Genomic DNA, 72,089 nt, shown 5'->3' on the forward strand with positions numbered 1-72,089 from the left:
GACAGAACTTTTAATTAAAATATAACTAGATTGAATTTCTGCTAGAAGAAAAACAAGAATATGTTTCTGACAAAAACAGAAACCACCATATAGATGTAAAAGCAGAAAAGGGTGAATTCACTCCTTTTGCAGCTAAGAGAGTCATCTTCTACTCTTCAGCCTTGAACTGCCACTGATTGGTTCTCAGGTCTTTGGGCTTGCACTCAGAGTTATGCGACCATATATGCTTTCAGATCTTTGGATTTGGACTGAATTATATCACTGGCTCCCACTGGTACTGCACCTTGATATCTTATCTGTCTTCTTGGTCAGCATAATTGCATGAGTCAATTCCCATAATACCTCCTCTTATATGTTTAAAATATATGTATTATTTATTCTATTTCTGTGGAGAACCATAATACATCACCCCAGCGCATACACACATAAAAAGGGTAATGAAAAAATGTTAAAAACATTTAATGTCAATAAATTTGACAAGTAAATTTGTACAAAAACACAACAGCCCAAACTGACTACTAAAAAGAACGAACAAACAAACAGCAACAACAAAAGAAAAGAAAGAAAGGGGAGGAAAAAAAGAGAAAATAAAGAAGAACATGTCCATATTTCTTACAAAAATTGAACTCATAATTAACTCTTAGTTAAAACATTTCACTATATAATGCTCCTGTTCCAAAGAACTTTATAATTTTATTAATGATTTCCATGAAATCTTGACGTTAGATTTAACACAACTTTTATGCATGCTTTGGAAAAATGTAAACCTCCAAAGAAGATATACAGTTGTTCAAAAAGCACAAGATACTAACAATTATCAGCTTTCAGGAAACCATTAATCAAAGCCATAATAAACTATCACTTCATACCTTCACCCACTATGGATAGAATTAAAAAAGTAGGAGAATAGCAGGTGTTAACATCAATGTGAGGAAGGAGAAAGTTGAAACCTTCATAAATTGCTGGCAGGAGTGTAAAATGTTCTAGCCACTCTGGAAAATAGGTGGCAGTTTCTCAAAAAGTTAACTATAGAATAACCGTTTGACCCAACAATTTGACTCATATAGACATGTATATATGTGAGAAATAGAAGAACTAAAATTATAAAATCCTGCAATATAACAGAAAACATCTTTTGGAAATCAGGGTAGACAAAAATTTATTAGGAAACAGGTAAAAAGCATGAAGCATAAAATACAAAAATATGTTGGACATTATCAAAATCAAAACTTTTTCTCACAAAAAAATAAATGTGCCAGTAACTGATTAAGAGGAAATATGTGCAACATATCAGCAAAGAATTTGTTTTCCGAATATATTAAACCTATTTGCAACTCAATAACAGGCAACTCAATATAAAAAATGGCAAAATTTGGACATATAAAAGATATGCAAATGATCAATAAGCATATGAAAAGATGATTAGCATTTTTAGTCAAAGGACTAATGGAAATTTTTGAAAAACACCATGATATGTCACCACATGCCCCTTAGAACAGCTGAAATTAAAACAACTGACTATACCAAATGTTGACCAAAATGTGGAGCAATTTTAACTCATTCATTGCTGGTGATGATCTAAAATATTGCAATTGCATTGAAAAGCACTGTGAAAAGTTCTTAAATAGTTAAACAGTGTCCCAGGTTGACGACATGTGTTCCTCCAAAACTCATGCATGTGTCTCGGTGTAAGTTTTATTTGTAGTCAATGAGACCTGTAAACAACAAAATATCCATCAACAAGTGAGTCCATAAGCAGAGTGTGGCAAGTGAAATATTATTTATCAATAAAAAGAAATGAACTATGAGATATGAGAACAACATGGCAAAAGCTGAAGGTTAGGAGTCAGATTGTGTGATTCCATTTAAATAAAATTCTAATGATGGCTGGTAATCAATAGTACCAGAAATCAGATATTGATGGTCTGAGATCTCATTGGATGAAGGGGGGACATTTCCAAGGGGCTAGAGGAGTACTCAGTATTGAAAAATTGTGGAATTTTTCAATATCTTCCTTAAGGTAAGATCATGGGCATATACATATGCCAAATTCATTGAAGGAAAGTTTTAAAATAATTGGTACTTTACTAAATGCAGATTGTACTATAATAAACTTGTAAAACAGAAATAGAATGAAGCAAGGTAAACTATTCATTAAAGAACAAGTTCTTTACAATTTGTCTCATTTAATTTTTCAGTCAATCTTCTATAACTTTATATCTAATGATGCTGTAGACTTGGTACATTTCAATCTGAGCTTTTCAAAATCTTTTAGATAAGACAGGAAAATGGAAACCCTAGAGTTTTATGATAATTAAAGGGTAGGTAATCTAACACTTGCTAAATTTTGTAAGAATATGACAGACTGGAAAATGAAATAAACAGGTAAGAAGGGAAAGCTCACTTTCTCCATCTAGTAAATAGGTTCTGCCTTGCCCTCACCTCTACCCTGGGCAAAATGGAAATCTATTTAGATCGACAGATGACAAGGCAATAATGGTCCACAGGGGAAGGGTATCACTGTTCAGGTGAAGGACAAATGTGGGCTTTTATCTCCTCCCTAATTTCTTCTTTTTTAAGCATACAGATGGGTTGTCTCAGCTGCCAGTTCCATGGAGTCCCAGCTGTGCTAGCTCTCTTCTCCCTCCTGCCCTCAGCTAGAGAAGCTGATGAATGGGTCAATTCACTTCTAGCACTACCAAGTCCTTTCTTTGCTCAGAAAACTTCTCAGAAAACAAAGTCAGCCTGAAAGGATAAAGGAATTGAAATTGAAATATAAAAGACCAGGTTTTGTAAAGTTTCTAAGCTGCACTCAGAACCTGAAATTCCTGTGGCAGTTAAGATAATTCCCGGAACTGCCCATTAGATGTGTGTCGAAATCTCCCCTGACCATCTAGTTGCTTAACAACCCAGACACTGTGCAGTCCAGCATGTATACAGGGCTTAAACCAATCAGTTTGAATGTATACCCCTTCTTAGTACTGACCAATCACCCTCACCCGACCTGTTCCCGCCAGTGAATGTGCTAATCATATTTTAGAGTTGGTATTTGATTTTCCCGCGGTATGTGATGATTTGCTAAGGTATGCTACGATGTATGTAAAGTCCCTGCCCTCTCCAAAGAATGTATATAAACTCTGCTTAAGTTGTTCTCAGGGCTCTTTGTTCTCTGTTCCTCTGAAGTGAGCTCTGAGCCCCAGCATGCTGGACCCCCAATAAACCCTTTGCTGTTGCATGAGACAGTCTCTTGGTGGTCTTTTCCTCCGACGTTTGCCCGACCCTTTCAAGCCTTGCCTACAAGGAAGAGCAGGGGGAAACACCAGAGTTGTCTCCTAATCAGTAATCTTCCTTAAACCTGCAAGAACCAGAAAGACCTGGGGACCTGCCAACAACAATATCAGTCAAGACAATTGACTACCACAAAAACAGAGTACCATTCCAGTGCCCTGTGACTAAAGTCTGACTCTCTAGAAATGCCATATAAGCATTTGTGCCTGCTACCTACCCCTGGCTAGACGGAATTTGGAGTGAAGTCTTTCTTTCTTCCACTTGCTGGCCTGCTGCCAGCCCATAAAACTCTTACTACTCTTCTCCTTTTACTGCTTCTCCATTTATTGGCTTCATTGGGTGACAGTGGAACCAGACTTTTCCTGGTTACATGCTCAGAATGTAACTTCAGCCTTTCTTCTCTCCTCACGGCCCCTCACCATTCTCTTTTCTCTTCTTCCCTGTCCCATCTCCTTCCCCTTTTCTGCTCTTTTTCCCCTCTCCCTCCTCCTTTTCTTGCTCTCTTCTCTCTCCTCTGTTTCTCACTCCCTCTCTCTTCATTTAATACATTCTCACCCCATTCATATGGCGAGGGAGGATTAAACTGACCCATTAGGATACTGAAATACTTGACATCCTTCTTTTTTTGTACTAAATTAGGAAGCTTGAAATTTAATTCTGAAAGCTGTTGGAAACCAATACAAAATTTTTAAGAAGCATAAATGTGTGATTGACCTTAGAGCTTTGAAAAATCAGCCTGGCTGGGATATTGTATTGGTAGATGAAGAGAAAGATAGGAAAGAGAAAATAGTAAGAACAAAATAAAGCAATTTTAAAAAAGACTATTGAAAACATACAATACTTAACTATTACAAATAGGAGGGCATAGTTTTAAGAGTCCTTGAAGTGATAGAATCTGTATATTGGTTGGAGGGTGATGCGGAGAATGAGAATGAATATATCAGAGAGGCATCTATGGCTCTGCTTTGGGTGATGAGGTGGATGAAGAAATTCCACACAGAAATACAGACTGAATGATAGCTGGATTCCAGATAATATATTTGGCTGTGTGCAGGTGTAACTGGAAGTATAGATGAAACTTTAAAGTGGCTATATCAAGGAGACCTCTGAATATAAAGGGCTATAAAGAGTTTTAAGTTAGAGCTGTAAGTGGGGGAACATTTAGCATATGGATGGCAGTGAAGTGAAGGGGAATGATGGGGTCATCTAGGGCCCTTCTCATGAACAGAGCAAAGGGCTAAGTATGGGCTCCAGAGAACACTGGGCTTGAAGTGACAAGTCAAAGACAAAGCCCTAGAAAATGAGGAATCTGAGAGCAGCAATGAAAGCAAGACAGGGTGAGGGGCGGGGGGATGTCATAGAAGCTCAGAGCAGGAAAATTCAGGAAGATGAACTTAACAACATTTTCAAATGTCAATTTGGGATTATCACATGTCCAGTGAGGCAAGAAAAGGGTGACAACTGTAAGACTGGAGCAGAAAGATCAAAGACCAATCAGACCATAAAATGGGACAGGGAAGATATTTTTTTGTGTGCATGTGGCTTCAAAAAACTGTAATTAGAACCAACATGTCAAAGATCCAGAAAGAACCCAATTTAAGGAAGGAAAGCTCCTCTGCATTTTGTGAAAATTTTTCAGAGGTAAAATGGACTGCTACTCTGGAAGTGTTTAGTACTAGATTGACAGGAAGGGTCCACGTATAGAGAGAACATGTATCTATCACCTTCACCTCAAAGTGCTTTCAGAATCCTAGGTTGAAGAATATGTAACTGGCAATCTTAAACCATTTTAAACCAAAAAAAGTGATTTTATACAATTCAATCTAACATTTATTGAGTGAAAAAACATAAATATTAGATTAGATATTAGATTCCTTTTCAGAGAATAAATATATAACCACTATGTAAAAAAATGATTCTAAATGGAGTAAGAAAATAAAGCCATGAACAGACTACAAATGTAGAATAGTACTTTGGGGCAATTTAAAAGAAAAAGTCTTCAAATTCAGCTTCCATGATTACATTTCTATTGGTTTTTATCTTCCATTTATAAGGATCTTTGGCTTCACAGAAGGAAAGAAATTGCTGGTTGTTGATTTTTTTAATGACTGAGTTACTACGAATATAATTTTCTCATGTTGTTGCTAAGGAGTCGTAAATGTCACCACAAGTGCAAATTTTTGTTCTTATTTTGATTTTCATTGACTAAGCCTTTCCGTTTTCAGCCACTTAGTGTCACCCTATCACAACCCAAATTATAGTTTAAACTACAAAGACAAAGTGCTCCTTCCCTCAGCCACAGTGGAATGCAAACTCCATGGAGCATAAATTGTTCCCTAGGGCATTCACTAGTCAATCTTTCATTTCTTTCACATTCTTCATCCAAGAGAATTTCTGGCAAAGTTATGTGATAAGAAAATGAATATTTTGCTTCTTTGACATTATGTCACATATATAGTTGCAATTATTTTAACAATTCCTTTATGAATCTGATCAATTTTTATAGGTTTAAATCTGAATAAAAAAGTAAATATATGATTAATTGTTAATAATGTTCTGAAGTACATGTAGCCATTGTTTGGTCTAGATGTTAATAATGGCAAGCACTTCACTTGACATTTTCTCCAGCCTGAGTCATCTTTAGATGACATACTGATAAGAAAAAGAAATTCTTCTCAGCAATTTCATCTCATGAAAAGACTTGTCTAGTTTCTTTATTCTAATAATCAAAGCTTCTGTGATCTGTCCCCGCATCTCTATTCTAGCCCCGTTGGAGTTGTAGGATGCCATTTGCGGTGATATCTTACACATTTTTGACCCTACACTTTTGCTCACTCTGTTGTTTCCACCTGAGATGCCAAACCCTTCACTTTATCTCTCTATATCCTTCATGCTCCATCTTCAGTATTGTCTCATCCATGAGATCTGCCGTAAAACAGACAAAATATTTTAAACACGAAACATCCCACTCAGAAAGCCTTTACCATTCTCTGATTAATATTTCATCTCTATGGAGAAATGTTCCCTATAATTCACATCTCCTAAACACATTTTCTCTCATGTCTGATTGTCCAGAAATAATCATGCCTAAACTAATATATGCTTAAGCTAATTATCAACAAGCTGAATGGATGGATACCAGAAATGGTTGAAAGACTTAAGGCATAGAGAAGAAAAGTAGAGTAGTTCAATAAGACCAGTGTTAGATTAACAGAAGAGTACATTTGGGATAGGCAATTATGGTTTTCAGCTCTTTCCAATGGAAAATTAATTGCTTTTTAAATCAAATGCATTCTCTTTACACAGTTATTAAAGAAAAGCTATTCCAGTCTGCCCTGTGTCTGACACGAGAAATAGATTCAAGACTCTCTCTGTGTGTCCTCAGGATCTGGCACAACAGTGGGTACCAAAGGGTCTGTGAAAGCAAATCTCAGTAGAATGATCCTCACGGTATCCTTGAATAGCAGAAAGATGTTTCTGTATATCCCCCATGTCTAGAAGTTCAAGAAGAGGAGCAATTTAGTATATACAATGCTAGCAGGTATGACCATTTCTGCTTCTAAATTCACCCTGGTCACTTCCTAGCTATATGGACTTTAGCAAACAGAAAAAGTTCCATACTTTTACTTTTTCCAGCTGTAACACCAAATGGTTACATGCAAATAAGTGATGGTAAGGTTTAAGTGAATAGACATTTGTAAATTGCTTAGCCCAATGGCAGAGACTTAATAAAGAGAAGCCACAGTCAGAAAGATCAGCCTAGAAAAGAATGCAATGACTGCTTTGGTCAGTATGCGTATGGAAACAAATTGAGTTTCCTGGAGCTGATATTCTCTCCACAAGCCAAATAAAGCCAATCTCTATACTGATACATGGACCTAGAGGATTCCATTGTCCTCTACTGTTGCAGAAACTTTTAGCAAAAATTTATCAACTCTAAATTCTTCCATTACCTTCCCTGGATTTCAAATAACAAAATAGCTCCAAAACAGTTTTTAATTATTCTGTTTAAAGAAATGATGGCCCTAATCTTTATGAGAAAAGAGAGAAAACCAAGCATACCGAATGAAAATGGAGAAGGAAGCAATATGATATGTAAAAGAAAAACTAAGAATCTTTATCCTTCATGTATTTTCAAAGGTTTGGGTGATGTTTTGCAAACTAAGCTTTGGAAGTTAGACTCCTAAACATTTAATATTTTTTAAGAAAGAAAATTATACTAAATTTTTTGTAAGAAGTAGAGTTTAGTGTCTGTCACATTATATGTAGTAGAGCAGTAAAATCAGCTATTTAGCAACTTCAATGTTTACCCAGTAGATTTTAAAATACAACCAGAATTTCTATTTTTTTTTCAGGAATTCAATAATGTCTTGAGTTAATAAAACAACTTCTACCCTTACACACATCTACCCTAAGCATGGTTTGTCAATTATTACCATAAAGAGTGGCACTTACAGCAAATGTTTAACTCCAAGTTATGTCAAAGCACTTTTCAAAGTAATATAATTTGTGTTCAATCTGCAGAGGACTACATTTAATGGTTCATTTCAGACATGGCCTCTTAGTTGCTGGTACAATCTAGTAATGAATGTAGAACAAACCAATGTCAAGTTTCCCATTCAAAAATCCATAGAAACACTATCTGCCCAAGCAGGCATTAGATTCATCTAACTGCTCTGCCTTTGTAGCAACTCTAACGTACTTCTTCCCTTTGCATTTCACTTTTTCTTGTTGACACCTACTTGTATACCTGTAGCATTGGCTTAGTCAAATTTCAGCCAAAATTGATCTAAAATTTATGCTTGCTTTTTCTTTCTTATATCATCTGGAAGATGACTTCTCTGTAGAAGAATTTCTAGTAGCCTGCTCCTAGTTTTAAGGTCCATGCATTAACACAGTACTTACATAATTCATGAGTCCATCCATTCATCAAGTATTACTTTTGATTCATAATTCACTATGGGATAGGCACAATTCTAGTTACTGGAGATGCACTGTGAATAAATTAGGCTAAGTGACTTTACCCATGAAGTTTATGTTCCAGAGGAGGGGGAAGAAATAATACTTAAGTGTTACTTAAGTGATGTTATAAATAGACCTTTCTCAAAATTCTCTGGAAAACATAAGTTACACAAAGAGGATAAGATGCATTGATGGGGGTAGAGGTTGTTGCAATATCAAATCTAATGGTCAGGGAAAATCTCACTAAGAAGGTGACGTATCAGTGAAGATCTTCATGGGTGAGGAAGTGAGCCATATGGACACACAAGGGAGGTGTGTTTTAGACAATCACAAGTGCAAATGCAAAGGCCCAGAGAAAGAAATGCCTGGAAATTTCAAAGAAAAAGCAAGAATACCAGTATGCTTGGGGCAGAGTGAGCCAAGAGACTGTTAGTATATGAGGCCAGAAAGGGAAGAGAACAGACAGCATGAGGCTTTATGAGCCAATTGTAATGACCACTTTTGCACCTTGAGGGAAATAAGTTACTCAAGAGTTTTGTGTAGAGAAGCCACAGGATCTGACTTAGATTCAAAAATATCACCTTGGTTTTTGTAGTCAGGGAAGAATGCAGGTGGGAAAGTGTGTACACGGATGTAAGAAGTTATTGCCATCATTTCAGCAGGCAATGATGATCACTGGTGAATAACGTAGATGGGAAGCTGTTAGCAAAAGTAAAGAAAATCAGTGAAAGTCTATATATCATTTGAAAGTAGAGACTACAAGATTTTCTGATTGATTGGGAAAATGGTGTATGAAAAAACTAAAAAATAGTTGCAAGTTTCTTTGATAGCAAAGAGAAAAAAATATAATTTACTGGGAAAACCTGAGATGTGGGAATGGTAGGGGAGAGACAAGAAAGAGCAAATTCTAGCTTTGTGGGTAAATTTATTTACAAAAGTCTAATAGAATTCAAATGGTGGCATAGAGTTGGCAATTGATTATATGGTCCAGGGAAGAGTTCTAGGTTGAAGATATGAATTTAGGAGTTGTCAGTTTAAAGAGATAATCAATGAGACTAAAGTAAATTCCTAAGACAGTGAATATATATATACAAAAGAAAGGGGTCTGAGAACTATGTCTTAGAATCCTCCTAACACGTCAAGTTTGGGGAGATTGAGAAGAGTGTCAGGGAAGTGGGAGGCAAATCAGGAAATATATTGTTCTGGGAGCCAGGTGAAGAGAGTGTTTAAATTAGAAAAGTATTGAACTGTGTCAAATGCTATCCATTACTTCAAGTAAGATGAAAGCTGAAAATTGACCATTAAGCTTTACCAGTGTGTTCAGTATTTCTTTTCATGGGGGAGAAGTAGCAAATAAAGAAACATGTGAAGACAGTGTCCTGTATCATTTTAACTCCTTACATTAGCCCAGTTGCTATCATTTCCATGGATCTCTGAACTGAGTTTGGAATTCTTTATTTTGTTTTACTATTTTTGCTCTAGGAACCAATTCTTCATATTATTGCAAAGTCTGAATTCATGTTGATAGTTTTAATTTGATCTTCAAAATAAAATTATTTGAGGGGGATAAACTGAGAGCATCACAACTTTAGAAAATGTAGCTTTTGAGAAGATAAATATTTCATTGTTACAGCCCAGGTTAGTGATGACTTTAGTTAATATCTTCCAAATTCTAGAACCTTACACTCTTTGGGCAATTTCCATAAAAAGAGCAGCTGATGCCTTCTTGCTTATTCTTTGGACTTTGTTTTATGCATGCCACTTCTTTCATGCCTTTTATTTATTCTGGCTTAATCCATTGAATTTTGGTCCTTAGTTCCTTTTGAACAGCTGCCTACCATGACCTTTAAGGACAAATACCAATATGACTTTAGTGCTTCAGGGAATTTAGGCTTTTGCCAGGGTCTGAATTCAAAGGATAGATTTCATATCCTCTGCTCTCTGTTCATTTTTACAAGATTTATTTCCTCCTAGTAAAAGGAAGTTCTGGGTAAATGACCAACACTTAATAGTTGAATGCCTATGTGCCTAGGTTCTTGGTACAAGAATGAGGATCTCAGGCTCATCATCCAGGTACTCAGTGAGTCTTTAGTGTGATCTTGTGCACCATCATGATACATATCCCTTCTTCTCCCTGATTAGTTCTGAGACTTTTGCTTCCTTCTACCTTTGTATTCCAACTTAAGAAGTCCCAGTGAACTTAAGGGATCATTTTAATAGGAATTACAACTGTCCATCTTCAACTTGACCTTCCAATGACAAGAATTTACTAGCACAATTTCAGGCACATAGTTCGACAAACACAATTGATCACTAATTTTAGGTGAAAAATTATAAACTACAAAATCACGAGGGTGGTAGATGGTATCAGTGTGGATTTCTTGGTTGGACATTGTACAATAGTTAGTGCAAGATGCTACCATTGGGGAAAACAGGATGAAGATGATATGAAATCTCTCAATCAAGTTTATTGTTGTTGCTGGGTTTTGTTTTTGTTTTTTGTTTTATTATTTATTTATTTATTTATTTGCACTGCTGGGGATTGAATTCAGGGACTTGCTGAGCAAAGATTCTACCACTGAACTACATCTCCAGCCTTCTGTATTATTTCTTAAAACTGTAAGATAATCTACAATAATCTAAAATAAAAAGCTAAAGAAATTATGCAACTAAAACAGCATTCATGGCCAAACTTCTGTTTCTCAAACCATCAAACTGTCATGATGCCAGGGAGGAGATATATTGGAAAAACTACTGTCTTAGGCAGAAGCTACCATGCCAGCCTTTGGAGAGTGGTGTGGGGAAGTCACATCACTAAATGGATAAATGGCAATCTGGGAGAAGAAAGGTGGTAATGCATATATTTTTTTTTAGCACCAAATTGAGTAGTGGTGTTTGCAGTATTAATATGAACATAGACTCCATCTCCATTCAGTTGTAGCAGGTCGGCCACCTGCTACAAGATTATGTACTTTTTCACAAGAATTATTTAATCCAAGTATCTGGCTGGTCATTGTTTCAGTTCTAAAGCTAAACCAAACATGCTGCCCTTGTCTTCATTCCATCTCTTTTCTAGTCATCTGGCCTTCCCTTCCTTTCCCAGAAATTCTTAAGATCAATTGACTCCACTGACAGAAGTCAGGCTTCTGACCGACTAATAAATAAGTTCACCAGTGAAAAGCCTATTTTTCATTCTGTTTAATTACAGGCTTCAGAGACACTCAGAATGGAGGGTGTCTTATGGACAAATAATACTTAGGCTTGGTTTACTTTTCTCCTATTGGCATTGGCACCGAGCCTTTCCTCTGCTTTGAAATTCATGGCTGTGACTGTGGCTGCATACTAAACAGACCATTGCCACCACATAGCCTATTTAGCCCGTCCAGATGCAGCTCAAATAATCCATATACCTTAATGGCCAATTCAGAGTAGTAGTTTAGTTAACTAATATGGCTCATTTGTTTCTAGTGCAATCTATGGATGCAATCATAAATGGGTTCATATATTATAATTTGAATTGGATTTGGTGAACTACACTGGGGCTTGAACTACAATATGCTTCTCATGAATTCTAGATGTTTAACTTCAAAATTAGCCTTTGGAAATATAGGCATGTATAAAATGATTATCTAACATACAGACATTATATATATATCATACAATAAATGAATTAACAGTAAAAATTAACTTGACCTCCCAATATTGTTTTCTTAGTCTCTCATTTTCTTTTTGCATAGTCAATCATGGTTAATGGTTTCATCCATGCAGAGACATTCTGTGCGAATATGAGTATATATACATAAATTTTATATATGGAAAAACACTATAGCTATATCTCCCTATTTTATTTGAGTATCATGCTGTGCACAGTATTTCATGATTTGTGCCTTTTGTTTAATGATAACTCTTTTTCTTTTTTATCAAATTATTTATTTATTCTAATTTGTTTTACACAATGGCAGAATGCAATTCATTTCATATTACACATATAGAGCACAAATTTTCAATTCACTGATTTTACACAAAGTATTTTCACACCATTCATGTTCCTCATACATGTACTTAGGGTAATGATGTCTAACTCACTCCACCATCATTCCTTGCCCCTAACTCCTTCCCTTCTCCACCCACTTTGCCCTATCTAAAGTTCCTCCATTCCTCCTATGCTTTTCCCTCACACCATTGTTATTATGTGTCAGCATCTTCATATAGAAGAAAACATTTGGCCTTTGTTTTTTTGGGATTAGCTTACTTCACTTAGCATTATATTCTCCAACTCCAACCATTTACCTGCAAGTGCCATGATTTTATTCTCTTTTAATGCTAAGTAATGTTCCATTGTGAATATATACCAAAGTTTCCCTATTCATTCATCTAGCTATTGTGAATTGTGCTGCTATAAACATTGATATATGCTGTTTTTAAGTCCTTTGGGAATAAAACAAGGAATGGGATAGCTGGGTCAAATGGTGGTTCCATTGTCAGATTTCCAAGGAATCTCCATACTGCTTTCCTGATTGGCTGCACAATTTGCAGTCCCACCAGCAATGTATGAATGTGTCTTTTCCCCCACATCCTCACCGACACTTATTGTTTGTATTTTTGATAGTTGCCATTTAATGATAACTCTTAAAGACCTCTCCATATCAGCATCTGTGATCTGTTTCCACTTTTTAAAACAGTTTCTGAGATTAACCATCACAGTTTCCTTGTATTTTGTTGAATGGATATAACCATTTTGTATTTTCTTAAATTTTTTATTATTGATTTTATTTTTTTAAATACATAACAGTGGAATGCATTACAATTCTTATTACACATATAGAACACAATTTTTCATATCTCTGTTTGTATATAAAGTATGTTCACACCAATTAATGTCTTCACACATGTACTTTGGATAATGATGTCTATCACATTCAATCATCATTGCAAACCCCCTGCCTCCTAACTTCCCCTCTCACCCCTCTGTTTATGTGCCAGTCACATGTAGATGGATATTTTCTGTTTCATTGAGCATCATTGTATGTGGCTTATATGTAGGTACAAATATTCTATAAGTATACATTCTTAGAAGTGTTAAGTAACAGACAGACATGAATACTGGGAGCATGAGGTTAAGGGCATACTGTGTTGACTCCCACATACTTTCTTTTTAAAATATTTATCTATTTGATATTTATTTATTTAATATTTATAATTTATTTATTTTATTTTTAAATATTTATAATTTATTTACTTAATATTTATTTATTTATTCTAGTTTTAGGTGGACAAAATATCTTCATTTTATTTTATATGGTGCTGAGGATCAAATCCAGTGCCTCACGCATGCTAGGCGAGCACTCTACCACTGAGCCCCAGCCCCAGCTCCAGCCCCACATGCTTCCTTTTAAAGAGTAATTTATCTGTGATTCTCCCTGGCCTAAGTCAATAGTATATGCTACATATCATCAGCAAACAACCTGTTATCTGCAGGAGAAATGCAAAAGGATTCTCCCTGTGGATTAACACACACACACACACACACACACACACACACACACAACCCAGAAGGGGGAACTTTTGTGAACTTTACACAGACCAAATTCCAGGACTCAAGGAGACAGGATAATTGAAAGCAAAGCCTTATACCCATAAAATCTGTAAGAACAAGTTCCAATTAGAACAGATCAGCTTGGGGGAAGGTGACCCAGTGTTGTTATACATCATTAATGTGTCATTATAATAGCAAAATCTTCCCTCTATTGGGGTAAGACTATGAAGTGGGGACTTAAAAGTCTAATACAATCCTGCTGTCAATCAAAAGTTAAGAGGGAGAATTGAGTGGGACTCTCTGGAAACTTCCCTGGGACCCCCAATAAAACTGGAGTTCTAGAGGAGCGTACTATCTCTTTCCTCTCTGAGAGGACCCACTTTCCCCCTTGAGAGTGTCCCATTTTTCCCTTTTCCTGTCCCTTCTAATAAAATGTTGCCTCCTTCTCAGAGTGACATGTTAAAATCCTTTCAGTATGCTCAAAAGAACCAGTGAACAAGGACATTTGTGGCCACTTCATCTTTGCAGATGTCCTTGCTCTGCAACAGAAGTAGAATTCTTGACCCAAGGGTACATTTATTTTTTAGTTTGATAGACATTGCCCTATTGTCTTTCAAAAATCTTATATAGTTTTCCCAATTATATACAAAAGGGTGTTTCTTTATATCTAGCTCTTCTGCTGTATTATTGAATTTTGAACTTGCTAGTCTGATAATTGTAAATTCAAGGCTGTGTTAGACCTGAGTCTAAAAATGATGGGCAGGAAAAGAGGAGCAAAGAGGACACATAAAGGGTAGAAAAATGAATAAATATTCCCAGTATGAGATTCTATTTTTTTTTTAAAAAAAAAAAGATCTCACAAGTTCCCTGGAATAAGGCATGCACTTGAATTTTGAAAGTTACTTAAGCAGCCAGCTAGCTTTGCAGGTCAGGATTTATAACCCTTCCTTTTAGGGCCTTGACAAACAGTACCAAGGTTCTGACCTTAAACTAAAATTCCTAAAACTCTTAGTACCCGAAATCATGCACCCAACATTCCTCCCCAGCATGCACTTGATTAGTCACAAGGAGCCATCATTAATGCCTGCTCTGGAAGGAAGCACAGCATGGAGAAGTTAGCAAGTTCTGAGATATAGAGACCAGCGTAGACAGCAAAGCACCATCTCTGGGCAGATTAGCCTTGAAGGATGTCAAGATCCAGATCTTTCAGTGTCACTTCGGTGATCTCAACAGGAACTTGGTGTTTGTCACTATTCCAGGTAACCCTCTTTCTTTCCAGAAGACTTTCTAAAATACTCTGAGGATTTGACCTGCTATAGATATGTTCTTTAGGCATTGTAACTACATTTTTTAAATAATTCCTTTAAGAAAGTGTTACCAGCATCTTACAACTTATTTGTTGGCTGAAGATATGGCAAATAAAACATCCAGGGCATTCAGTTGACATCTTCTTTATTTAGTTCTATTCTTATGATTGAAATAATAGGATGCACATTTAACCTTTACTTCACTTTGCTATGCTGTGAAATTTTCAAAAAATCAAAAATATTGTTGACACAGAGAAAGGTATCATTAATTTAAGAATGTTGCTTTTTGCCTGCAACCATACTTGATTCTCAGCAGTTTTTAAACGCTGACTGATGTAGAAAGAAGCATTTTAGGATTTATTTTGGTTCCCCGACTCCAGCAGACTCCAGCATCCTTTTCTGACCAATAACTGCATCTTTGCATTACCTGAAACCAACATATCTGAAAGACTTAGATCTAAAGCATATTAAAACGTCCCTCACCATTTCAAAATAACATGGGAGTCTTACAGCTAATGCTTTGGCAGTGAGGTGGTAATAATGAAATACCATATATACTCAGGTACAGCACGCAGAGAAGATTGGGAAGTGACTTGAAATCCTGGCTTTATTTGTTTATCTGTTAAGCTAGATCCCAGATGATTTCATTTACTCATAAATAAACTTTCTTTATGGACAAAATTTGAGTGTTCATTTTCCTCTCAGTTAGTATGCAAATCTATTTGCAGCAATCTAGCAAAAGAAAATGCAACTCATTTTCTGTGCTTATAAATTGTTCATTATCATGCTCTCTGATGACCAATTCATGACTCCATCTGCAACTCCACAAATCTCTTTGCCCAGATAAACTTGGTGGTGTGCATACAAAGTGCTGAAGAAGAAGAATTTGGAATTAAGGGAGAAAATTCATATCTCATACAAAATTCCTAGGTCAATCATTTAAAGTTTGTAAGTTTTTACCTGTACATATATGCAACAGTCCAGTGAAATAAATGCTTCCATTGACCTATTTGGGCTGAGTTTTATAGCTACGTTTAAGTGACATCTCAAGGCTTTTTTATTGTACACAGAAAGAGTTCCAATTCTTAGGAAAAAACAAACACACAAAGTCTTTAGAAAGAAATAGTTTCTTTCCTTGTAATTGTGGGTGTTATTATAACCTGTAAGGTTCAACACAGAGAACTAAGATAATTGTGATGGAATGCTTAGGGGTTTGAATCTTCTAAAGGTTATTATTACCTACCCTCTTTTTGATAAAGATTGTAAATCTCAGCAGGAATTTCATAGCTGTTAAAGTCACCCCTTTATGCATACATTTAACACCCATTAATGCAAATAGGTTTGACTTATGTTTCCTCATACTGGGAACTTGCTTCCTTTGCATGAAAATACTGCTCACAACTAATGAACTCTTTCCTCTGCCTCGAATGCAAAAATACACAGAAAAATGCAAGGCATACAAAAGCTCTTTAGAGCAAGCAAAATCTGCCTATAGAGAAAACAAAAACCTCTTTTCAAATACATTTATAGTGTATGTAGGATAAGAATCTAGTTTGCAATACACATCTCCTGTCACTGCTGAATTTAAAAATCTACCTAGAGAATTTTTGTTGTTGTTGTTTTATGATGGTGCTGGGGATCAAACCCAATGCCTTGTATTCTAGGCAGTCTCTGTACCATTGAGCTACACCTCCAGCCTCCAGAGAAATTTTTTCAATTAAAACTCTGTACACCAACAATAAACTATGCAGCAGAGCTTTTAATTAAAAAAAAAGAAGAAGAAGAAAAGAAAGATATAAACCCGAATTGTCTCTAGGCACTGCTCGTATTAAAGGATTAGACTGATGAGATGTTGGATTTTATTGTTTTATTTGTTTGTATGTGGTGCTGAGGATCGAACCTGGGCCGCACACGTCAGGCAAGTGCACTACCGCTTGAGCCACATCCCCAGCCCCTAGATTTTATTGTTTTAAACATGTGTTTAAGTTGGTGCTTTCAAATCTGCCATGCGAAGAAAATGAAATGTAAGTAAACAGCAATAGATTCCTTGTTTTTATTTAGCATTTAAAAATTTGAACAATCAAAAAGAATAAAGTCAATTAAAAAGCCCCCAAAGAGTTTCAAGTGATGGTGATAATCACATAAGAAAAAGACTAATAGTTTTTAAATGCAGATGGCTTAATTTTTCTAAAACCAGGAGATAATCATTTTCTTAAGATCATTATTAAATAAAGAAGGGGCCTGGTTTATTTCTAGATATTTTTGGTCACTGACTTCCCCTTCCTTTAAGCATCCAGGGTGCTGTAAGTGCATGAGAGAATCATCACGATGTCACCTTCTCCGCAGCTGCATTCATATGCATAGGTCACAGCAATGAGAGGTGGCAATTTATCAGACAACAAACGAACCCAAATTCTAACTTGTATTATGTGTACATTTCAAAGTGATTCTGATATGAATTATGTGAATAATTGACTCGCTTTTCTCACTTTTTGTGCTGTGGATTTAATGGTTCCCAGTATTCTATTTGGGAGATGGAGAGAAGGTGCCATTAATAATGCTGATGATGATTCATGATAACTGTAATGCACTGTGACTTAGTGCAAGTGTCAGAAAAGCACTCCTGCCAAGTGCTGTCTTCTGGTTGTTACACTCTCTGCCAGCCAGCTGCTTTCAATTATCATTGTCTATTTCCCTCAAAGCCAAGGTCTATGGACACTGGCTCTAAAGTAAGAGTCAGGGACAAATGGGGCTTTCCTGGGCTCTGGTGTCATTTGCCTGTCTCTGGAGGATCATCTTCTTGTTAACAATTTGCTTATTAAGTGTATGCCCCCTTTTAGTGTTTGCATCAACCTTCATTGCTGTTCCTTTTCATTTATTTTCAGACCTGCTATTTTGTTCTATCTCTTGCTGTTTGTGACATGATAATTTTTTATTATAGGCTTTCCTGACTCTAGATGTCATGGCTACACTCATCCTGCCTCATTGTTTTCTGCCTTTGACTCAGAAAAATAGAATACAGGATTTCATAATTGGAAAATATCTTAAGTGTCAATTCTAATTCTCTAATCAACATGACAGGGAAACATGGCATTGAGGAATGATTTATATTTACTTTTGAGCCTCTGAGGCTATAGGTCTCCATTTTAGGTGAAGAAATTGAGATTCAGACAGATAGTAAACTAACAAGAGGACTTCAACTGATACTTAGGTATGACCTTTTATTGGCTACATTTAAGTTTTACATCTAAACGTGTACATCTAATTTTCCATTATATTATCATTATTTCCCTTTTGAGTGAAAACTAGAAACTGCCTTGTTATGATTTGGATTGAGGTATCCTCCGAAAGCTCACATGTGAGACAATGCAAGAAGTTTTGGAGGAGAACTGATTGGGTTATAGCCAATAAATCAGTAAACTAATCTCCTGATGGGGATTAACTGAATGGTAACTGAAGTGGTAGGATGTAGCTGGAGAAAGTGATTCATTGTGGCTTTCCGGTATGGTATATATTCTATATCTGGTGAGTGGAACTCTCTCTCTGCTTTCTGATCATCATGTGAGCTGCTTCTCTCTGCCACACTCTTCCACCTTGATGTTCAGCCTCACCTCCAGCCCTGAGGAATGGAGCTGGCCTTCTATGGTGTAAAAAATCTGAAACCATGAGCCCTCAAAATAAACTTTTCCTCCTCTATAATTGTGATGGTCAGATTCTTTTAGTCACAGCAATGAAAAAAGCTGACTAAAATGTGCCTCAAATACATTTCAAATTAGTAGGAAATAAAGACAAGAGAGTAGCTAGAAGAATAGGAAAGTAGTAAGTAAAGGTATTGAAGGTAGATACAATCTCTCTCTCTTTTTTATGCAAGATAGTATTAGTGAGATCAGTCTATAATGAAAGGTGTGCTGGTTTCTTAAAGAGTAGAAGTTCCACATCCAAACAAGGTTCACTTTCTCTACCTATGTTTGTCCTAGAGGTCTTCAGTTTAGGATTTCATCTTTGATCTGAGACATTATCTTTGTTAAAATCCATTACCTGTCCAAGAGAGTATACATTCATCCTTTATCAAACTATAAGAGAGTAACACAAACCCACTAGATTTCAGGTAAAAGGAAGCATAGAGATGGCCCTCTCCACATGTCCTTTTGAAATGAGAAACATAAAAGAAGAGTAACTTGCCCAAAGTTCACACACAAAATGGACACAAAAATCAGAGATGGATCAGAATACAAGGGAGTAGAAGAGCAGAAAGAAAATGGAATGAAGGCTATTCTGATAGAGGCCGTGTTTGAGTGAGAAAGGATCTCTGAATAGCCATAAATAAGTTTGTTTTTCATTAATTAACTTCTGTGATACAATAATTTGCAAAATGATTCATATATACATATATATATATATATATATATATATATATATATATATATATATACTCAATGTTTAAAATTTTTCATCTATTGTTAGTTCTATTTAAATTTGTTTTCAAACACTAGGCTTTTGATTTTGTGATATGACCTAATCATTTTATTTTTATAACTGAATTTTTAGTAGCAATAATGCATTGCATCACTTTACATAAAATTTAAGTGTTAATTTATTGTATGAAATCAAATGTGATAGAGCCCCCTCTATCTCTTTAATCCATTTCTCTCCCCATAAATAAACAATTACACTGATTTGCATGTATGTAGATAGTGATTTATAAAATATATATATATATATAAAGTATTATGTAAATTAATTTTGTTAATAAATTTCCTAATGACATGCTACCATCTCACTTGGCCAGTGAGGGTAAATATTTAGTTCAAGAGCAAGGAATCAAAGAAGAGGTAGAGTTTAGATGGAGGCCCAGAACCGACTCTAAATTCTGAACCCAGATGTTTAACCATAAAGTCATATTGTACATCTGACATTTAATCACTATAAACTTGGTGAAATGCCTGAGGAACATATAGCCTATTCAGTTTCCTAGATACTATGCAATTTACCACCAATTTCTGGATGACATGACTTACTACCCATCTTTCCCACCTGTTTGTGTGCATGAATTGTATATTGGCCTAATTGGAGGAGTAGTTTTATTTAAAAAGAAAAAAAATCATGAAATTTGTTATTTTATTTATCCTAAGACTATGGAAACACTGTTCCTATTATTAACAATGATCTCTTTATGAAGTCTCATGGTTTGAATTTTTCTCTGGTTTCTATAGAAAGAATAGTTTTACATCTGATGAATAATATTGTTTGTTTTGTTCATTTTAAAGGACAGTATATAACCAATTCTCTCTCATCTTATTAACTGCTAGAAAGCTTAAGCCAGATCTGGAGTTCAGTTCTTTTATAAATGGGACTTATTACATTTGGTTTACAAATTGATCTCATTCTTGTCTTATTCTCTGTGCCTGATACTCTCCATGTTCTCACTTGTAAATTTTTTTTATTTTCGTATTTTCAGTATTTCCTGAAAGCATTTTGGAACACAGGATATTGGATGCATTCAGTTAGCACTCCATACAGTGTAGAGCTGAGTTTAGTGCTCCCAGTTGCAGTATTGCATGGTGGTAATGGACATGGCTCCACAGCCAGACCATTTGTGTTTAAAACCTCTGCCACTTCCAGTAATGCTAATTTGGACAAGTTACTTAACCTCCCTGCAATTGAGTTTTCTGAATTATAAAAGGAAGATTATAATAGTGTGGGCCTCAGTTATAGTGCTGTAAGTTCTAAAGTGAATTACTTGACATGACCTAATATACCTGGTTTGGAAGAATGCCTGCCATAGAAAATTGTAGAGAGGAACAAATGGAGCAGATCTGCAGTTTTCTTCCTAAATTAATTAATGAATTTAAAATTTTAGTTACATGGATTCTCAGCACTGAGAAGACCAACTAGTCTAACCATTCATATAGAGCAGGAATCATTTCCAGAGGATCCAAGTGAAGAAGGGCCCTTGTTCTGGTAGAAACTGAAATTATCTCTATCATCTACTTCTAGAAGATTCTGATTATTTCAAATGTCTTCCTTAAACATTCCTTTCTGCTCTCATTTCTCCCTGATAGCTATCTTGTTTTGTTTTTAACATCAGCATCCTAATTTGAGCAACACCTGAATAATAACTTCATTTTTTAAAAATATAAACTTTGTACTCTAAAGATCTTGCATTTAAAATTTGAGCAATTGGAATGCTGTTACAGTTCAGAAATTTTTTTTTTAAGAATTCAAAATGTTTTTCTTGAAGAATTCAACTTGAGAAAGAAATGGGAATAATGGTGAGAAAGAAGGAGGCAGAAGACACATATTCTATGTTAAGTTCCAGCTAGTGACCCCCCACTTTCATTCCTTATTCTGGATCCCAGGTGTATAGTGAATAAAATCCTTAGAGTGAGATACATGTCAGAATTTTTGGAATTACATGATAGATGTCAGAATTTTTGGAATTAATTGACAACCCCATTTTCCAGCTAAGTTCTTTTTGGCCATTTTATCACTTTTAAGAACAACCACCAGAAGGTGCACAGGGCTAGAAAAGAGAAAGTGAAATAAGTCAACTTTGGGTTATTGCTAGCACTGAAAACAATCATGAGTGGCTAATAAATAAGAATTATGAAATAAAATGAGGCACTCAATATTTAGACTTGACTTAAAGTCATATAGGCTAATTCTAAATGTAAAAATAGAGGAGATTTATATATGCATGAAGATGAGATAATCCATTCCAAGCCTTGATCTTAGAAGTCAAGATCTACAAACAAGAAACTTCAGCTTTTTTATTTGATCAGGACACCATGAAAATTTACCTATATTAATCTCTTGAGTTGGATACTATATTTTGAAGATTTTTATATTTTAATGTAATATTTTAATACTTTCTGATGACAAAAGTAATGCCTGTATTCTGATGACAAAAGTAATGCCTATATAAATATTCAAACAATATAAAAATATTAAAAGGAAAATGTTCTTTATTATACAATCTTCAAGAGAAGCCTTGATGGTACAATGATGGAATATTTTATATTTAACTAATAGCTATTTTTGCTGGAATCATTGTATTTGTGTAAAAGAATATATACAATATAGGGCTGAGCTCTCTAAATTGTTTTTCTTACCCAAACTTTTAATTATAAATAAAAATCTACATTTTTCTCTATGACAAGATAATATTCCCTTAAAAAATGTATCATTAATTATTGTTACCATCCTTTACTAATGATCACTTATCCTGAGATACCTTTGAAAGTTATACTTCAGTTGCCTTTTGGGGGGGGGATTGGGGGAGTAGAAGAAATTGAATTCAGAGGCACTTGACCACTAAGCCACATCTCCAGCCCTATTTTGTATTTTATTTAGAGACGGGGTCTCACTGATTTGCTTAGTGCTTTGCTTTTGCTGAGGCTGGCTTTGAATTTGATGTCTTCCTGGCTCAGCCTCTCAAACCACTGGGATTGCAGGCATGCACCACTGTGCCCAGCTTCAGTTGCAATTCTTAAATCAGCATTTGTACATATGAACTTTCCTAAACTCTCTGGGTGCTTAAAACAAACAAACTAACTAACCAAAGAAACAAAAATAAGAAAATAAAAACTTTAGTGTCTGGGTGATTGACTTATCTTCAATGTTAAGGCAAAATTTCTAAGTCAATAAGTATTAGAAAGTCACTTCTAACTAGTATAATGATGAATGTGAAAGCAATAAATTAATGGATGCTTATGAGCACTTTCAAGCTGAGAAGCACTAAGTATTATTTTAACAGTGGCTGAAAAAGCATGATTAAGGATGGCTCCATCTCAGAAGATTATCAGGTTGTGATGAACAGGTTTCCCCTGTTCACTCTCAAGACACCTTAGAAGTGGCCATACATGAAGTCTGGAAAGAAGTCCTTATGCAAACATAGACTCTGCACCAGGTCAGGTATATGAGGGACTGAGACGAACAACACATATATCTCTACTCCTGAGAGTCAAACCCATGTGAAATTTGTTTTTGTGTGATTTTTTCAAACTTACCTCAAGAATGATTGAGATATGCCTCAACACACAAACGATCTCACCCCTCCAACTGAAGAGGTCAACTCCTTTTCTTGGCGAATGATAAACATGTGGCCACATTCATTTTCTTTCTAGCCTAACTTCTTTCTTTACCAGTTGTTGAACTAGAAAGCAACCAATTTTCCAGTGCTTGCTACTCTACCAAGATATTAAAGTTTAATAGAAAGTATAAACCTTCCCTGGAGAATTTGGAGAGTAAAGGACTTTAGATACATGGATCAAAAGAAGGGTGATATGATTACTTGCCTAATACCGATGACACATTGGCCCTAAAAAGTTAATCATGACCTTCTTGTTGCACAACAGTATTTTTAACTCTAGAATCAAACATATTTCAGGGCAGTCATCCATTTGTATGTCTAGCAGATTCAAACCGTTCCATCTTTTCAGTGCCTTGGCACGGACACAGTGTAACTTACACACTTAATTTTGCTGGGAGTATGTTGCTGGGCAGGCGTTGTGGTGGCGGTAAACAAAGAATTGTTCTAGGGAAACAGATGTAAAAATTTTATGGCCCCAGAGACAAAGGCTTTAGCCAGCTAGAATTCTAGCACTTACTGCTTTTCTTTTATCACCAGGTGTCTAAATTATACTGATCAACACCCTAATGACTGGTACATCTGGTAAGGATATTCTCAATTTGTTTTATAAAACATTTGGTGAAATATGCATATCATTTTCCTAAATAATTTTAGACAGCACAAGAAATCACACAGCTTAAGGAAATTAAGGGGTCACGTACATCAATATCTATAGAAACATCATTTCCAGATAGTTGGCCAGTGTTTACTTATACATTTTCTGTGACAGTGAACTTACTATTTTTAATAATGTATTTCTGAGATGGAGATTTTTAGTGGTAAATTGTTTTTTTTTCCTCTTAAATTTTTTCTAAATGACTCTAGAGATTTTAATTTTGGTAATAAAAGCAATAAAAATAAGCAGCTGCCTCTTTTATGAGATAGTTCATCAGAAATTTTAAGATAGTTGATATGCTTCCTAAATCTTGATATCTGTAACTTCCAAATTTCACATTATCAGTTCTATTAATAGATGATTAGCTCTGAAACATGGAGACCTTATCTTTTTTACCTATGAATTCCCTAACCCTAACATCATACTAAAAATATTAGTTGAATGAATATATGGAAGTCTGGAATGACTAGATAATGTTCCCTTAAATGATGTGTCATTAATTATTGTCATTAATGAATGTATGGAAGAATTAACTAGTTCAATAAATAAGGAACCAAGACACTGCTTTTTAGAATACTCCTTCATTTTCTAAGGATGAAGTATTAATCACCATGTGGTAAGATCAAGCCTCTCTGAGGGCAGACAATATTCCAGGCCTGTGGCAATTATGGTGGGGGTAGATTGCTTAAAGGATTCCAGCACCCAGTCTAGCTGAGTCCCTGACCACTTTTCAGGTAGTAATAGGAAGTCTTTTTTTTTTTTTAAGAGAGAGCTAGAGGGGGGGGGACAGAGAGAGAGAGAGAGAGAATTTTTAATATTTATTTATTATTTCTTAGTTCTCGGCGGACACAACATCTTCGTTTGTATGTGGTGCTGAGGATCGAACCCAGGCTGCACGCATGCCAGGCGAGCTCGCTACCGCTTGAGCCACATCCCCAGCCCAATAGGAAGTCTTTGCTTGCTCTACCTCACTCCTCTCTGGCTGCTTTTGACCTCAGGTTCCTATTGCTGATTTTCTTGGTATCTCTTCTCTGTGGAATGGTGCTTTTCTGTCTCCAGTGCTGGCTGAAGAGATCCCGAATGGATTCCCCAAGATGCACCATGGCTGTTTTTGCTGTTGGAGATTTGGATTCCATTTGTGGTGAGTTGACACAGAGTTCTGGAACTTCTCTGTGAAGCATTGAAAAGCTATAATCTGCCAAGTCAATCAGTGAACTTAGAATGGTAAATGGCTTATGGTATAGCCAAAGGCATGCTTTGAGAAGAGTTTAAGTGAGAAAAAATCAGAAAGAAAGAAAGCCCATAATAAAGAGAATATATCTTAGGGAACTGACTCACAGTTGAGTATGAGATAGAATCTAAAGTTCAGAAGAATATTCTTGAGTTTTTGACATCAGTCTATCCAACTTGTATTCATAGTCTTGGTTACTTAGCTATGACTCACTTAACCCATCTGAAGTAGCACTGTACCACATTTTCCAGATGGTCTACTGCCAACGCACAGTGTGAAATCATTGTGACTGGACAGGGGAGTGCCAATCCATATGCCCTTTCTCTCCAGACACACTGACAGCATCCTGATGCTACTTGTACTCAATCTCCACCCCCCAAAACATGTTTTTCCCTCATTTCCCAATTTGCATGATAAGGTAAGAAATGAAGAAATTAGAGATCTTAGAATTGTGCATAGCTTCCAACCCTAGCAATAAATAGGAAAACAAATAAATGAACAAAAGAAAAAAACTACCATGGATTTCTAGAAGGCTACAATTGATCATTCCTTTCTTTAATCATTAGCTTATTTCTTCATATTAAGCTTCATCTTCATTCAAACAGTGTTATGTGAATTTCCCTCTTAGGTGCTACATTACATGCCACAATTGTCCCAAGAGTGTTTGGTAAAAATAAACTGTTTTAACTTCAAAAGTTACTTAAAAATTTAGTGATTGTTTTTACTATTAACTTTTTCCCACCCAAAAGTCCTTTAACAAGGACAAGATATTATCAGTTCAGGAAATGGTTATTTTGAGAAGAACTGTTAAATTCTCCAGTGATAATACATCTTTCTCCTGAAACTAAAAACACTTTTTTATGAAGCAGAGAGGGTAATAGGGTTACTGACCTTTTAACAAAATATGTTTGTTAAATATGTTAATGTTGGCTTATTTTTCTTCATTAAACTACAGATAGTTAATAAATGGCATTATAATCCTTCCAGCTGAACTTGCATTTCTAAAGAGAGGCACACAATTCTCCATCTTAGCCCTTCTCTCACTTTGAAGAAGAACCTTCCACTAGACTCTCTTGAATATTTTTTTAAAAAAGTTTGTTTCTAATTTTAAGCTACTCAATTATGCTGCTATAATGTCTAAGGCAGTTTATGTTTCTATTTCTCCAATGCTTTTCTAATTTTTGCAACGTGATTGTTTTGCCTGCTCTTGAACTTGGGTGAACCAGCCAGTATAGGTCTGAGTGTGGGAGAAGGGGTCCAGGCTGATACACTGTCTCAGCCACAAGCACTTGATAGTATTGAGTCCTGGGCATTCAGTCACATGCTCCATATTATTCTGAACTCATTATGAACAAGAAAAAAATAAACTTGTAAAGAAATTGAATTTTTAAAATAACAATATGGTCACAGTTTATTTTACATCTAACAAGTGATAGGTTGAGGGTTTTTTTTTATATTCTCTGTCTTTGGAAGTGGTTGTTATTTATCTTAAAGGATTTTATCTACTCTCACACTTCTGAGTTAATATACATAGAATTCTTTGCTGTAAGTCAACTAGTAGACTTCAAACTACCCAGAATTGTGGGTAGAGAGTCTGTGAAAATTTAGGCTGGACACTAAGGGCTTAGCCATTTCATCCCTGTACACAAAGTACAGCCACAGATGCTGAATATCATATATTTTCATGTAGTGACTCCGTAACTGTAGGGATTGGATTCTAGTATATTTATTTCCTGTCCTCATTCTATCATTTCCTCCCAGTGCCACTGGTACAGCTTCTGGGTCATATTTTGCTCATGAATTATCTCACAAATCTTTTTTTCTATTGTCAATCTTGGAGACCACAGGCTCAGTTATCTCTTACCATTTATCTTTTCCCTTCCTACAATGAGTTGGATTTCACTTTATCCAACCCACTGCCCATCTTCCATCCTCTCTGAGTGATATTCAAGATGGCTATGAAGGGTCCTAACAACCATTCACAGTTTTGCTATGAATGTTGCCCCAGAGTTAATGCTATTGCATTCCTGTTTCTCCTTTCCCAAACAAAATTCAAAAGGGTAATTAAGGAAGTGGTGTTCTCTATGATCCCTAGAATTTTCTTAACAAATTTTGCTGGAAATGAATTCCAGAGAGTTGATATTTTGAGGGAGTCAAAAACCTTTATCCACACAGGATTTACTTGGTGGACTGGATTCTCATCATACCTTCACCTTTCCAGATAAATGATTCTTCCTACCTAATATTTCTGTAAGAAGAAGCTGCTCTCCAAAGGGAAGCTAGAGAGCCTCTCCAGGATCTTCCTGTGGAAAGACATTGAGGGCCCAGACCTGTCTCCATAATTTTCACCAAGGAGGTGCTCATAGCTTGAGGCTGAGTCCAGAACCTCAGGGGTTCACATGATCACACACTGAAGTACGGGGCTGTACCTGTGAGTTTTCCTCACAGTCACTCTTTGAAAGAGGTAGAGAAAAATTAGAAATAATTTGAATGACACTGGCGACATACTAGAATATGAAATAGAGGTTATGGCCTTCCTTTTATCTGTTACACTCAGAGGAAGGCCCAGGATGCTCCCTTCTGAATATAGAATATGAGAAATGGGTCATTTAAAACATTTTAATGGAGATACTAGATTTGATATATGAACCTTGGGTTCCTCCCAGTCCTTCATTCTATTTCTTCAAAAGTTATTTCACTTTTATGTCATGACTTTTTGATCATATTTATTGAAATAGGTCTGCACATTTGATGTAAGTGTCAAAGGTTTGACTCTCAGGATCTCATGGAAGCTGCCCTCAAATGAGAAGAGTCAAGAGGAGAATTTTGGCTGAATATCAAAGGTTGGAGTTGACTGAACTTTACTAATGTTACAATATATAAAATAGACATTTTATCTCAATAGCAATTCAGGCTAATATTACATGACTCAGGTTACTAATTATCTTGATTAGAAATACTAAAAAGAGTGCTGGCTTCAGCAGCACATATACTAAAATTGGAGTGATACAGAGATGATTAACATGGGCAAGGATGACATGCAAACTCTGGAAACATTCCATATTAAAAATGCTAAAGAGAAGAAAGTAACTACTTGACTTGTCATCCTTATACCATCCCATGTCAATGTCTGATGAGATTTCAGGTCTAAAACATGTCCTTGGGAACTCAGTCAAACACTTTAGAGCCCAAGAACATCCCCTTGTCCAGTAGTGATTATCTCATTTCACAGTATTGTGCTGGTTCAGCACTCAGATAACCGTATCTTCCTACCCTTCATAATATCTATACTCTAAATATCTTAATATCATAATATCTATGCTCTTAATATAATATCTTAAAATCATAATATCTATACTTTTGAATGGTAGATCCTATACTTAACGGTTCCCCTAAATAGTCATTGGGTTCAGTAGAAGAGTCTCCAACACTTATTCACTCAGTTATCATCTTCAATGCTCATACATCATGATGGAGATCTTTATTTCCCAGAAATGAACAAATAATCCCTCTAATATTCCCTGTTATGGGTTGGGTTGTATACCCTATTGAAATAATGTGTTCAAGTTTAAAGGCTCGGTACCTCAAAATTTGGCCATATTTGAAGATAGGGCTTTTAAAAAGCTAATGTAAAATGAGGCAATTGGGGGTAGGTGTTAATGCAACAAGACTAACATCCTTCTAAGGAGAGATGAGCACACAGTCACAAAGAGAAGACCGTGTGAAGAATCAGGGAGAAGTTGGTCATCTGCAAGCCAAAGAGAGTTCTCAGAAGAAACCTAACCTGGCTGACTCTCGATCTTGGGCATGTAATCTCCAGAACTGTGAAAAAATAAATTTCTGTGCTTAAAGCCACTCAGTCTGTAGCACTCTGTTATGGCAGCCCTATTACACAGACCTTGGAGGTTAAAGAGGAAGAGAAGGAATTGTCAACGAAAGAAGGAGGAAGACCAAAAGAAAGTCAAGAAGGTAAGCAAGGAGGAAGATGAGGACTAAGAGGAGAAGAATCTTAGTTTGAAGTTGTATTTTAAGGACTAAGATTAAAATCTATTTATTTTATAAAAACAAAACAAAACAAAACAAAACAAAACCCCTACAATTGTCTTATCTTTTTCTGCTCCAGGCCCACTTCCTTTTCCTGGATTTAGCTCCAGAATCTGCTAACTAGGTCCTCTTCCCTGCTTTTCGTTCTCCCCACCCCCACCCCATTGATCTTCTGGATGCAGTTCTTCTTTCCATCTCTGCTCCAAATCCCCACAATATGCATTCAATGCCTTTACAGATTCTCGAATGGATCATCTATGTAGCAGTTTCTGATGTCTTCTTGTGCTTTTTCCTCCACCATCAGACATGAACAGTTCTAGTACTGGGTATTTTGTTTCCTTCTAGCACTTATGTTAGGTGTAAAACTTATTTCTTCTATCAATGGTTAATTATTTCAGTACCTTACCTGTTTTAATAATGCTCTTGGAATTCCTCCTAAATGATAATTCAATAAAAAACACATTTGCAACCAGTCCCCCCCACACACACCATTAATGTGGAAATGAAGACTGAAAGTGCACACTGGGCTGCAGAAAGATTTCTTAAAGGAATCTGTGCAAGTTTTTAGTAAAAATGGGGCAAAATAAAAAATTGTTAAAATTCTCATATAACCATGAATATCCAAAATCTCTATCATTGTGATCATTACACACCATTTTATAGAACCAAGGACTATAAGACAAAGTGAACCAGATAGAATTACAAGTGATCTTAAAAGTAAACATGCTTGGTATAGTGATAGGCAGCAGAAATCCCAACTATTGATTGGTGGAGGTGGGAGGACAGCTTGAGCCCAAGAATTCTAAACCCACCTGGGCAACATAGCAAAACCCCAGTCACAAAAGGGTGGGGGGAGAAAGAAAGACAGAAAAAAAAATTTAGTTTATTATGTTAGTTATTTTATTTTAAATTGGTATGTAAGAAGTCAGTAATATATTATCAATGGAGTTTTAAAATTTGTTCAAAAACACAAGGTTGTTCTATTTCAATTCACAGAAAACAAGGATAAAGGAAAGATTTCACTGAAAATAAGGCCATAAAGCTAAATAAAAGCACCTAGTAATGAGAAAATAGCCATTTAAAGACAATGAAGGAAAATAAGCTTGGGGTTAAGGAAATAAGTAAAAGACAAATTGAGCTTGTGGTAAATAAACAATGTAGTGTTCATTAGAAAAGAGCATGGGAGAGTGACCAGGCCACTATTAGTCCATGTTTTAATGAAAAGTAGTGAATCACTATCAAATCTACTTCAGTGTACTCTTACTCTCCTTCCATATTCTCCTGGGTTGAAGCTGGGTTCTCTCAGCCCTCAAGTGATCCCCTGCCTTTCCTGAGGAGGCAGCAAGTTGCAAGCCCACAGAGACACTCTCCTGGGGACACTCATTCTGGCTTAGCTTCTCAGGTCTGATGTCCCTCAGGATGCTGCTCTCCAACTATCTAATCTTCCTGACTCCATTTCTTCCTTACAGATAATTTTCTCTTTTTCTTATTTCAAAGAAAATAGAGATCCTAGTGTTCCAGCAGTGATTAAATGTGAGTGCTGTGACCCGGAGAGAGGAAGGAGGCTGGAGAGAGGTGAGTAAGAAGCAAGGCCTTTCACACTATGTCCCTTTCTCCCCTCTAGTCTCTCAGGATTTGTTCATTTTAGGATCCTAAGAGATCTCTTCTGTGTAAATGGTCTGGGATTTTTTTTTACATGGGGAAAGAAGGAATGTTTTATTCACACACTTTCCAGGAAGGGCATGACAACAGTAATAGTTCACATTTATGGAGCATTTACTATGACCCAGGACTTTGATATTTGAATTTCATTTATTCTTCTCTACTACTCTTTGAGGGACCTACCATAATTTGAAATACTCTACAGATGAGAAAATGAAGGCATTTACAGACTAAGCAGCACAGTTAGTGGATCATAGAGTCAATTTGAGGCCTTTGAGAATGATTTCCATATATGATAAAGGGATGAGATAAAGGAGGAAACAGAGAACAAATAGAAAAGACATATTAAAATGTCAAGTCCAGGGCTGGGGATGTGGCTCAAGCAGTAGCGTGCTCGCCTGGCATGCATGCGGTCCAGGTTCGATCCTCAGCACCACATACAAACAAAGATGTTGTGTCCGCCAAAAACTAAAAAAATAAATATTAAAAAATTCTCTCTCTCTCTCTCTCTTAAAAAAACTGTCAAGTCTATTGGAATTATTCTTAATAATGTGAAAAACATGAATTTTGGGTATGAAACTCAGTGGTAAATGTATAGGTTTTACAAAATTAAGCAATAAACTCTAATACTTTAGCCAGCAGTTCTGGTAATACTATAGGATTTTTGTAGGCATTTTAAATTGAGTTCCCTTAGTTTCTTAATATTGTAAAAGATAAAAGTAACACCTGCTTTCCCCGCCCCCAATCACATGAATTATATGTAACCATGCCTTGAAAACAATTAAAAACTGATATACTTTCTATTTCAAAAGCTTTCTGAGCATATTAGCTTAGTTATCTTTATTAATCAAATGCCTTGTAGTTTTTTATAACAAGTTTCAGAGTAACAGACAAATCTGTAGGAAATAATAAAACTTTCCAATCACAGAGCATAATGGTCAAGATCCTGTTCCCTAGAACACAACATTCATAATAGCAGTAGTAGAGTATTTGGAGAAGTAGAAGTAAATTAGCAAAGGTAATAAATGTGTTAGAGTCACCTGGTCAACAATTTCCAGGTAGACATTACCATTGACTTTATATTGACTATACCTGGAGCAGTCTCCCAGGAAAATAGTCAATGTTGAGTACAAGCTTTCACAATGGCTGGAATTACTTAGGAAAATATGTTTTACTAATGATCAAGTCCCACAGACAGCTGGTGTCAGCCTAAATCTATAGCTTTACTCCAGGATATTTTTTATTTTATGATTTTTGTTCAAACTAATATTGATACTTATTAAAACATTATGTAGCCATTAAAATAGAAGATCAGGAAATACTATTATAAACAAAAAGTACATGTGTATTCATAGCATAGTAAAATTATTGATAACTAATAGATAATAATAATAAACATTACTGTGTGCCAGAACTCACCTTAAACATTGTACTACTTTTTTATAGGTAGACACTATCATTATCATTCTATTGTACAAAAAAGTTTGGGTAAATAAATATTATGTAATAGCCTAGGAATGGATTATTCAATTAAATAAATAACTTTCTGAGAAAATTACTGAATCAACAGGTGAGACTAATATTCTAACTGTATTCTACCTTTCATATGCCATATTAATGTCTGCATTATTACACTTTGCTGTAAGGACCAGCAAGATATCAGGCAAATACAAATGTATAAAAATTCATGATTCTAAATTGTTGTTCCACACCCAAGTAAACATTTTGAGTAATCTACATATGGGCTTGAGTGATTCAGCTAATGCCTAATAAGTAACACATTTTTAAATTTGTTTTATAATTGGACCATGTTCTTTGGAAACTTCCCAGTGGAATTCTTCAAGAAAGGTCAGCAAATTTCTATTAAAGGACAGATAAAATATTTTTGGCTTCGCAGTCCATATAGTCTCTGAAGGAACTACTCACCTCTGTCACTATAGTTCAAAAGCAGCCATAGTCAATATGTGAATGAATAGGTATAGATGCGTTCCAGTTAAATTTAATATACAAAAACACCCAAGAGCTGGATTTAGTTCAAGGACTCCTAAAAAATTAAATTTATGGTCATTACTATTGTTTTGAGAAGAAGCAATCAAAATCATTCAAAGTCATGTAAAGACTCAGGTGAAAAAAATGTATACAAAGAAAGAGTGTTATAAAATATTACTGTTGATTTCCTGTGTGGCTCAAAAATAATCTTTCAAAAAATACTAATAGAGTTCTAAAAGTTACTAGAATAAATTCAAAGTCTCTCAAGGTTACCAGTTTGTGGATGAAAAGGCCTGTTTTTGATATTTAATGACTTTATTGTACAATCTACAAACCAGAATGTTTATTTCAAAGTATGTTTTTAAATTTTAGAATCCATGTGTGTGATATACTTTAAATGCAAATTTTTTGGCATTTATATTAACATTTTTACTATTACAAGAAAATATTTAAAGTGATTTTTGCATTATTTGCTGTTAGTAAAAATAAATACAAATAAAGTTTAAAAGTGATATTTTAATGTAGAAACACTAGACACTAGAAAGTGAAACCTTCATGTCCTATGCTGGGAGTATTAGTTAAAATGCTGTGTAAGGAATCCTCTATTCTGTTCTATGAAAAAAAAAACATTCCTCCTATATTCAGTTATAAAATTGTAAATGCTTCTCGATGGGTTGATCAATAATGATATGATCACTTCATTCAACGAAATTTTCTTGCTATCATGACTAAACTATCACTTTGGAGAGCAAGATAGTTGTAAATTTTTTCTCAAGTGTACGAATAATTTTCAGTTGCCCTAGTGATTAAAAAAATGGCAGATTTCATCAGGCATTTTGTATACTTCTGCTTTATGCTGTCTAGTAAGATGACATATCTCTTTTTCTTTCTAGGGACTGAAGCAACTGTGAGTTCAACTGTTGAAATTCACCTTCAAACTCAAAACCTTGAGCAGTACCCTGTTCCATGTTTTGACACACTAGGTCCTCCACCCCCATATGAAGAAATTCCAAAAACACAAGGTTGTTTTTAGATTTGGATCATCAACTGAAAGTATAATTCCAAAACATTAAATTTAAGAATAATTCTTTCATTTACTAAGAATTCCTAGAGACATAATAATCTAATCTGAAAATGTGCAAGTAGTAGAGAAAATGAATGTATGGAAAAATTTAATCATAGAGAAGTTTTAGTAATGAATTAGAGAACTTTTCATATATTATTTTGTTATACTTTTTATGCTACACAACCAGTATAATAGTTCTTCATTAGTTTTCAAGTGGGCAGGAACCTAGTGCTAGGAATCACCTCCGTCCAGTTTAGGATTCTACTGTATTGTTACTCATATTTGTCTCTTCCTCATTATTTCCATCTTAATCAGACCTCTCCTCTACTATAGAGTCAATAAAATTATTATACTTTAACAATGGCCTAAGTAGACATTCAGACATGTCCATTCCTAGAACCAGAAAAAGAATATTCAAGTTAGTATGAGGAAAGAGGAAAGAATAGTAAGAAAAAAATAAGCTTGGAGTTGAAGGGGGAGCTTAAATGATGAAGGAGAGAAAAATATTACAGGTCTCAGTCCAAGAGCTCTTATTCCTCAGCCTGAGGAGGGAGAAAGTGTAGACAGAAGCAGATGGATATTGCTTAAGAGAAGGCACATGTGTAATGCCAATGAGGAGAGTAAGGAGAAGGCAGCCATTTTACTTGTGTGAATATGTACTTCAGAGACCACAGTCTTTCTCTGCCCTCAAGGCTTGGCTTTGCTTGTAGCTCCATAATAAGAAATCTTGGCATAGATATCATTATTCTCATTGAAGCGTCTGACTGCAGAAGTAGTAATGAGACCTTTTCAAGTGACACATCAGCAGTGACCATCAGCAGGGGCCAGGGTAGGAAAAAAGCAAAAACGAAAAATATAGCAGACAACCTATGGTATTCAGCTGACAATTTTTTTTATACCAAACACTTGACATACTCTTTTAGCCAGCTTTTTCACTGTTCTGACTAAAAGACCTGACCAGAACAATTTTAGAGGAGCAAAAGTTTATTTGGGGGCTCACGGTTTTAGATGTCTCAGTCCAATGACAACCGGCTTCATTCCTTGGGTCTCAGGAAGAGGCAGAACATCACAGAGGAAGAGTGTAGCAGAAGGAGGTGGCATGATTATCAGGAAGCAGAGAGAGACTTCACTCTCCAGATAAAAATGTATACCCCAAAGGCATCCCCCCAATACCTACCTCCTTTAGCCATACCCTACCCACCTTCAGTTACCACCCAGTTAATCCCATCAGGATTAATTCACTGATTTGGTTAAAAACTCTCATAACCCAATCATTTCTCTTCTAAAACTTCTATTGTCTCACACATGATCTTGTGGGGGCACAACTCACATCTAAATGACAACAAATACCTGACTGGTTATCAATAGATAATGTCAAACTGAACCAAACTTAACTTCAGTCCTCTTTTTCCAAACCTATTTTATCAAAACTTTACCCATCTCAGTTAATGGTAGCTGCAAATTTCCTGTTGCTCAGGCTAAAGGATTTGAAGTCATCCTTGAGTTTTTATGTTACCATCTACATCCATTTTGTCAGGAAACCTTGTTGACTCTACTTTCAATGTATTTCTAGACTCAAAGATTTCCTGCCTAGCATATCTCTGGTGAAAGCCATTCAATATCCGTTCTTACCTGGTAACTACAATATCATCTAAATTTTCTGTTTGCTCCTACCTTTGTTCTCCAATATTCTACCTACAATATAGTAGCTACAGTCATCTTTTCTAATCAATTATTTCTGGAGAAGTTTTAGCTTCACAGCAATATTGAGCAGAAAGTACAGACATGTCCCCTATACCCCATCTCCACACATGTATACCTTATCCTATCATGAATATCCTTCACCATAATACTACATTAGTTACAACTGGTGACCTACAGTGGTACATCACAATCATGCAAAGTATATAGTTTATATTATGCTTCACTCTTGGTATCCTACATTCTATAGGATTGACAAATTATATTATAAAGGTGTGTATCCACCATTATAATGTCATACAGAGTAGGTCCACTGCCCTACACATTCTTTGTGATCTGCCTCTCCATTCCTCTCTCCCCTCTAACTTCTGGCAACCACTGATCCATTTATTATCTTCATAGTTTTTCTTTTCCAGAATAGCATGTAGTTGGAAAAAGAAGTCTTTTCAGGTTGGATCATTTGACTTTGATATATGTATACAAATTTCATAGCTTGATAGCTCCTTTATTTTCAATGCTGAATAAAATTGCATTGTTTGAATGTACCACTGTCTATCCATTCACATACTGAAGAATATCTTGATTGCTTCCAAGTTTGGGCAAGTATGAATGAAGAAGCTGATATCAATATTCATGTACAGATTTTTATGTGGACATAAGTTTTTAACTCTTAGAGTAAATACCAAGAGCAAGAGTATTGAATTACATATTTAGTTTTTTTCTTTTTAATTCTCAACGATCTTCCAATGAGGATGTACAATTTTATAGTTCCTCCAGCAATGAGTGAGAGTTCTTGTTGTTCTACATCTTTGTTAGCATTTGGTATTGTCAGTGCTCTGAGTTTGGGCATTCCAATAAGTGTATGGTACAATCTCATTGTTGTTTTAATTTGTATTTCTCTGATGACATATGATATGGGATATCGTTTCCTATGAAGATATTTTTCCCACTATTAGGAGGATTATTCCCCTTAATGAAACTAATGAGATTCTACCTTAAGCAGAGAAAATGCCAAAGTTCTTGACACATGGCCCTATATGATATGTACTCTTCTTGTATTTCCATTTTTACAACTCTGTCCTTTACCCATTTATTTGTTCCAGGAATATGGTGCTCAAGCCACCCATATATTATCCACAACCATCTGCCCTTGTTGACCTTAAGACTGCTTCTTTTGTTTGTAACAATCTTTTCCCAGATATCAGCATTACTTCACTCCCTCAACTTCTTTTAGCCTTTATTTCCCCCAAGAGTCACCTTCTCATCCCGAGTCCCCTATTTTAATTGCAACCTCTCCCATCTCAGAAATTTCCCACCTCCTAATGCAGATATATATATATATATATATATATATATATATATATATATATATATATATATGTGAGAGGAGGTAGTAGGAGATCTAAATCCTATTCTTAGATTATGGAAAGTCAATCAATAATATATTAAACTGAAGGGAAAAATCAAATAATGATACTGCACATGGCTTACATTTGTAAATTAAGCCATAAAATATTTAAAACAAAATGCTAACAGTTGAAAGTTTTTGGTCTCCAGAAATGAGACGCAGAAATAATAATGTATGAGATAGGCAGAACAGAGAAGCACTGATTGTTATCATGGAGCTATAGTACTATTTGAGTTTAAAACTAAATGCATGAATTACATTAATAAAAAAGGACTATACAATTAAACTACTGGATGATTAATAGTAATTGTAAGTGATAATACTTAGTTATAACTTACAACTCTCAGCCAACAAAGGAAGTAACACCATAAGGAAATAAAAGTGTTAAGCATATTTTTTTAGGTAATGAGTATATAGATGATCTTATTTTTTAGCACATTTCAGGATTTTCAAACTGTACAATAATATGTATACATTATTTTACAATTGAAAACTTTATAAACTTCCATTTCAAATATTTGAGGTGATGAATATGCTAATTATTCTGATTTGATGTATAAAATAGTATACATATAGCAAAACACCATACTGTACCCCATGGATGTATATAACAATTATGCATCAATTAATAATAAAGAACATATATAAATGATTATATATATTATATATATGCATGCTTATAATAACTGTCTTCATATAAGGGATGAGAAAATATAGACTAGAAGAGTATTTGACTTGCCCAAAGTGTATGGTTAGTTATTGTGAGAGCTAAAACCAGAGATTGTGAATTTTTTGTTTTCAATTCCTATTTAGATGGTTTTCCACTATGACCTTTTAATTTCAAAAGTGGCTGTGAAAATAAAGATCATATCTGTGGAGCCCTGGAAGGCCCAGGACAGCCCCACCAATGCCCAAGGAGCCCACACTGGGTCCCAACTGCATCTTTGAACACATTGCTCAACACCCCCTTGCCCAACCTGACACTCCATTGCTGAAGCAACCACTTCCATCTTGTGACCCATCCTTGCCATATTTAGTTGTGGCAACTCCCAGCTTAGAACACCATCTGGGCAGAAGAGGTACTGGCACCCTTGCAGGGGCACTGAAAGCCTAAAGTATAAAAAACAGTAATGCTGCAGATAGTCAGTGCTAGAAGGAAAGACACACAAACAGCATGAAAAAAAAGTGAGAAAGTTGCCCCAAACAAAACAAGATAGATACTACATTATTAGAATCCATGGGTAGCAAACAGATGAAATTACAGAGAAATTCAGGATTTACATAATTAAAATATTCTGTGAATTAAAGAATGATATAAAAGAACAAATACAGGCAACAAAAGATCATTTTGATAAAGAGCTACATAAGTAAATACAGGAAGCAAAAGATTACTTCAGAAAGAATATAGAGGTTCTGGAAAACAGAACTCCTTGAAATGAAATAAATGATAAACCAAATTAAAAGCTCAATATAAATCATCACCAACAAATTAGACCACCTGGAAGACAGGACCTCAGAAAATGAGGAAAAAATATATAATCTTGAAAAGAATGTAGATCACACAGTGAAGATGGTAAGAAACCATGAGCATAACATTCAAGAATATGGGATAATATAAAAAGACCAAATATAAGAGTTATTGGGAGAGAGGAAGGCTTCGAGTTCCAAACCAAAAGATCTATTCAGTGAAATAATATTACAAAATTTTCCAAACATGCAGAATGAATTGGAAAACCAAATACAAGAGGCTTACAGGATGCCAAATGTACAAAATCACAACAGATATGCACCAACATATTATAATGAAAACACCTAGCATACAGAATAAGGAGAGTATTTTAAAAGCTACAAGAGAAAGGAATCAGACTAAATATAGGAGGAAACCAATTAGGATATCTGCAGATTTTTCAACAACCCAGATCCTGAAAGCTAGAAGATTCTGGAACAACCTATACAAGCTCTGAAAGAAAATGGATGTCAACCAAGAATCTTATATCCAGCAAAATTAAGCTTTAGATTTGATGATGAAATAAAAATCTTCCATGATAAACAAAAGTTAAAAGAATTTACAGCTAGAAGGCCAGCACTACAGAACATCCTCAGCAAAATGCTCTAGGAGGAGGAAATGAAATATAAGAATGAAAATAAGCAGAGAGAGCTATTACACTAAAGGAAAAACTAATCACAGGAGAAACCAAATCAGTTAAATATCAAAAATAAACAAGAATGGCTGGAAATACAAATCATGTCTCAATAATAACCCTGAATGTTAATGGCCTAAACTCACCAATCAAAGACATAGGCTAGCAGATTGGATTAAAAAAAAGACCCAGCACTATGCTGCCTCCAAGAGATTCATCTCATAGGAAAAGACACCCACAGACTGAAAGTGAAAGATTGGGAAAAATCATACCAGTCACATGGACAGCGAAAACAAGCAGGGGTTTCCATTCTCATATAGAATAAAGTACATTTCAAGCCTAAGTTAATCAATAGGGATAAAGAAGGACATTTCATACTGATCAAGGGAAGCATACGTCAACAAGACATAACAATTATAAATATATATGCCCTAAACAATGGAGTATCTATGTTTATCAAACAAACTCTTCTTAAGTTCAAGAGTCAAAGAGACCACAAAACAATAATTCTGGGTGACTTTAATGCACCTCTTTCACTGCATAGATCTTCCAAATAAAAGCTGAACAAAGAAACTATAGAACTCAAAAGTACAATCAATAACTTAGACTTACCTAACATATATAGAATATTTCATCCTTCAAGGAATAAATACATTTTTTTCAGCAGTACATGGATTTTTCTCTGAAACAAACCATTATGACACAAAGAAACTCTTAGCAAATACAAAAAGTAGAGACACTACCCTGCATTCTATCAGATCATGATGAAATGAAATTAGAAATCAATAATAAAATAAAAAATAAAAGCTATTCCAACACCTGGAGACTAAATAATATGCTATTGAATGAATAATGGGTTGCAAAAGCATCAAGAAAGAGATTTAAAAATTCTTAGAAGTAAATGAGAACACAGATACAACATATCAAAATTGCTGGGACACTATAAAGGCAGTACTATGAGGAAAGTTCATTGCATGGATTCATTCCATAAAAGAAGAAACAGTCAACAAATAAAGAACCTAACATTGCATCTTAAAGCCCTAGAAAGAAGAAGAACAAACCAACACCAAAATCCAGGAAAGAATGGAAATAATTAAAATCAGAGATTAAATCAATGAAATTAAAACAATTGAAAAAATTTACAAACAAAAAGTTGATTCTTTGAAAAAATAAATAAAATCTATAAACCCTCAGCCATGCTACTACTAAAGAGGAGAGAGAAAACTCAAACATCTGTGATGAAAAAGGAAATATCATGGTGAACACTACAGAAATACAGCAGATAATTGGAAATTATTTTGAAAATTTTTACTCCTTTAAAATAGAAAATATGTAAGGCATTAAAAATTTCTAGAGTCATATGATTTGCTCAAACTGAACCAGGATGATATACACAATTTAAACGGAACAATTTCAAGCAATGAAATAGAAGATGCCATCAGAAGCCTACCAACCAAAAAAAGTCCAGGACCAGATGATACACAGCTGAGTTCTACAAGACCTTTAAAGAAGAACTAATTCCAATACTCTTCAAATTATTTCATGAAATACAAAAAAGGGAACACTTCCAAACTCATTCTATGAGACCAGTATCACTCTGATTCCAAAACCAGGCAAATACACATCAAAGAAAGAAAACTTCAGACCAATATCTCTAATGAACATAGATGCAAAAATCCTCAATAAAATTCTGGCAGATTGAATACAAAAACATATCAAAAAGATAGTGCACCATGATCAAGTGGGGTTCATTCCAGGGATGCTAGGTTGGTTCAACATATGGAAATTAATAAGTGTAATTTATCACATCAATAGACTTAAAGATAAGAATCTTATGCTTGTCTCAATAGATACAGAAAAAGCATTCAACAAAATACAGCACACCTGCATGTTCAAAACACTAGAAAAACTAAGGATAACAGGTACTTACCTCAACATTGTAAAAGCTATCTATGCTAAGCCCAGATCAAAATCATTCTAAATGGAGAAAAATTGAAAGCATTCTCTCTAAAAACTGGAACAAGATAGGGATGTCTTCCATTTAGCATAGTTCTTAAAACACTGGCCAGAGCAATTAGACAGATGAAAGAAATTTAAAGGATATGGATAGGAAAAGGCAAACTCAAATTAGCACTATTTGATGATGATATCATTCTATACCTAGAAAACCCAAAAAATTTCACCAGAAAACTTATAGAACTATTAAATGAATTCAGCAAAGTAGCAGGACACAAAACCAATACCCATAAATCAAAGGCATTTCTAATATCAATGACAAATTTTCTGAAAGGCCATTTACAATAGCCTCAAAAAAATTAAATACTTGGGAATCAACCTAATGAAAGAGGTGAAAGACCTCTATAACAAAAATAGAACACTAAAGAAAGAAACTAAAAAAGACCTTAGAAGATGAAAAGATCTCCCTTGTTCTCAGATAGGCAGAATTGATATTGTCAAAATGACCATGCTACCAAAACACTATACAGATTTAATAAAATTCCAATCAAAATCCTCATAGAAATAGAAAAATCAGTCATGAAATTCATTCGGGAAAATAAAATATCCATAATAACTAAAGCAATCCTTAGCAAGAAGCATGAAGCAGGTGGCATCACTATACCAGACCTTAAACTATACTACAGAGCAATAGTAACAAAAACATCATGGTATTGGTACCAAAATAGATTGGTAGACCAATGGTACAGAATAGAGAACACAGACTAACCCACATAATTACAGTTATATTAGATAAAGGTGTCAAAAACATACATTGGAGAAAAGACAACCTCTTCAACAAATGGTGCAGGGGAAACTGAAAATCCATATGCAACAAAATTAAATTAAACCCCTATCTCTCACCATGCGTAAAACTGAACTCAAAGTGGATGAAAGATCTACAAATTAAACCAGAGGCTCTATGACTATTAGAAGAAAAACTAGGCCCAAATCTCCATAATGTCGGATTAGGCCCCTACTCTCTTAATAAGACTCCTATAGCACAAGTATTAAAATCAAGAATCAATAAATGGGATGGATTCAAACTAAAGAGCTTCTTCTCAGCAATAGAAACAATCTGTGAGGTTAACAGAGAGCCTACATATTAGGAGCAAATTTTTACCACATGCACATCAGATATAGCACTAATCTCTAGGGTATACAAAGAACTCAAAAAGCTAAACACCAAAAAATAAATAATAACAACAAAAAATAGCCCAATCAATGAATGGGCCAAGGAACTGAACAGACACCTCTTAGAAGATTGTATACAATCAATCAACCATTATATCAAAAAATGTTCAACATCTCTAGCAATTAGAGAAATGCAAATCAAAACTACTCTTAGATTTCATCTCATTCCAGTCAGAATGGCAGCTATTATGAAAACAGACAACAATAAGTGTTGGTAAGGATGTGGGGAAAAAAGGCACACTCATACGTTGCTGGTGGGACTGCAAATTGGTGCAGACAATATGGAAAGCAGTATGGAGATTCCTTGGAAAACTGGGAATAGAACAAGCATTTAATCTAACTATACCACTCCTTGGTTTATAACCAAAGGAATTAAAAACAGCATATTACAGTTACACAGCCACATCAATATTTATAGCAGCACTATTCACAATAGCTAAATTGTGGATCCAATCTATATATCCTTCAGTAGAAGAATGGATAAAGAAAATGTGGTATATATACACAATGGAATATTACTCAGCACTAAAAAGAATAAAATCATGGCATTTGCAGATAAATGAATGGAGTTGGAGAATATAATGCTAAGTGAAGTAAGCCAATCCAAAAAAAAATGCCAAATGTTTTCTCTGATATAAGGATGCTGATTCATAATAAGGATGGGGTGGGGAGCATGGGAGGAATAGACAACTTTAGATAGGGCAAAGGGCAGGGAGGGGAAGGGGAAAAAAGGGGGTAGGAAGCATGGTACAATGAGATGGATCTCATCACCCTAAATATATGTATGAAGAAACGAATGGTGTGACTCTACTTTGTGTTCAACCACAGACAGGAAAAATTGTGCTCTATTTGTGTAATATGAATTGAAATGCATTCTGCTGTCATATATAACTAATTAGAATAAATAAAATTTAAAAAAAGAAAAAAGATCAGAGAATGTGGGTTATAATTATATTTATCTCAAATAAATAACTCTAGGAAAAGAGTTTTTGTTTTTAGTAAATGAGCTACATACAAAGCCATTCCACTTACAGAGTAGGCAGAGGTTATAATTAATATATAGAAAAATGTCAGCAAATCATGAGACAGGGCTAATGATTTGGCAGCTGGATTTTGCCTAAGATTCTAGAGAAACTAAGAGTTGAAGCAATATGAATTTATTGTTGCGTGATTTGCACTTTTCTGTAAATGCAATTTTTAAAAATTTATAAATCCACCTTTTATTTTCAAAAGAATTTAAAAGATAAAAATAGAAAATGATTATAAATCTGCTACTAAGCACACAATATATAAAAATGTAACATGAGTCACATAAAGAAAGGGAAATGACTATGGTATTATATATTTTTAATGAAATGGGAGTTTAATTGGTATCAATATCAGTGAGATTGTTCTATGTTAGGACCATAAAAACCACAAAGAATATAAATGAAAAGGGAATCAAAACATGTCATTACCAAAAACTAAAATTAGAAGGCAGTAATGGAGGAAATACAGGACAAAATAGCTATAATACATATAGAAAACTAATGGCAAAGACAGAAATGTGAAAATCTTTATCAGTAAGTATGTAAAATATGAATGGATTACATTTTTCAATCAAAAGGTAGAGACTAGTATAATTGATTTTTTCCCGTTTTTATTTGTTCTAATTAGTTATACATGACAGTAGAATGTATTTTGACACATCCTACATAAGTGCAGTATAATTTCTTATTCTTCTGGTTGTACATGATGTACAATCATACTACTCATGCAGTCATACATGCACATATGGTAATAATGTCATATTCATTCTACTATCCTGCCTATCCTCATACCCCTCCTCTTGGTTTGCTCCCCTCTACCTAATCCAAAGTAACTCTATTTTCCCTAGCCCCCACCATATTGTGAATTAGCATTCAAATATCAGAGAAAATGTTTGGCTTTTGGTTTGGGGGGATTGGCTTATTTTGCTTACCATGGTATTCTCCAGCTCCATCCATTTACTGGCATATGCCATAATTTCATTCTTTTTTAAGGCTGAATAATATTCCTTTGTGTATATATACCACATTTTGTTTTCTTTTTTCTTTTTTTGTGTGTGTAGGGGGGTACCAGGCATTGAACTCAGGAACCCTCAATCATTTAGCCACATCCTCAGCCCTATTTTTTATTTTATTTAGAGACAGGGTCTCACTGAGTTACTTAGTGCCTCGCTTTTGCTGAGGCTGGCTTTGAACTTGTGATCCTGCTGCTTCAGCCTCCTGAGCCCACATTTTCTTTATTCATTCATCTGTTGAAGAACACCTGAGTACACATTTGATATATGGCTGGTTGATTTATTTTGGGAGTGTTGGGGAAGAAGTTTAAGTATAGGGTGTAAGCAGGTATATAGGGCTGGTAGAAAAATAGTTTATTTTCATAGATCAATTTCTAACATGATTGCTTAAAAAATAGCACAGGTTATGTTTTATTAAATGTTTTTAAAAATAACTGAGTGACTATCATGTGTTAAATATTCTGTACTTTTTTGAGCTATTTCCACAACAAATGCAATGATTTTAGTTATTTTATGGTTCTTTAAGTTCTATTTAAAAGCCAGGTGTAGTAGCACACACCAGTAATTTGTGTGATTTGGGAGGTGGAGACAGGAGAATCACAAGTTTGAGGCCAGCCTGAGCAATTTAGTAAGGCCCTATTTTAATTCTCAAATGACTACAGTTTTTTTCTTCCCATGTTAAGTAGTGTTCATTTTTAAAATGAGAGCTTTCTTATTTCTAAGGGGCAAAGCTCTTTCATAGAGCATCCACCAGGGGGCATGAAAATCTATCTAAGAGTCCAACCAATTATCTACACTTGTTTTAATGGTTAAGTGAAACCATGAAGTAGAATTACTATTGACACCAGATTTTTTGACAGACCCTACCAAAATGGGATAAGAATGAAATTCAAATTTGATGAAATCTAGTAATTTGGCTCATATTTGGCTCATACTGTGAAGCTGAGCATCAAGTGAGCTGCCATGAGAACAGTCTAGGAAATCTGAAATACAGCACACTTTCTGGGTATGAGACCTCTAAGTTTGAGCTGAATGCACAGGTGGGCTAATTGGAGTGTGCGAAGTCCACGTGGAATGTAATATCTACAATGCTGACCCTATAGGTCTAGCTTATTTCTTTTTTACTGATCACAAGTACTTTAATTTTCAGCTTTGTAGTTCTAGGTTTGTTTCATTTGTGTTAGGAGCGCAACTTTTATAAAAGACAACCTTAAAATTCAATATCTTTCACGGAAGTGAAATAGAGTTGGAATAGGACTGAATAGCATTCATGTGAACAGTGAAATGAAACTCACCTAGAATATGATATTTAAAGCAAAATGTGCAATAGTTTGGAATTGTGTAAGAAAAAAAATGAGACAATGAAAATGTGTTGGCTGTGAGACCCCACACCCTATAACCACTTTTTTAAAAAAAAAATCAGAATAAAGGGAAGAGAATACACATTACAAAGAAATCCTTCACTTGTAGATTCATTTTACTCTTGATATTTGTACAAAATAAATCCTACAGACATTTTTGAAAAGTTTAATATTAAGTTCTGGCAAAATAGTATGACTTTTTATGTTATTTTCTAACTGTAGTTCCACCAAAATGAAATAAAAGTAGTGCCCCTTTACAAAATGGAATAGTTTGATGATAAACACAAAGTATTTTATATTTGTTCATCTGGAAAATAGTTACTTTTCCCTAAAAGATTATGCCAGCCTAACCTATGGTCTGATTCACAAAGAAAACAATTTATATCAGTCAAGATGTCAAATTTTTATATTAAAGATGAAAAATGGTATTGCTCAGAAGTACTGAAGTTATCAATGAATGCCAGTTGCTAATTTTATTGTTACCTCTGTTGGGGAGGGTGCCCTCTTTGGAAAATCTATTTACAGGGTGTAACAAACAAAACTTACATAATTTCCCATTCTCCAATAATTAATATAATGATATCTTTATTTTTAATACATAGCCAAGGTATGTTATTTTTTTCTCCATGTATAGCAAAACTGACCATCAGAAATGAAGTCATGCTTCAATTCAGATAATTGTCACTTTAAAGTCTCTATATCTAGGTAAATGTATAATGATAAAGAGTCTTACCTCATGCTGACTAATTGCCTTCTAATTAGAAGGACTGGAGCTATTATCTTTTCTTGGAGTTTTGAGAGAAACAACATAAGAAAGCCTAGGGATTTATTAAAATAATCAATGGGCCATTAATTGCAAGCTTACCCAATGTCCTATAGAATGATGTTGTAATGTGAATGATGTTGGACTTGTAATGTGTCCAATAAAATGTGTTAATGCTGCCTAAGAAGACTTGAAATAAAGAGAGATACATCAATATCTTAAGAATGCCACAGTTTTCTGGAATTCTAGATATCTTTGGAACTGCACAGTTGTTTTTTTCCCCCCTTGGTGAGGAGAGAATGCTTTTAAAAGGGATAGGTTGATAGCTGCTTAAAGTGCGGGCAGTCATCCTAAGGGCACACTGGAGCATCAATATAAGTCACTAGAATGGGCCAGTCTGTGCAAGAGTAGGCTTTAGATTATACACATTTGAGATCAGAAATAAACTATGTAAGACTTTAGAGGAGAGTTTGTTTATGATAGACACGTATTCACATATATACACAAAGTATACATATATGGATAGTTTTTATAATTTTTTAAATTTTTTTATTAGTTGCTCAAAACATTACAATGATCTTGACATATCATACATTTGATTCAAATGGGGTACATAATTTTAATCTTATTTTACCACGTGTACAGATTGCAGGATCACATTTGTTATACAGCCACATTTATACATAGGGACATACTAGTGTCTGTTGTATTCTGCTGCCCTTCCTATCCCCACCTCCCCTCCCGTCCCCTCTTTCTACCCAATCTACTGTGACATGTTTTTTTCTCTCTCTCTTTTTTCTTCCCCCTTACACCATCTTATATGTAATTTTGCATAAAAATGAGGGTCTTCTACCATCTTCCGTGCAATTCCCCTTCTTTCTCCCATTCCCACGTACCTCTCGTCCCTATTTAATGGTAATCTTCTTCTCATGCTCTTCCTCCCTGCTCTGTTTTGAGTCGCCACCCTTATATCAAAGAAGACATTCTGCATTTGTTTTTTAGGGATTGGCTAGCTTCACTTAGCATAATCTGCTCCAATGCCATCCATTTCCCTGCAAATGCCATGATTTTGTTGTTTTTTAGTGCTAAGTAATATTCCATTTATTTTATCCATTCATCTATTGAAGGGCATCTGGGTTGGTTCCACAGTCTAGCTATTGTGAATTGTGCTGCTATGAACATTGACGTAGCTGTGTCCATGTTGTATGCTCTTTTTAGGTCTTTTGGGTATAGTCTGAGAAGGGGAATAGCTGGGTCAAATGGTGGTTCCATTCCCAGCTTTCCAAGGAATCTCCATACTGCTTTCCAAATTGGCTGAACCAATTTTCAGTCCCACCAACAATGAACAAGTGTACACTTTTCCCCACATCCTCACCAGCACTTGTTATTGTTTGACTTCATAATGGCTGCCATTCTTACTGAAGTGAGATGGTATCTTAGAATGGTTTTAATTTTCATTTCTGTGATTGCTAGAGATGGTGAGCATTTTTTCATGTATTTGTTGATTGATTGTATGTCCTCCTCTGAGAAGTGTCTGTTCAGATCCTTGGCCCATTTGTTGATTGGGTTATTTGTTTTCTTGTTGTTTAATTTTTTGAGTTCTTTGTATACTCTGGAGAGTAGAGCTCTATCTGAAGTGTGAGGGGTAAATATTTGTTCCCAGGATGTAGGCTCCCTATTTACCTCTCTTATTGTTTCTCTTGCTGAGAGAAAAAAAAAACTTTTTAGTTTGAGTATGTCCCATTTGTTGATTCTTGATTTTAACTTTTGTTCTATAGGTGTCCTATTAAGGAATTTGGAGCCCGACCCCAGGAAGTGGAGATTAGGGCCAACTTTTTCTTCCATTAGATGCAAAGTTTCTGGTTTGATTCCTAGCTCCTTGATCCATTTTGGGTTAACTTTTGTGCAAGGTGAGAGAAAGGGATTCAATTTCATTTTGTTGCATACGGATTTCCAGTTCTCCCAGCACCATTTGTTGAAGATGCTATCCTTTCTCCATTGCATGCTTTTGGCATCTCTGTCTAATATAAGGTAGTTGTAATTTTGTGGATTGGTCTCTGTGTCCTCTATTCTGCACCATTGGTCTACCTGCCTGTTTTGGTACCAGTACCATGCTGTTTTTGTTACTATTTCTCTGTAGTATAGTTTAAAATCTTGTATCGCTATACCGCCAGTTTCACTCTTCCTGTTTAGAATTGCTTTTGCTATTCTGGGTCTTTTATTTTTCCAGATGAATTTCATGATTGCTTTTTCTATTTCTGCGAGGAATGCCATTGGGATTTTGATTGGCATTGTATTAAACCTATAGAGTACTTTTGGTAATATGGCCATTTTAATGAGATTAGTTCTGCCTATCCATGAACAAGGTATACCTTTCCACCTTCTAAGGTCTTCTTCTATTTCTCTCTTTAGGGTTTTGTAGTTTTCGTTGTATAGTTCTTTCACCTCTTTTGTTAGGTTGATTCCCAAGTATTTTTTGTTTTTTTGAGGATATTGTGAATGGGGTGGTTGTTCTCATTACCATTACCATTTCAAATATTTAAAAAATATTTATCTTTTAGTTGTAGATGATCACAAATACCTTTATTTTATTTATTTATTTTTAAGTGGTGCTGAGGATTGAACCCAGGGCCTTGCAAGTACTAGGCAAGAGCTCTATCGCTAAGCCCCAGCCCCAGCTCAGTTTTTACAATTTTATTGGTATAATATTATTTCATTGTGAAGAAAACAAGAATTAGCCTAGAGCAGCCATTACTGAAACACTAACCCCACAATGATTAAACCTTCACTGTGTTTTTAACTCTTCCATCTCTATTCCCCAGTATTGACTATATTTTATTTACAGTTTCCCCCTCTTTTGCCTTTTTTTCAGCAAGTTTCACTTTTCACAATTTGTGAAAATTGAAGACTTTCCCTTCGTCTATTGCCCCTCTCAGACTTGCTCCTCTGATCAATCAATACTTACCATTCAAAGGCGTTGTGTAATGTTTAATTAAGAGAAACAATCATTGGCAACTAGGGCATTTCTCAATATATTTCGCTGCATCTCTAGGTTACACAGGCTTAGCTTTACATAAAACTTAACTTAGGGAACAGCAGAAAAATTTGATGATTTCAACAGCTCTCTCCAGTTTCCCACCAAGATTCAGCTTCGCTCCAGTTCTACTTTCCTTATCTCACTTTATCTGTACTAAGGTTTTGTCGCAAAGCGACTCTTTCAGTTCCAGTTTCCTTTTTGTCCCCCCACTTAATTATTATCAACAAACACTTAAACTTTCTCTCTCTCTTATTTTTCTTTTTTGAGACAGCTCAATTTTTGTAAAGGAAACTTTATAATAATTTACATTTTTTTTCAGTCTCTTGAACTCTCTGATTCATAAAGACAGTATAGGAGTTAAAATTACATTATTTTACTTTATTCATACCAATGCCAATGTGTATTTTTGACCCTTCCATGTGTGGACAGTGGTAGATCTTGCATTTTGGATCCAATTGAAAAGGCCAATTTTCAAAGAACAGGAAGAGAACAAACACTGGGTAAATTGATATTAAGGAATTGTTACTTGTTAATTTTGCCCCCTTTAATAATGGTATTGTAACTGTATTGCTAAAACCTTATCTGTTTTGTGTGTGTGCATGTGTGTGTATATGTATTGACAGTGAAATGATTTCTGAGATCTGTTGTAAGAAACCAAATAAATGAATATTTTTCTTTCCTCATTATTTGACTATGCACTGAATTTCAGCATATATCCATTTTATATTTGCTAAATCTAATCCTTGCTACTAAATCTGCTTTGTGTAAGCACTGAAATGTAATAAACTATCTTCTCTCTTACTTCGGATACATTTTATCACAGGAATCACACATGGATTAACTCAGTGCATATCAAAATTCCATCAATCAAATACAGACTAAAAACATTTTTAAATATTTTATTTAGTATATTTTAAAATCAACTCAGATTCAACATTGGTGTATTTTAAATAGAAATTTTAAAACATATTATAAACATTTTTTTCCAAATTCACATAAAAATAAATAAATGGACATGAAATTAAAATATTCCATTACCTAAAAATATTTCAAATGTCATTGGTAGTAAATATGTCCCCTTTGAGAAGCTCACTAATATATGTTCCCCTCCCGCATTGTACATATGCTTTGAAATTGGGGGTACAAAATAAAATGTGAATAAAACAAAACAAAATCCTTATAACTCATATATATATATATATATATATATATATATATATATATTCAAACCAATAAAAATATTAGAAAAGAAAGTAAATTGTATAATTTGACTAAACTAATGCAAATCCAAAAAACAATATGATATATTTTTTTTACCCTTAGTTTGCACAACATTAAAGATTGCTAATAGCAAAGACATGGAAAACAAACACTTTTATACACTCTTGTTGGACGTGTAAATTAGTCTATCCTTTTCTTGGAGAGTCATTGGGCTACATGGATCAAAAATTTTAATGCATATTCACATGTATATAGAATTTCTACTTTATTTTGTTTTATTTTATAGTACTAGGGGTTGAGCCCAACAGTACTCTACAACTCAGCTACATCACCAGCCCTTTTTATTTTTTGTTATGAGACAGGGTTTCACTAAGTTGAAATTACAGGCATGTGCCACCAGGCTGTCAGGCATTTCTACTCTTAAACATAGAGATTAATTTTACAGCTATAAGGCTATAGAAAAATCAAAGATGTTTATAAAATCATATCTGCTCCAACATTGCCCATAATAGAAAAAAAACCCAAAACTGGCAACCATGGAGATATTTAAGGGGACAGATTCAATGAAAAATAGTACTTCTGTACAATGAGCTATGCAGCCATTAAAAAAGGATGAAAAAAGGGAAAATGCCAGAGGCATTTAATTCTTTATTTTTAAAGGAAAAATGTAGAGTCATAGCATGGTGTATATATTTTCAAAGAATCCACATATGCCATAAATTCAAGATTTTTTTCCTTTGAAAGGATATAAGAAATTAGAGATAGGTATATTTCTTAGAAGAGGCTTGTTGGAGGGAAACCATGGGGCAGGGTAGAGCTGATGTCTAATATTTATGTTTGTGCATTGTTAATTGTTTCAAAACTTTATACACATATAATTTTTTCTTACTATACCAACAGAAACTCTGGGAACTAGGATGATTGATTTGATTTGTTTGTTTTCTGCTTTCTACTTTTCTATTTTTAGACTAATAAATATTATTTATTAAAACGCTTAGAATGAGGAAGTCACCATCTTTTATGGATGGAAATACAGGGTAACCAGTATTGGATTGCACATAATATTTTTCTAGTTAATTACTGCATATCTTAATGCCAAATTAATTAAACCAAATTTATGCATCTGAGAAAAATTATTTCTGAGCTCAAAAGCTACAGGAATGATTTTTCTGCTTAATTCTCAGTTTATCCTCTCACAAGAAGATTGGAACTACTCTCTGTAGCCTGAGAATATTGAAATAAAGAAACAAAATTTAAAAGGTAAAAGAATTGATCTGTAAGAAGATTAAAATGTAAAGGAGAGCGTAGAGTAAGGAGACGGATTGGGATATCAGAATTATGTCTTTAATGGCAAAGCGGGCTTTATCACATAGAAGATGAAGGAAATGTAGCAGTGATGGCATTGAGTGGCAATTTACCCACCTTGGAAATAAGAAAAAATGCTGTCTTATCATGGTCTTCACTGTAAAGTAATCTGTGCAGCCTCTTCTACTCAGATATGCTCTCGGTATGTGGAACTGCTTGAAATTTGGGGATATTAGTTGTCTTTTCTTGATTTTATTTCTTTGTTCAAGTTGTTATTTTTACATAGAATTCTATCCCCTACCTTCTTTGCTTTAAAAATGTCTATAATCTCTCTTTACTCAACTAAAATTCTCCCTTTTCTCTGAAACACTCCACTCCATAGGCAGCAGATGTAGAGATTGCTTTCCCAATGGTATTTAATATATACCTCTATTAGAGGATTATTTCATGTCACTGTAAATAACTAATTTTTTTAATGTCTCTTTCCTATCTATGCCTTGGGCTGCTTGGAAACAGGGATTGCCTTTTCAATAAAGCTGCACAAATATATGCATCAACAAAGGAAAGAATGATCCACTGAACAAAAAAATTGCATGCAGTAAATGCTTAGCCCTTCCAAGATAATATAGTAATCTCATTTATTTACTCATTTCTTCAAAAATATGTATTGAAAGCCTACTATGTATCAGACACCATGTCAGAAACAGGGAATAGAGCAGGGTAGAAAGCTGAGAATATATTGCACTCTTGGAATTTGCGATCTTAAAGGAAACTGATAAAGAACAAGTAATCACTGTCATAAGTGTCCAGTGAGGACAATGATGAGTCCTTGGATGTCAGACACATGCCAGTACCTAATGCAGAGTTGTGCAAGTGAGGGAAGGCCTCCTTGAAGGGAGGCATTGTTAGAGATAGAACAGGTGTCAGGCAGAAGGATCAGGGGAGGGAACAGGTATTACAGAGGTAGAAGCAAGAGGAGACTGGGACGTTTGAGGCAGAGAAAGAAATGCACACTGGTTGGAATGTAATGACCTAGGGACAGAGTGGTTAAAGAAGAGGTAGGAGAAAGAAGTACCTGAGACTAATGCATGGTCATGCTGAATTATCACATAACAATGGAGTTACCTTATCCTAAGACAAACAAGAGGACAATCTGGTTTCGGTATTAAATAGGAAGATTGGAGGAAGTAAAAGAAGAGGCTATTGCAGTTATCCAGGAGAGAGAAGATGATGATGAGGGCTAGGATGAAGATAATGACTGGGACTAAGAAAATGACTTAAGAGGCTTTTAATGAGTTAGAAGCTGTGAGGCTTAATGTTTGCTTGGATGAGAAAATGAAGGTGGTGAGTGAGTTCAGGACAGCTCCCAGCTTTTCTTATTAAGACTAAAATGCTAGTATCTACCCCACATAATGATGTAACTATTTTTAAACGAATCAGAAACAATCCTTACAGATTTAGACATAATATTATTGTATATGACACCATCATTTTAAAAAAGGCCTCAGTGTTTTTTTCATGTTATCGCAAAAAGTAATTAAAACGATACCTTTGTAGAATAAGGGGAAAAAGCAAGATGACCTCAAAAACTCATTCTAGAAGTAAATCAATATTATTCTCTATGTCTGAATCACTAACGTAGTGATTCACATCTAAGTTTAAAAGGTTTATTTGAGGTTTAAACATTTGGGAGAAACTAACTACATTCCTGATTGTCATTGCATATCAGTGCATTGAAATTGCATTACCTTCTTTTAACTTTTTCTATATTTGGTATTTTTATATATTTTCTAATTTTTATAAAGAAAAATTGAAAATAAGTCAGTTATTTTAAAATTCACTGGTTTGAGTAATAGTTAAAATAAACCTCACAACTATTTTTTTGCAGAATCTGAACTCAGCTTTCTGTGGAAACAAACACAAAACAAACTACTGTTATTTTTAAAAGAAATTTTTGAAAGCTAATATGTCTCTCCACAGAAAGTATTAAAAGATGCTTGTCCAATATCCTGTCTTTGCAAATAAACTGGTGGCAATGAAATCATTCATTTGATTCTTAAAAATAAATTTATTCAAAACACTTAAATTTCAATTGAGCAGCAGACTTGAGTTTCAAAATAAGTAAGTGATAGACATTTCTAATACTCTTAAAATGAAACTGCTGTTCATGCTTCCAAACAAAACAAAACATTGAGTCTCTATGACTTCTGAAGCACACATCTATAACAACTTATTTTCAGAGAAATGAGCTCTGGAAAGCAAAGAAATACTTTTCAACATTGTAAATCAAGTGTGCCACAGTCTGGCTGGGCACAAAATCAGGAGCCACCACACACCTTGTAGATTCAAACAGCAACTCTTTATTCTCAAACTGTCACCGGCACTCTACACACAGGTTCTGGGCAAAATCCCCGCTTCCACTGGGCTCTGCATCCCAAATACTCTCTCAATCCCGTGAGAACTCAAGGGGAACTCAAGGAGCAGGTGCCTGGAGGCAGCAGGATACGCCCTATTCCCAGCAGGATACACCTTAAACCTGGAACCGCCCTAAACCCAAGGAGCGCCCTAAACTCGATCTGGTCCTTGAGCAAGGTCACCTTACATGCAATGTCACTGCAAATGACCTGGGTCATGCCATGCGTCATTCCTACTTGGCAATGGCTCTCAGCACAAGTGCTCTACTTCATTTTATTCTCAATGATTATCAATTATACATGCATGTGTACATTTGCATGTGTGTGTATGTAGTCAGTCAACTTCTCTTAACAATATATTTGTTTGTGAGTTATATATTCATCATTATGCTGTAATTTAGTATGCTTGAAAATTTTTAGGTTCACAGTTCCATAAACAAGAAAACTATATAATAAAGGCCATATTTAGAAAGCTATGTAGTATAGCTGTATAATACTCTTATATGCAAATTATATTTACTTAGTCTTTTTTTTAACTTAAAGATTTCTAAACTTAGGTCAGTTAATTAACTAGGGCCAAGAAAGCTGCAGAGGAATTATCTAGGACGTCGGTAAAAACTAGTTCCTGAAGTTCTGCTGTAGTATTATTTCTTAATCTCAATGCTGATTATGTAGTGTGTTGGTCCTAGATTTATCAAATTATGCATTTGAAATTTCTATAATTTTCTGTATGTATGCTAAAGCTAGCATGGAAGAAAATATAAAGGCTCATTAAAATACATAGCTTAGAAGAAAACAGGAGAATATCACTGGATAGATTTTGTTGGTTTGGTTTTAGAAATAGAATCTTGTTATGTTGCCCAGGCTGGTGTTGAATGCCTGGACTCAAGCCATCTCCCTGCCTCAGCCTCCCTTGTTGCTGAGACTACAAACCTCTGCCTTTGCACCCAGTTAAGTAGACAAAAGTTTTTAATCAGGTTACACACCAAAAAAAAAAAAAAAAGAAAGAAAACCCTAAAGAGAATAAAATAACAAACTGGACTACATTATAAACAAATCATCTTCATGAGGAAATACCATTAATTGAATGACAATGGCAAAAAGAAATATTTGAACATGAATTTTACTCAATAGGATTTGTAAGTGATGAATAAATATATAAAATATTTAAGGCTACATTTGTTTTTAGGAAGATTAAAGTGAAAGAATACAGCTTTCTACCTTTTGGTACCAGTAAAAACATCACCATCACCCACACACGTGAAAAACTAAATTTTAAGACCATACTAGGTGTTGGGAAGGCTGTGTAGCAATTGGAACTCTCATATACTACTGTGGGAGTGTAAATTGGTACAAGCACTTTAGAAAACTGTTTGGCAATATACACTCTATCTGAACATATGCATAACTGTAATGGAGCAATCCCACTTGTAGGTATACTTTGAAGAGAAGGGAGTGAGCATGTTTCTAAGATCATGTTCAAGAATGCTCATAGTGATACTATTTATTACAGGTAAAATTAGAAATAAACCAAACATCATCCCCAGGAGAATGGTGCTATATAAAATATATTTTGCATTATTTTCAATTTTTGATACATCATTAAGTTATAGTTGTTTAGAAATAAATGTTTCAGAGCTGGGATTGTGACTCTGTGGTACAGCAGTTGCCTAGCATGTATGAGGCACTGGGTTTGATTCATAGCACCACATAAACAATAAACAAATAAAAATAAAGTTATTTGGGGCTAGGGTTGTGGCTCAGTGGTAGAGTGCTTGCCTAGCAAGTGTGAGGCACTGGATATGATCCTTAGCACCACATAAAAATAACTAACTAAATAAATAAAATAAAGATATTGTGTCCATTGACAACTAAAAAAGTTTTTTTAATTATTTAAAAAATTTTAAAAAAGAAAGAAATGTTTGAAAAACTTGCCTCACACCATTGATATTCCTCTCTGGATATAAAACATTTTAATTGAGAAAAAATTCAGAAAGACCATATCTATCAATTATATCACCTCTGAGATATTTTCTCATACAAATGAAAAGTTTAAAGTGAAAAACATATATATATATATATATATATATATATATATTTATAAATATTTATTTATAAATATATATATATATTTATAATCTAATGAACTATTTAATTTTTCTGGTTTTGCTCAGAAGAATTTCAAGAAATTTGTTGGAATAAATAAAACATGACAAATAATATAACATAATATTGAAGTAGGAATAAAAATGTAAATAAAAACCAAGATTAAGGAATACAACATGTTTTAAAATCTATAGAATAAAATTCATATAACTACTATGCATAATCTATAATTTTAAATGTCAGTTACACAGTTAATATCCATATAATAATATTCAATTGTACTTAATTCTAAAGTTAGAATTGCTTCAGAGGATAATGTTAAAAAGATACTGAATGGAGTCATAACAACATTTTCAATAACATTAATATACTCACTTGGAATCTATCATCTCAAGTTTTACATAATTCTTAGCTTTCTAAATTTGAAATATTTCTTTGAGGATCTTCAGAAATTCACAAGTTAATTTCAATTTTTCCAAAGAACCAATTTCTAGTTCTGTTGATACTAAGATACTGCAAGGGTATTAATCTTTTTCATTTGTGTTACAAGGAATCAAAAAGCTGAGATGAAGTTTTCTAAACTTTTAACAAACTGTTCAATTTGAAAACCCAACATGATTACATTATAAATATGAATTAAATGCCATTAGCAATCACCATTGATATTTTAAAGTGTATATATGATCCTGTTTTCTCCAAAACCCCACTTATTTTCTAAGAAAATTGATTTTTTTAGTAAAGAGGAGGAACTTCCATTTATTTCAGTCAATATATATTTTATTTGATTTTCTCATCTATTGGATATTTTGCTTCTGGGATTAAGAAATTGTTGGTGGTGGGCATTTTGAATTGGTAAATTCCAATGTAGTTTATTTAAGAAATATATTTAGTTGATGAAGGGTTGGGGATATAGCTCAGTTGATAGAATACTTTACTAGCATGCACAGGGCTCTGGGTTCAAGTCCCAGCAACACAACACACACACACACACACACACACACACACACACACACACACACACACACGTGTGTATATTTCCATTAGTATCTGAGTGAACTCTCCTGGAGCTATAACTATTACTACCTAATAATGGCATTATATAGGCAAAGTTTGTACTGTTAAAGTAATACATGGGTTTCTTACTATGTTAATGAGGCAGAAATTCACTCCTGACTCCAGTATTAATTTAGTACATGCCTTTGACATTGAGAATGTGATGGAGGAACTTCTTATCTTTAACTCCCACTGGTGGCTGGTATATCAGATGATGCTTCTTTCTATTTTAGCTAAGTCAAAGCAATATTAAACTTTGAAATACAAGCCTAAATTCAGAAAAAAAAATTCCTTAAAGTTATCAAGTAACGCAGTCCTCCTTGAGAACACAAAATGTGACCCGAAAGACAAAGTTTGTCAGAAGTTCCAAAGATTAGAATCTCAACTACTTTTAAAGATTGCTTTATGTTTTATTATCAGCATGTGGTCATGTCTAGTAGCAATATAGAAATCAGGAACAAACATCTCCACATTCTAGAAACCTTACCTTAAAACACAGGGAAAGTGTATGGGGAGAGTAGAAAGAGAAACAGAAGTGATGGTTTGATTAAGCTAGTCATTAATTTAGTTGAATATGAAGTGTAAATAACTGTCCCAGGATTGAGCCTCTATTTTATTAATTTGAACGTATTGATTAATTAATTAAATAACACAGACTGATAATGTGGCACTTTACACTCTTGTGTCCACAGCATACACTTTGGCAGTCTCTGTCCGAGGGGCCCCATAATACTTGGCCAAGGAAGCACCTGCCATTGAATAGGGTTTCCTCATGGAATAAGGATAGTTTCTCTCAGGCCCAACATCTGTTTGAAAATGCAGAAATAAAACAGTAAGTGTGATTTGGTAAACTTTGGAAAAAGAAAAAATGATGTCATTTTATGGTTGTTCCTACCACCCCCTGCCCCCACCCCCACTCCTCACCCCCAAAGGAACAAGAATCATACTTTTTGTAGGAATCATCTAGGAATCCTAGGAAAATATAAAATTTTCATCCTGAAAGTTATTTTTAAATTTAAAATTAAGCTGAGGAATTTACTTTTTTTTCTGATGATGAAAGAAATTTTCTGTTTGAATACTGTGTTTTTTAGAAACCAAATGTACCACATCAATTTCTTTAACAATTATTTTGCTGCCTCTCAGTTCACTTTAGTATTGAAGAACATATACTCTATATTTTTGTGTTTTAGCAATAAAGCTTATGTATTGCAAGTCAATTGTCATTGAACACATGGAATTTTTAATGGTAATAGGTAAGAGTGTAAATAAGTACCACTATAAGTAAATGAGATGTATTTCTCTGGGGTTGAAAGGATAATAGTGGAGGCAAGGAAGTGTGCTATTTTATTTACCTTTAAAGAGGTATAGGCAGCAGGTGAGGACAGCTCCAGCTAAAAAGCAGCCCAGAGACCCAGCCATTCCAAGCCAACAGGACCAACCAAATTTATATTGGTTACCAAGGAATATATTGTGCAAAATCAGAGAAGAACGTTCCACATAAACATCAACAGCATACCACACAGAGCCAATGATTCCTGGAACATCTGAATGAAAGAGAATTGTAAAATAATATGGAGCATGTTACAAGTATGTCATTAAGAGTGTTCTCTTTCTTCCCTAACCCATGACTGAAGCCATACCAGCTACATAGTCAGCACCAAATGCCAACTGTGTTTAATATTTTTTGGGGGGAGAGTGGTACCAGGGATTAAACTCAGGAATACTTGACCACTGAACCACATCCCCAGTCCTATTTTGTATTTTATTTAGAGACATGGTCTCACTGAGTTGCTCAGCAGTTTCCTTTCTTTGCTGAGGCTGGCTTTGAACTCGCCATCCTCCTGCCTCAGCCTCCTGAACCGATAGGATTACAGGAATGCGCCACCGCACCCGGCAATGCCAACTGTATATGAAGTCATTTATATTGTAATTATAGTCATTGTAATGTGTTGGGGTAAAAAGAATCCAAAGTAAATATTGTCTTTATTTTTAAGTAAATTCTTATCTACCACCTCCATAACATATAAGAATAAACAAACATTACTTCCTTTAAGTAAAACTGAATTCCCACCATTTAGCCTCTCTGACAATTGTCAGGTTTGAAATGAAGCCTTCCAGGGGTCCCTTCCTTTAAAGGTGTGCAAGTTATATGTTGAGGCCTAGGTGCAAGAAAGAAAGGTATTAAGCTGAGAAACACCCTTTTTTCACTGTAAAGGGTGCTTCTAGAATTTCTAAATCTTTCCATTTTGCCCCTGAGAAGACTTATATGTTAGTTTAAATCACCATTTTTGTTTAATTCTTCTAGATGATTAATGCAAATAATTTAAGGATCAAATCATGAATATTTTTTATAACCTAAAAAAAAGAGGTACGAATAACCACACTTTTTCTATAATATTGTTACCTCTATGTCAATTTGGAAATATCTTTTTCAAACTTCAAAACAGATAATAGACTTCTAAAAATATGTGTGTATAGCATTGTTATTCTGAATAGTGGTTTCAAAGATTTAGTCATACCTGGGCATTTACTTTAGTCATTACTTCAGTAATTCCTACTGGATTTTTTTTTTCACCAACTCATTTATTTTTTTTAAATTTAGATTTGCCATGCATGGTGAGGCACAACTGTAATTCCAGACACTAGGGAGGCTGAGACAAGAGGAGCACAAACTCAAGGCCAGCTGTTGCTCAGGCTTGAATGTGCAATCCTCCTGCCTCCTGCTGTGATGTCCTAAATATCTGGGATTAAAGTCACCTGCCACTGTGCCTGGCTGAAAATTCACTATAGCAATTCAGGGTAGATATCACTATTCCAGCTTTACCCTGTTTTGCAGATATGGAAATGACATGACATGAAGATATATCTCAGGTATCTTTAGTTCCAAATTCCCTATTCATTTACTACTTCACACTACCTGCTCAGTTTCTCACATAATTGCTTGCTAAATTTTTGCTGCTACCATTTAAAATGCCCTTCTGGTTTACAGTCTTCCAGTACTTTGATTTCTTCAATAATATATCTCTTCCCAACTTGCATGAAGACCCAAAAAATACATTATGTCATGATAGAGTACTACACTTTGAATTTGAGCATAGATCTGAGTGAAATATCAATTTTGCTATGCCATTAAACACACTGTTTTTGTTTAAAGAGAGAGAGAAAGAAAATTTTATTAATATTTATTTTTTTTAGATTTTGTTGGACACAACATCTTTATTTTATTTTTATGTGGTGCTGAGGATCAAACCCAGCACCCTGCACATGCCAGGCGAGTGCACCACCGCTTGAGCCACATCCCCAGCCCCAAACACACTGCTTTAAAAGTACTTATTGACTTCTTGTTTACTATTTACATTTGATTCATTAGCTTTCAGAACTCCATTTCTTCATATGCTTGTTAAGTAAGCTAATAATACAATCTGTTTGTTTATAATCAAATGGGTTGGCATATGAAGAACATGTAACATAGGACTTGGCACAATTCATTTATTACATTAAAAAATTGGTGAGGCGTAAGTAGAAGGTGACAGCTTGGAACTTAACTTTAGGATCTAACTTTAGGAATAATTACAAAAGAAATTATTTTTAAGAAATAAAGCATTATATATCTTTTTAACTGGCTAAAATTAGTTGGGAAACTTTGGCATACCTATCTTGGAATAATAACAGAAGATTAACTATGTGATTCCAAAGGTAGGAAGCAGGGCTGGTAGGAATGCTTGCTATTCCTTCAATCTAGTAAAGCAAGCAACGTATGACCCTAAAATGAACGGCTCCAGAACAGGAAAGAAGTGCTGTCATTGGGTGAGTATCTCTACCACTGTTGCTAATCCCATCCAGTACCTGCTATTAGTAATGTTGTTCCAGCAACAAAGCAGATGCGCATTTTAACATATGGCTCATCAGGGAGGAATTTCACACAGTCAAGATCAAGGAGCAGGGTGACAAATCCAAATCCAGCTAGGATGTCTGCAGTAATCATCAATGCTCGAGTGATCACCAGCTTCACTGGATGACAGGGCACATGGTTACAGCAGTCAGAGGAAGAGACATGTTAACTCACAGAGGTACATTAAAAACAACAACAACAACATAAAAAAGCCAGACAATCATATACATTGGTACAAACCCAATGATAGAATTCAGATTTGACATTTGTATAAACTTGGCTATGAATACCCTTAATTTTTTCATAAAATTCAAAAAGAGTCTGAACTTATTGCCATTATAAATTTTTATTACTTAGTTTTGTTGGCATTTTAGCAGATTGCATCCTGGTAGATAGTGGGGACTACGAAAATGTTTTTCTTTTTGCTTCCTGCTCTAGAGTGTTATAGCCGAATGCTACATTGAAGGTAGAATATTTTCTCTGTGGCAGTCACCCAATAAATACTAGATGAATAAATTAATAAATGATCTCCATAGTTTTTGACATTTTCATGAAATATTTAAAATAATTGTTAGAATTTTTCACATGAATATAAGATAAAATATTTTAAGACTCCTGTTGACAATTCAGACTGGTGGGAACCATGAGAAGACCTTTAGAAAGCAGAATTCATTTCTGCTATTAAATAGAAGACCATCTCAGGAAGCAAGATCATGTTCTCTTTCAGCCCTTCAAATCATGTCCCTTCTTGGCCAAAACTCCACATTAACCCTTTAGTTCTGCACTGTCAAATTAGCATATTTTAAAGCTACAGGGAATAAGAATGTAGAACAGGAAAGAAAGGCTCAGGTAAATAGAAGCAGAGCAGCTGCTGTCACCTTTTGGAAAAGACTCATAAGTTCAGAATGACAGTTATGCTACTTTAACAGCAAGGAAGTTATATCACAAAGGGAGAGTTAATTACATGAAGTTGGAATTACAACCATGTTAGTGGATACACAAGGGTAACAAAATTTATTCCTTTCACAGTAATTATATTTTATTTTCATAGTGATCTGAGGTATGCTTGTCTTTTAAATATTTTCTTCTCAATGATGAGGTAAAGTAGTTATTTGTTGCTTGCAAGAAATGCAGCCATTTTTTTCTTATTTAAAATGAGAAAATATCTCTGTATATGAGAAAAGAAGTCAAAGCATAAAATCCTCCTTTACCTTATTTGTAGGAGAACATACTATATATGCTTATCTCATTAATATGTATGAATATACATTTGTTTTTAGAATTTAATTTGAAATATCTCAAAAGTTGGCATTATTTCAAAAAAATTAAATATTCCAAATCTGAGGCTCATTTTTCTAGAAATTGAGGGAAAAGAAAAATATAAAACTAAATAAATGATATCAGGTTTTTTCTTTTTCTTTCTTTTTCTTTTTCTTTTTTTTTCAGCATATCCTATTTATTTCAAATGGCATGTACAAGTGGTCTCTCATTCAGTGTTCCAGGCCAAGGAGTATTTTGAGGGCCTCCTTTGACATTGTCTCATTCCACTTTTCAGCCTGGGACTACCTAGGGCCAGTAGCAACATTGGGATGGGGTGGTCTGCACTCATGCAGATCCTCATGGGCTCTAATTTCTTCTTCCCACCCTTTTCCCTACATGTAGGGTCTCCTTGGAGCTCCAAGACTCCTGCCAATGGGGTAGCCCATTGGTTAAATGGTCAGCTTGGTTCCAGAAGGGCAGCCCTGCAAGCAAATTACTCATGCAAGCAGATGAGGAATGTTTTTGGTATCATGTGGGACTCAGCTATCAGAATGGAGCTAAAATGTCAATTTGTGCATGGAGAAGCATCTCAAATTATCTTTATCAATAGGAGCTCTGCGAAACACCTAGGGTCAGACACAGTAGGAAGGCAATGGAAAGTTACAACTGTGGTTGTATAATAATAGCAAAACTAAAAATGAAATTTTACTTCCTCATAGGAAACATCCTAATGTACAGGGTTTTGATATGTTATTCTTCTAGAATAGATTTTCATCCTTATTGTCTTTAAACATATGAAAGAAATTTTTTAAAGGACTGGACCTGTATATCCTTATTTTTTTCATAAAATTCAAAAGTAGTCTGGGTCTTTATTATTTGAAAATAATAAGAACAAAAGGAAACATGTGAGATGGAATAATCAAAATATTTAAGAGGAACATATTTGTAAGCAGAGGTTTTCTCTGTATAGTGAGCTTACAGTAATTTTTTTTTCTTTTGAATAAATGTACATAATAGTTCTTCAATTTTTGAACTGTTTAATCATTTGTTTTTCCTCTCAGCTCTGGCTATGTACTGAGTGCCCAACATGACTTTCCATTCCCATTCTCCAAATCATGCTTCTTTATAGGTAGTATGGGGAGGGGAAAATGGAAAGAATTAAAAAGACTTTTAAACAAAAAATTAGTAAAAATTGCTTTAACATTCTGCATTATGTTAAAAATGTTTCAGGGACGTAACTCCTAAATAGCAGGTAAAGAGCTCTAAGTGCTTTTCCTTGGACTGAAACAGCTGTCCAGGGGAAATGTCACATTCCAAGACTCGACTTCTCATTCATCTTAAGAAAAGAAGTTGCCATGTGGCGCCATCATCCACCATTTGCTTTGAATGGGACTAAAACCACTTTGCTTTAATAGCAGAACTGGTATTTCTTGGCACAGCTCAATGTCTTAAATAATAGAGAAGGATTGAAAGAATCAACAATAAGATTTTATAATTTAAAAGATCTCCTTATTTATAGTAACATGGGCCTTGCTAATACCCAACTAGGATTTAAAGCTGAAAGTAAAGAAGTTGAAGACACTGGCTCTCATGTGCTGCCAGCAATGTGCCACTGGTGTTGATTTTTTATCCTCTGATCCCTACATTCTGTGTGTCTGCCTTAGACTATCTACCTCCTCCCGTCTCTGCCTCTCTATCTCCACTTCTGTCTTAGCAAATCTGATTAAAATAAATGCAAACTTCCTATTTGAAAAAAAAATGTCCTCGCTGAAAAGACATTTCTGAAATGTTATTCATCTAACTTGTCAATTCTAATCATAAAAACACAGTACAAAAAGACTCATTTCAATTAAAAAAGCATTTACTACAAGCCTACTGGATATGAGGCACTGTAATAGCAGAGATGATATTTTACACTCAAGGAATTTACAAATATATGGGAAAATACAAAATGTGCTAAAATGTGTTTCAATACCCATTTCAGAAATAAAAGTATTTCTAATAGAAACATCTCAACTGAACAGGACTTTAGTACTACAGAAATCAAAACAGGCAGTGAATATGGGAGCTCCATTTCCCATGGCATTCCTTTGTTGGCAAGCAGGGAATCAAGGCTTACATACAGGGGTGCTCTGCACATATAGAGTCATACTCATCACAGGTGCGAATCCCGTCAAAGGCATTTGTGACACACTCCCACCAGAGGCCTCGGCACTTTGTGCTCACCTGGATATTGGAGAAGATACCTTATGAAATGAGGCAGACACCCTTCACTTTCACTTCATCAGAGAAAGAGACTCCCCTGGTGTTGTGTCTGAGAGCAAGGCACTGCGGTCGTGAAGGTGATCAGAATTTCATTTACTGCAAACAATGCATTTTGGAATATCTTCTCTTAAGTACTGACAGTGAAAAGCTTTCTGAACCAGGAAATGAAACCACTTCCTGATTGAGGTGGTGTGAACAAATAAGTCATGGCTCAGGGGGACGAAATCAGAACTAAATGTATTCAAGTATCTATGGCTACTTCCATCACTGAGTCATGGCTTCACATGGAGAAAATACATCCCACTTCCCTGTGCTGACATTTGCTAATAAAAAAAAAATATACAATCATAGGTGATAACTGTTTATGTCTGGAGTCTATGAGAAACAAACATTAATTTTTCTTCATTATGAAATGAACAGTGAGTTTCATGAAAAAAAAGGTGTTATAATTTTATGAGGTTCATAAATTTAAAATTAGCAAAGAAAGCCAATAGATGAAAAGACACAAATAAACAACTGAAAGCTCCAAGTCATTTTCCTCTCTTTTCTACTGGCATATTATAAATATTTGAGCTGCGATGTGTATATAAACAAACTGATCATTAAGTTCATCCCATTTGACAGCAGTAAACCATTTTTAGTTGGAAGTGATGTGCCGATGACACAAGTACACTTAGAGCTAAAGGGTACCAGTGCTCTGAATTTTCCCATCCTTAATCCATAAGGAAAGGGGCATAACAACATTTTGCTTTACAAAAGGGAATCAAATATTAAGAATCCCATGAACCAGGAAACTCTCAGCTCAAGTTCTGCTTTGAAATTCTGTTTAGGGCCAAATAAAACTATCCAGTTTACAACTCGATCACAATTTTGAATGTGGTACCTCTACTATTGCTTTACTTAAAAAATACTTAGAATTGATAATAATGGTTATGCATTGTTGTATACTTTGCAACAGTTATTATTTAAGCACATTATTGATTCATTTATTCCTTTAAGTACCTCAGGAGACACTATTATCACCCATTTTATAAATAAGGACTGGAGACACAAGAATAGTCTGTAAATGAAGGATGAGAGAACTTACATATGTGTGTGTGTGTTCTTAAGCACCATGCTGTATTTAAGGCTCATTTAAAAAAAGAAACCCCAAATCTGTTTCAGGATAAAGTATTCCAGAATTGGATACTGGAAGATAGCTTTGGATGGAATAAGCTCTAACTTGAATCTCATGCCCACAGCTGTTATTCTTCAAAACCTCACTTTGGCTTGCTGTTTCTAAGGTTAAATCTGGAAGTAATGTTCACGATTTTATGGAAGGTTATCTGACAGGGAGAAACACAGAGTCCAAAAAATCTGATGCAGAAAATCCATCTTGTGAAATCTAACACATTGATTTCTAAAGAAGATGTGAACATCTAAATTTACATATGTACAAACCTTAAATATAAAAAGACTTTTAATAACTGTTATAACCATAGGCATGATCTTACTTTTTTGAATTTCAATTTCCTTATCTGTATAAGGCAGATAATGAGATGGTGGTTGTAAGTATTCAAAATCTGTAAATACATACACAATGGAAATTATTTATTCCATAAAGTAAAATAGCAGTAAAGCACTCAGACCTCACAATGACTTACATAGTGGTTGTGCTCAGCCTTACAAACAATAATGAAAGTGAGAGAGGTGAATAGGATGGGAAAATGGTGATCCTCAAAAAGACATGTCCACATCCTAATACCTAGAACCTATGAATATGACTATTTGGCAAAAGGGTATATGCAGATATAATTGAGGATTTTGAGGTGAGGAGATCATGCAGATAGGTTCTAAACTACTGACAAGAATCCTTATAAAATACACATAAAGGAGAGACAGAGACAGAAGAGAAAGAGTCATTGTGACCACAGACACAGTTTGGAGATATCCAACCACAAGCCCAAGGAATGCCAACAGCTGCTAGAAGCTGGAGGAAAGGGGAGCAAATTCTCCTGGGGAAGCTTCAGAGACACTGTAGTATTCCCAACACTTATTCCAAACTTCTGATCTCTGGAAGTGTGAGAGAAAGAGTTTTTTTTTAATTAATACATCAGTTGATGGTCATTTGTTACAGCAGCATGAGGACACTAATACAGTAGACTTGGTATGTACTGAACTCTTACACCATAAAAGAAATCAGATCAGGGGGGATGGGGTTATGGCTCAGCTGTAGAGCGCTCACCTCACACATGCAAGTCCCTGGGTTCGATCCTTAGCACCACATAAAAATAAATAAATAAAATAAAATAAAGTTATTGTGTACAACTATGAAAAAATTAAAAAGAAATCAGATCTATGCATAGCCTACTTTCTCTGAAATCTCTCAGTTAATAAACACACAGGATCCAGTTTCCAAACTTATGATATATCATGTGGACATGAAGCCACTGCTCTATAATCAGATGATTGTCCACATTTTTCTACTGTCTAAGTCATTCACCAAAATATTACTGATACATATGGTCATTCCTGTTATATATGATATTATTTAGAAAATGGTCTGACATGTATATGCACAAATTCTTATTTTATTTAAGAAGACTCTTTCTGCATTGCCAAAATAATCCAGTACTGGTGTCAGTTTCAAGGCTATTGATCATTTACCTGCAATGACCATATTTAGAAAAGCAATGAGCTCATTAGAGGAAACATGGAATCCAATTTCATTAGGTATTAATGCTCAGGGGCAAACTATTAAATTGCTTGGTATTCACACTCAGTTAAGGTACGTGAGAATAGTGACTGTAATTAACTAAACTTCTGTGTTAATATAGCACTTACTGGAGACACCCTTAAAGGTGCCTTTGTGCTCAAAACACAAGGTTAAAAGATTTTGTGTTATTTATCATATTTGGGAAAGTCCTCTTCATTGCAATACATAGTCTTTGTCTAACCCAACCTTCTGTTATAAAATGGCTTATTAGGAATTTTTTAAAAAGGAAGCAAATGTTAAGTTCTTTCAAGTTTTAAGACAATTTTTTAAAAAAAAATGCTCTGATACTTATATTATTATAGCTGATATTTCTGAAAAGAGCAAAAAAATGCAAAATCTCGAGCAGTCATTTTATCCCACAGCATCAGTGAAAATACAGTATTTCAAACTTGAGCTATCTCCTTATTAGATGCCATTTCAATGTATAAATAACATAGAAAACAATGCTAAAATCCAGGTATGATAGTGAATGCTTGTAATCCCAGGGATTTGGGAGGAAAAGGCAGGAGGATCCCAAAGCCAGCCTGAGCAACTTAGTGAGACACTAAGCAATTTAGTGAAACCCTGTCTCAAAATATAAATAAATAAATAGATAGATAGATAGATAGATAGATAGATAGATAGATAGATAGATAGATAGATAGATAGATAAATAAAAGGGCTAGGGATGTGGCTCAGTGGTTAAGCACCCCTGGGTTCAAGCTTCATTACCAGAAAATAAAATAAAATAAGAAAAGAAAAGGAAAACAACGCTTAAAGAGTTTGTATGCTATTTCAATGAATATCTACCATCACTCCTGAAAGTGAGTGAGAAGTGGATTATCTCCTAAATAAGGACAGGAATGACAGTGAAGTCAAAGACACAAATATGAAGCCAATATAAATTAAATGAAAGTTAAGATGCATATGTGTGAATTAGAAAAATATTGACAGCTTTGTTTCTTCAACAAACATCTGTTAAGAACCTATTATATACTGAGAAGGAGACCCTGTAGGATCCTTGAAGCAAAGAGCCACATTTGTCTTAGTTGTTGCTGTATCCCATGTACTTGACATGCTGGCACAAAACAAGCATTCAGTGAAAATTTTGGAAAATAGAGCTGCACTAAATGCACACACAAAAAACAATGCAATATCAAAAGTGTTCTTAATTGCTTGCAGATGGTTAAAAGGAGAGCTTTTACAGAACACTCCAGTTTTCCAGCTTCTTTTGAAAACTTGGTTGTGATGGTGTCCTGAAGTATTCAGTTGCACAAAGTAATAATTAGCAAGAGTGGATAAAGTAGTTGTTCCCAAGTAGGTGGGTCTTGTCTTCTGGGGGCTCCTAAAATTCCTACACAGTCTGCCTCACTCATATATGTTGGCTACCTCGTTCCTCAAGGCAATTGAATTTTCCCCAGATGCTGTACACTAATAATGAACTGTCAGACTTCTACCTAAAATTTTAGTCCCAATTCAAATACACCCCTTCTTCCAAAAGGCCTTCCATGCCCTCTTTCACTGGAATTAATCTATTTGCTTAAAAATAGATTTCCTTAAAAATAAAAAAAATTAAACTAAACCCTGGGTTTCCATAGTAATTTCTCCATATTTATAGAACACTTTCAATATTGCATTATTTTTTGTAAGTACATTTTGTGCAGCTCTGTTTTCCAAATTATATTCACTTGTTATGTCACAGTCAACATGCTAAGTATATGGGATACAGCAACAACTAAGACAAACATGGCTCCTTGCTTCAAGGATCCTACAAGGCCTGCTTCATGATATATAATAGGTTCTTAAAAGATGTTTGTTGAAGAAACAAAGCTGTCAATATTTTTCTAATTCACATATATACATCTTAACTTTCATGTGAACTTTGTAGAAAATGGTCACTGTATGCATAATTTCTCCTTCATATGTCCTTTTAACTTTACTAAATAAACTAGAAAACTAAATCTAGGAGCCAAAATAACAATTACTTTGGAGAGTTTACACTGATTTAATGTTCTTGGACCCTATCTGATCTGCTGGCTCTAGAAAGTGTTTACTAAGAACTAGGGATGAACAGGATGCATTTAGGAAATCATGTTCATGATGACTCTTCCCAGTTGAGTTATAATGCCATAAATTCATTCTTTAATTTGGGATATCCTATTCTGAACTCTGTAATAGTCTCCTATTAAGACTTTGTTGTCCTGTGGAACTGGAGATCATTATGTTAAGTGCAATATGCCAGGCATACAAAGACAAGTGCTTCATGATTTCAAGAGACAAGTTCTCTTTTCTTTTCTCACTCATGTGTGGAATCTAAAAAGTTAACTCCACAGAAGTTGAGAGTAGAATGGTGAATACCAGAGGTCGGGAGAAGCAGATGTGAGGAAGGGATGAGTAAAGTTCATCAGCAAGTATAAGTTAGAGGTGCTTAGCAGCAAGACATTCTGGCATGCTATTGCACCCAGGGGTGACTATAGATAACAATAATGGACTATATACTTCAAATTTCCAGAATAAAAGATTTTGAATCACCACAAAGAACTGATAAATGTTTGGGATAGATATGTTCAGGCTGATCTAATCATCACACATATATACATATATCCAAACATCATATGATGCTCCATAAATATGTACAATTTTATGCTTTTGCATATCAGTTTAAAATATTATTTAAATTTAAATAAAAACAGCTTTTCTATTCCATTTTTTCAGTTTTTCTTTTCTTATCATTCCTACACTATAAACAGCAACACAACATTTTGTCTGCTTTGTCTTTTTTATATACTTTTCAGAATTAGCCACTCTTCTGTAGTTACATACAAATCTCTTCTGTTGTTACATAGAAGAGTTTATGTATACACATATGTATATATAATTATAAAAAATAGGCAGTGAATATCTATTTTTGTTTATCACTATCAAAATTTTTTTTCATCAAAATGCATTAAGTTATACATGTATAGACATAAATAATTTACAAAAAACAATTGTAATAAGCCATTAAGATATATTATTTTAAAAACTACTTTGCCTATGACTAGTAGTACTTGTAATTTTTATACAAATTTACTTTACTTTTACTAATATATTTTAACATTGAAGATGCAACTGACCTACATTCAATACTTACTTAGTTATATTTATTAAGATGAAAAGCTTTAGTAATATTTGTCTAAATAAGATGTTTTACCACTGAAAATGGAAATGTCTTTAATTTTAATATAAAATATGCTTGAATTTTTAAGCCAGGATTCTGAAATCATTTACTTTTGCATTCTATTTTATAGTTTTTACTATACTACATGGTGCAAAATAACTCAAGAAGACTTAATAAGGCTGAGGGATGAAGACTAAAATAATCATGGTAGATATTGCCTTGTATTTATAAGATATGAAAGAAAGTCATGTGTTCATTTGTAAGAGTCTGTTTGCTTTAGTTCTGCTTGTTTTTGCAAAATGATGGCTAAAGGCATTAACAATAAAAAAATATATAATTGAAACTTAATTTGCAAAATATAATTTTTATGGTCTTTGAGGTTGTATAACCTGATTTACATATATGGACTATCTGAATACTTAAATTTTATTTATTTATTTAAGTTATATACATCAAAATGCTTAGTATGGCCTCACAACTTGCAATAATAACTTCCAAATTACAGAGATCATAGTTTATATTGAATAAATGAACTCAGAATATTAATTTCCCTTCCTTTTTAAAGTTCTCTCTCTATTAAAATCATCAAGTAGAAGAACATTAATATCTAGATAAAATACAGTTTTCACCAACCTTATTAGACATCTCAGGGGATTAGATTTTTATTCCTATCTTATTAAAAATATGAGCCAAATACATATGTATTTGGAAAATTAGATTGGAGCAAGATATAAGATCTTGCTCTTCTTTAAAAAAAAATGGCTGTTTCTCTACAGAGATACTTCTAATTTAGGATTTAATGTGAGATTTTCAAAGATCATCTCATATTATATTTTATTCATTTATTCATTTTTTTCAACAATATGCCAAGTGTCAATTGTTCCAGTAATTCATAGGTGCAAATGCACCATAAGCTTCTATAAGACGGACATTAGTACAAGGTGCTGAGAAAATCATGAACTGAGTTAGAGAATATTTGTGTCTCTAACATCTGCTGGATAAGTTTGAAATCAATTGGAAAGTAAGTATGTATATAATCAGAGCACATACTTTGTATAATAATTTTAATATGTAATTCATGTCTGAAAGAATTATAACATCATTAATACAAATAGAAATCCTAGAAGAGAATCTGATTATGAGGGTAAAATAAATTTCAATGTGATCAACCTTCTTTTGAAGTAATAAAATTTTAATCATAGCAGT

General features: G+C 34.6%; 2 protein-coding genes and 1 pseudogene across 5 annotated transcripts in view; 2 read left to right on the top strand and 1 right to left on the bottom strand.

The window, feature by feature from the left end:
- Positions 1–14,719: 14,719 nt before the first annotated feature.
- LOC144376215 (transmembrane protein 207-like) lies at positions 14,720–36,078 on the top strand. 2 transcript variants are annotated; one of them, XR_013436444.1, is made up of 6 exons: positions 14,720–15,045; positions 23,723–23,767; positions 24,677–24,981; positions 27,810–29,040; positions 30,613–30,690; positions 33,660–36,078. XR_013436444.1 is itself a non-coding variant. In XM_078043079.1 (5 exons), the coding sequence occupies exons 3-5, from the start codon at positions 24,879–24,881 to the stop codon at positions 33,797–33,799; spliced, it is 321 nt and encodes a 106-aa protein (XP_077899205.1). In that variant the 5' UTR covers positions 14,740–15,045; positions 23,723–23,767; positions 24,677–24,878; the 3' UTR covers positions 33,800–36,078. The 2 variants fall into 2 exon arrangements, 1 of the variants encoding a protein (XP_077899205.1); XM_078043079.1 differs by lacking the exon at positions 27,810–29,040 and having other exon boundaries at positions 14,740–15,045.
- LOC144376563 (U6 spliceosomal RNA) lies at positions 28,040–28,139 on the top strand (annotated as a pseudogene).
- Positions 36,079–57,961: 21,883 nt separating the features above from the next.
- The window catches only part of LOC144376216 (claudin-16-like), a 16,577-nt gene continuing 2,449 nt past the window's right edge, over positions 57,962–72,089 (bottom strand). For all 3 annotated transcript variants that reach the window (XM_078043081.1, XM_078043082.1, XM_078043080.1), the window contains 4 exons: positions 64,848–64,950; positions 61,419–61,583; positions 58,925–59,116; positions 57,962–58,378 (listed from right to left, as the gene is read on the bottom strand). In XM_078043081.1, the coding sequence (XP_077899207.1) occupies positions 58,245–58,378; positions 58,925–59,116; positions 61,419–61,583; positions 64,848–64,950 (594 nt within the window). In that variant the 3' untranslated portion in view covers positions 57,962–58,244. The remainder of the gene's footprint in view (positions 58,379–58,924; positions 59,117–61,418; positions 61,584–64,847; positions 64,951–72,089) is intronic.

The sequence above is a fragment of the Ictidomys tridecemlineatus genome, chromosome 3, assembly GCF_052094955.1.
Source record: "Ictidomys tridecemlineatus isolate mIctTri1 chromosome 3, mIctTri1.hap1, whole genome shotgun sequence".
In the NCBI taxonomy this organism is placed as follows: domain Eukaryota; kingdom Metazoa; phylum Chordata; class Mammalia; order Rodentia; family Sciuridae; genus Ictidomys; species Ictidomys tridecemlineatus.

What these genes read in the sequence shown, in the direction of transcription:
- LOC144376215 (XM_078043079.1), top strand. Translation starts at nt 24,879, where the DNA reads ATGGTGCTTTTCTGTCTCCAGTGCTGGCTGAAGAGATCCCGAATGGAT. An exon ending in AGATTTGGATTCCATTTGTG is followed by an intron (nt 24,982 to 30,612) that starts GTGAGTTGACAC and finishes CTTATTTCAAAG; the next exon opens with AAAATAGAGATCCTAGTGTT. An exon ending in AGGAAGGAGGCTGGAGAGAG is followed by an intron (nt 30,691 to 33,659) that starts GTGAGTAAGAAG and finishes TTTTCTTTCTAG; the next exon opens with GGACTGAAGCAACTGTGAGT.